Here is a 72,089-nt window from a genome sequence, read left to right as displayed (position 1 = left end):
ATTGATTTTCTGATTCAGTATGATGTTGCCATATCTTGAGAAGTATGTTTTGATGAGTATTAAGAAGTCGGTAAGTGACACGGAAAGAATGTGATAATGAAGGGGAATAATAAGTTATTCAATGGGCAACTATTACTGAGTTAGACAATGATGAGATCATGTTGTTTTGATTGTTTTGATATCCTACATATGTTGTTGATTATAAGTTTAATACTATACTATGTCACTGAACAAAGAACCTAGTCGGTAAACCCTAAGGTACCTAGTCGGTAAACCCTAAGGTTATCGCTATCGGTTAATGAAGGCAGAATGTATACCGAGTGAAGTTCAGTATTTACCGAGTAACAACTGAGTTACAATAGATCGCATTGGATGAATAAAAGCATTATTTAATGAAGGATGCTGATGAGCTGGAAATGTATGGATGATTGGAATGTCGTGCAAGAAGTTTGTTGAGGATCTACGACAACGAAAACACAGGAGGAAGATCTACAGCACAGATTGAACCGCAATAACCTAGCACAAGTTCCAAGGAAGGAATGCAAGTTCCAAGGTGAGGTAAATCGTTTTTCAGATCGAAGGATACAATGAACCTAGTTAAGTTTGAAGATCTGATGGCTAAGATTGATCATGCGAAATGTGATCAAGGAGATTAAGCGGTTAGGTATTGTTTATAAATAAGGAATTGTTGATAAACAATGGATGCGGGCAAGTGTATGCACAATGATGCTACAGTAATGTTTACTGAGCATGGAAGCTTGAAGATCTGATTGAAGAACAGATTGAGAAGCCCAACAAGCCCAACAAGGGACAAGATAAGTCGTATGACAAGATTGTTTTGAGCAAATAGAATCTGCTTTAGCATTTTAGATGTGAAGTTGCAGATATATTTTATTACTGTTGTTTATTTTGTAAGTGACAGGAAATCTCTTAACCGAGTGGACTTAACAGTCTTATTTGTAAACCCTCTAGCAAGGTAACATTCTAAATGAGTGTTTGAAATCCTTTGACAAGGTCACTTCTAACAAAGTGCAAGACTCTAACAAGTCTGAGGGAAATCCCTTAACCGGGTCACATCTAGCAATGTGTTTGTAATCTGTAACTAGATTAGCTTTTAACCGAGCATACTCTAGAAGGGTATATTTCTTAGTGGGTCTGAAATCCCATAGTGGTTTTTCCCTATTTGGGTTTCCACGTTAAATCTGGTGTTGAATGTGTTATGATGTCTTATGCACTTTTGTTTGTAAGTTTGAATGATTTATAGTCATAGTTGCATATCAGTAGAGGTTACTGAGGTTGAATCTGATAAATAGTTTGTATTGTGAGTTTTTATGATTCACCCCCCCCCCCTAAACTAACAGCCCTAGCTCGAACCAGTAAAACGCGTGCACACTCCATCCCCCGTCATCAACCAGCATTCCCTATTAACTTTCTAAACTTGTAGATTTGTTATTTTCCTTTTGATTTCTCCTAAGATATTCAAAAATTAATACCACATCAAATTTTTATTTATTCTCAAACCTAATACTATATACCTTTATTTATCAAATTTATTTTATGAAATTTAACATTTATAATTTTAGAATATACATAACTTATTTTTGTATCATTTATCTTTAATCTTATTAAATTAACTTAAATTAAATTTATACTTAAACAAGTGCCATGTAGTGGCGAGTACTTGTCATTATAATATTGTAATTAATAATTGTTCTAATTTTTAATTATTATAATTTTGAATCATTATTATTTTAAAAGTCATTTTTATTTTAAAAGTATTTTATTATAATTATATTTATCTAATATTAATTATACCTCTATCCATCAAAAAAAATATTAATTATAACTTTTATTTTAATAAAATAATTATAATATAATACAAATTTTATAGTAAAAATATATATTTTTCTTAAAAGCATAATCTTAATTTAATTTAAAACAATTATATAATTATAATAATAATAATAAAATTAATCACAAATTTAATTATTAATTTATAGTGTAATGTTATATTATTTTCTATATTTATGTAATATTACTTATAATTGGTCTTAATAAAATAACTATTAATAATTATAAAAGTGAAAATAGACATTTTTTTAATAACTTAATGAAAATTATTTAAATTTATGATTAAAAGTTATTAAATTATTTTGTATATATTAAAATGATTAAAAAATTTATGGTTTTCAAAAAGTATTAAAAAATAGAATGATTTCAAAAAGATATATAAAATAAAATTATAAATAATACATATAATAATTAAGTTTATTTTTTAATAGAAATACTTGTATTTAATTTTTCATTTAATTCAATTTAAATTGAATCAAATCATATTATCTATATTTTGAAATTTTAAAAAAAAATTAAAATTTATATATCTAAAAAATATTTTATTTACAATATTATAAACAATAAAAAATAAAAAATAAACTATTAAAAAATAGACATTTCTTTTTTAAAATTATAAAGAAATCCAAAAAAATCTAAAACCAAAAGGAAAAGGAAAAGAAAAGTATAGGCCTTCTTTATTTCCCACCGAAAAATAATGAAAAGCATGTGGCTTTAAAGCTTACCATTTTTTATTACTGAGACCAGCCTTTCACAGAGAATTCTGCGAGACTCACTTATTAAGGTATCTTTCCATTTTCTCTCATTTATTTTTCAGGGGTGGTAAGCGTCTGTAGGTAGCATTAACTGTTGCACTTCGGAAAAGCTGAATGCTACAAATTCATTTATTTGTTTCTAATGAGATTTTTTTTATTTTTTGGAGTCACAGATATAAGGATTTTTTAATTTTATTTTGTTTTGTGGATTTCATAAATTTGTCAATTTATTTGTTTTGCCTATTGTAATTCTTGATTTCAGTCATTTTTACTGATTTCACAGTCATTTTTTTACTTTTTTATTAATATTTTTTTATTTTTTTATTTTTTTACGCAGGATTCAAAGAGCATACGGGAAGAAAACCTTCGGTCATAGCTCATAAAATAAACCTATAGTATCTAACAGATCAGTTTATACATCCCGCCCAAAACCACATACAAAATGCGATCACAACACATATAATATCAGTTTTACATAGAGCCCATATGGCAATTTGCAAACCCATTGGATAATTTTCAAATGTAGACTCCACAACAACTATCAATGGAAGAAGACAGAATTTTCCAAAGCCCTATGCCAAATCCCATGAGCCAAAAACCTTCCTGCCAAAAAGAAAGTATCAAAAAATCTTTGGGAAAACACTATTGTATCAAATACCATGAGATAGAACTCTCCTCCAGACAACAAACATGAATACTTGAAATGAAAGGGGAAAGCGGGAATAATTATCATCATAAAATTTTACATCAACATTACTCAAAAAAATCACATAACTATTGTTGCAAACCTTCCCATACCTTAGAAGGAATTTCCTCAAAACCCTCCTCTCCCTGATTAGCATTGCTATCAATGGCTAAATTTGCCAAATAATCTGCAATCTTGTTAACTTCTCTGTAACAATGGGACAACAAAAAAGATTCAAACAATTCTATTTTTTATAAAATGAGATCAAGTATATACTGCAAATTCCAAAAATTCGATTTCTTTTTCATAACACATTGAATAATCACCATAGAATTACCTTCAATTATTAAGTCCTTAATTCCCAAAGAGATTTCCATATCCAATCCAAAAGACAAAGCATGAAATTCTGCATAATTGTTAGTTTTAAAACCAATAGCATGACACTTAGCTCGAATAAAATTTGCATTGTGATCATAAATTATCGTGCCTATCCCAGCCAACCCAGGGTTACCACAAGAGGCCCCATCAAAATTCAGTTTAAAGTGCCCCTGTGGAGGAGGTTTCCATCTAGCAGAGCATCTCTTACCTATTGCATCATTCTTTTTTAAAATTGAACCATGAGAGGGTAAAACCGACAACATCTTCCAAACTCTAGTAACTCTCCTATCCCAGTGCGAAAAAGAAGTAAGATTTTCCAAATTCTTATAAATAAATGACAAAGCAACCTCAGAGATTGAAGACTCAATTTTTAATAGAACCTCAGACACATAAGAACTTATTTTTTTAAATATCCTGTTGTTTCGTTCTAGCCAAACATTCCAAATCACAATAGATGGAGATATGATCCAAAGGCATGCATAAAAAGATGAGGCAAACATAAAGGGCCAAGATCTAAAATGGGAAATGAGATCCTTACCAATAACAAAGGATATATTTAACTTCTCAAACAACCACTGCCAACATTCATAAGCATAATCACAATGTAGGAACAGGTGTGAAGAAGATTCCAAATTTTTGTTACAAAGGACACAAGGGAAAACAACAGTAATACCAAGCCTATCCAGTCTCATACCTGTAAGGACTCTGTCCTAAACTGACAACCAAGCAAAGGCTCCAGCTTTAGGAAGACAAACCAAATGCCAAAACATCTTATAAGGCCAAGATGATAAATCTTTAGCAACCATAAGGGAGTTGTAACCATCTTTAACAGTGTACTTACCAGAAATATTCTTTGTCCAAATAAGTTCATCCTCAGAATTAGAAAGAATTACAATTCTATCCCCCAAAATCTTCTCAAAATCTAATTTCATACTTTGATCAACATCTAAGAAATCAATCGACTTCCATCTAGCTAGCTTAAGGGGTCCACAAGTCACAATTTCAAAATAATCTGATACAAAAACACCCCAAAGGGAGGAAAAAATAGTGATCAAAGGAGACCAATCCCTAATATTCACCAGAGGTGTGTGTCCATTCCATACTTCATCCTAGAATCTGGCCTTTCTACCATTATGAATGATCCATGAGAGATGAGGCAAAATAACTGATCTACATTTACAAAGGAAATTCCAAATAGCAGAACCCGAAGGCAAATTTGAGACTTTAAAAATGTACTCTCTCAGTCCATTATTTAAATATTTGGCAAACATAATCTGTGCCCACAAGGAGCTAGGCTTGTCATATAATTTCCAAACCATCTTAGCACCTAAGGCTAAATTTTGATTCTCCAGACTCTGAATTCCTGTTCCCTCAAGTTCCTTAGGCAAACATACCTTATCCCATGCAATTAAAGGGAGTTTCTTCTTGCCATCTTTATTATTGTTCCAAAGAAAATCTCTAAGAGTATCCTATAAGCTAACAATAACTGCTTTTGGAGACTTCAAAACAGACATGAGATATATGGGAACAACATTCAAAACAGACTTGTTGAGAACAGTTTTACCCGCCAAAGTTAACCATCTATGATTCCATGAGAGAATTCTTTTAGAAATGACCGAAATAATCTTATCCCAAAAACCAATCTTATCTTGTTTAACAAATAAAGGAATCCCAAGGTAAGTACATGGAAGATTTCTAGTCTCAAATCCCCAAAAGGATTGCAACCTACGATGAACCAGTTGTGATGTATTAAGGAAGAAAATCTTTGATTTATCACCATTCACTTTCTAACCAGAAAACGATGCATAATTCTGTATTATTCCTTTAATCACTTTTGCCTCAACTAACGAAGCATGTCCAAATAACAAAGTATCATCTACAAAGAGACAATGATAAATACTTTGGGGAATATTTTGAATCCTTATACCTTTCCAAAGCCCCCCAACTTTAGCAGCCCTAATAGCCCAACTAAAGGTTTCAGCTAGGAGAATAAACAAAAAGGGAGAAAGGGGATCTCCCTGTCTCAAACCCCTGGAGGAAGTGAAAAAACCACAGGCAGAACCATTAATTAAAACCGAGAATCTTGCAGAGGAAATACATGCACGAATCCATTTGACCCAGGCTTTGGAAAAACTTAACTTCTCAAGAACATCACATAAAGCCTCCCACTCTACTCTATCATAAGCCTTCATCATGTCTAGTTTAAGTATCATGCTCAGGGTTCTTTCGGAGGAAATAGAATGCACCACCTCATGTGCTACAGTTGCACCCTTTGTCGTCTCCCTTCCAAGAACAAAACCACCTTGCTCCAATGAAATGATCCTAGGTAGAATTTTTGCCAACCTAAGGGAAATTGCCTTCATAAATATCTTATACAAAGTGTTACATAAAGCAATGGGATGGAAGTCAGCAAAATTCTTAGTATCCTCTTTTTTAAGAATAATTGCAATCATTGTAGTATTAAGTTCTTTTAAAACAGACAGTATTTCTCCTAGCTTCCTCGAGAGCAAATAAAAAATCATTTCCTACAAAGTCCCAACATTTCTGAAAAAATAAAGGAGTAAAACCATCTGGTCTCGGAGCTTTATCTGGATTCATGGCAAAGACAACACTCTTAACTTCCTCTAAGGAAAAGGGAGACATCAACATCTTATTGTCTTCCAAAGATACTAAAGGAGGAATATTAGATATAATATCACTGCTGAGATTTCCATTTTCCGAAGATAATAATGACTTAAAAAACCTAACTTCCTCTGAAGCAATGTCCTCCGACTCTGTCAATAAATTCCCATTCTGACACTGAATACAAGATATCATATTCTTACATCTTTTAATCTTAGTTGAAGAATGAAAAAATTTTGTGTTCCTATCACCATCTGAAAGCCATAACTCTCTAGATTTTTGTCTCCAATAGATTTCCTCTCTAGCTAACACCTCCTCAAGCTGTAATTTTAGTGACTTCAATTCATCAAAAACTTGTGGCACCATACCATGTTGAAGCACATGAGTATTAAGACACTTAATCATATCTTGAATCCTTTGTTTCTCCTGAAAAATATTCTTAAAATGTGAGATATTCCATTCCCTAATATTCAATTTCAAATAACTTAACTACTTATCAATCTGAAACATACAGGACCCAGAACAAAAAGGAGCAGAACCACCATTTCATAAGAAGAGGCAAAAAGGAAGAATCTCTAAACCACATGGGCTCAAATTTAAATGGAAACTTAAAAGAAGCCCTATCCTCAATAACTGAAAGGGAAATTGGAAAATGATCAGAACCTGAGACCGGTAGAATAGAGGAAAAGAATTCAAAATCTGAATCAATCCAATTCTCAGATAACAAAAACCGATCTAATCTCTCAGCAATCTGAGAAAAATCCCTTCTCATGTTTGTCCATGTGAAAACCCCATTCTGAGACTTACAATAAAAAAGGCTCATATCAAAAAAGAAATCCCCAAAGTCATCCATAATCCTTTTATTAGGGACAACACCTCCTCTTTTCTCATCTAAATCAGTGATAACATTAAAATCACCCCCAAAGATAATAAAGGAACCATGTCTTAAGGGAGAAGAAATCCTCTTTTATTCACCCCATAACTTACTCTTTCCTTGAATTCCTGATAGAGCATAAATGTTAAAAAGTCATAATTTAACCTTCGAAATCTTGCTTATAACTAAAGTCAACATCCAATTTGTAGCAGATGCCACTAACTGTACCTCAATATTATAATTATTCCAAAGCAGTACCAAACCTCCTGAAGCACCACAAGCAGGAGAAGAAAGAAAATTCCACCTTCCCCAAGATGAAAAAACCAAATCAGCAGACTCCTTTGACAACTTTATTTCTTGCAACATAAAAATATCACACTTAATTAAGTCCATCTGGGACTTAATTAAGTGTCTCTTGTTAGGGGAATTTAAGCCCCTAACATTCCAAAAAATAATTCTCATTGTCCTCGAGGGGAGGCCGAAGCTCCCCTCTTCCCATTAATCAGAGAATTTTTGCTTTCCCCAAAGCAACCTTGCAAATTACGTTTCACAGCCCCTAATCTTGTCACAGGAGGACTAGTCACAGATCTTTTATTCCTCTTTCTTTTTACACTTATAGGAGTTAGGCATGTTTTCTTAGGCCTACCAAGAGAGACCGAATGCCTCCCTTGCCCACCAGCAGGAGAAAGGGACAAAGTCTTTTGAATTCCAATATCAATTTCCATTTGAGTCTTAAGATTATTTGGGGGCCTACCTCTCCCAAGAGAAACCACTGATGGTGAAAAAACCAGAGTTGTTTGGACAATTGGTAAACTCTTGCATGACTTTGGAGAAGCCAGAATAATTGGATTATCTTCAAAACCCAACTTTGTTGTAGCCAAAACTGCAAAAGGATTAGCAGATGCAGAAATTGGAAGGGTCGAGTTTATACCCCCCAAATCATTCTCAATCGAACAAACAACTCTATCAGTAATACCCTCATCCATCTGATGTGCATGATTGTTAAAAATATCATTTACTTGTTATACCAAATTCTCATTTGGCATAATAACAAGGACAACCTCTGATGGATTACTATTCCCTAAGGAAGATTCATTAGCCATATTAATTTTAACATTCGGAGGGGAATTATTAGACACCAAATTCTTAATTTCCTAAACTACAGAAGCATCATTAGGAAAACCTATGGTAGGTACTTGTTTAATAGTTTCCATATCAACCACTGCATTTTTATCTAAATTCACATTCTTTGAAGAATCCAAAACCTCCTTATGAGTGCATGAAGACAAATTGTCGTCCTTATCCTTTATGTGATTATTTGGCATCTTAGGGCAATCTATAGTCAATGGGTGATCTACTCCATTTATCGGGGGATTACCATCCATCACTATACCCCGTTATTAGAAAATGTCTTCAGTAAAGACGAAAGTGAGACCGAACCCAAAGTCTGATCATTTGGTTTCCCAGAACTACGACACAATGGATTATTTTCAAGATTAATGTGACCTGTTTCTACCAATTTATGCGAAGAGACATTTCCACATCCTTCAACCGAAGGTCCCACCGACAAACTATCTTTATTAAGGGATTTAGGGATAGAGCCAACAACCTGCTGGTTTTTCTTAAAATCCATAAGTAACGAAGCATCCAAAAGTAAAGGAGACTTAAGAAGCTCTGTATCTAATCTCTCAATTGACTGGTGCCAAATACCATCATGAGACTTGATATTACAAGTATGGGGGCAAACATTGTTAGGGTTAATAAGAACACAAATTTTTACCAGAACCTCCCCCTCCACAAAGTCCATTTTAGATGTTAAAAAAGTTCCAATAGTATTTCCAATTTTCTCAAGAACATCTGGATCCATAAATTCAAAAGGAATTTTAGGTAAACAAAACCAGAAAGGAATAAGTTTCAAACTAGACCAAGCAGGAACAAAAAAAGGTTTCCAAGCCATAATTGAAATTAAATGTTTTCCAAACCAATGATGTGAAGTTCTTAATACCTCATCTCTGAAAGAAGGAGAATCAAAGACAATAATCAAAGCATTCGCAGATAATAATTAAAAATAATGCATATTTCCCCATCTTTTCTGCAATTTATTATAAAGCTTTAACAAACTAATTTGATCACCCCAAATTTCCCCAGAAATAGCATTCGTATGCAAACAATTCGCTTTCTTATCGACAAAGGAACCCAGAAGATCGATATAAGGGATAGGAGCCCAAACCTGTGATGAAGAAACCCTCGGCAAAATAGGATCAATAGGTATCTTACTTACCTTTTCTGGACTAGCTTCCTTGAGGTTCACATTTACCTTATTTCCCACCTGCTGTGAAGAAATAGAAACCCTAGCCACAGTCTCCTTATTTGCCAAGCCAACAACCCTAGCAAACGTTCGTTGATTTCCCTTCAATTGCTTCTCAGAATTCCCTTGATTCTCACCATTATTAAAATGACCTCGAGTGAATCTCCTTCCATTGTTATTCTGCCTCCATGCCACACTGCGTCTGTTCCGAAAGAAGTCTTGAAAGTATTTTGAAACTGGCCGAAAAACCTTGTTATTTCCGCTCTGGTTTACCTGTATCGCCATGTCCTTCCATCTACCGTTCGTGTAAACCCACTACGGAACATGAGGCGGGTCTTCCCAGCCCACATCTGCCCATGAACCCAAATGCCTTCTATCGGCCATTATGATGAATTCAGTTATGCCCTAAATTATGACGAAGGCTAGGGTTTTCTAAATCCAGATCTTTATTCTGGTATGGTTGTTGGCGTTGTTGCTTATGGTCACTACATATCCTTCCGCACAATTGCAATTATCCAGACTGCAGATCGCTTCGAGTTTGCAGGCAGAATGAATTCTAGGGTTTGTAAAACTGCGATTTTGATATGCTTCCAAATAATTGCTAAGTTGGATGGAATGCTAAAACTCACGCGGCATGCACCCTCATGAGCTCACTACAGGGTTGGCTCCTTCTCACTTTACAACCAAAGCCATAGCTGCAGAAATTTCTTGAAGCATTCCAGTGGCCCGCGATCTCCAACTCTTACTCCGGCTATGGCAAGGTAAATTAACTGATTCTACCTCTTATCATTTTTATTTTTTAAAATCTTCTAAAGTGTAAAATCTTATATAAAGACTATTGTTTAATTGATTGAAACATATATGCTTCTTTATAATGCTATAATTTATTACTTTAAGACAAACATATCAGTACGTATATAATTCAACTGAAAAAACAAAGAAAAGAAGAAGTATGCCTTAAATGAGTATTTTCTTCAAAATGTATTTTAATGTACAAATTCACAATTTTTGAGAGTAAAGTCAATTTTAAAAATGAGTTTGCATGGCAGATCTTGTCTTTTGTATGTTTTACCCCAGATCTTAAAAATGCAAAGAGTAAAATTCAACAACTTTGTCCTTTTTTTACAATATATTATATTATAGTAATCAAGATTAAAAGCACATAAATAAAATAAAGATTTACATTTTGAATAATATAAGAGAAACACAGGAATTATATTATGGGGAAATTTAATTGATTGCATTATTCATTGAATTTTATGAAAGATCTTAATTTCTACAATCACTTTTTCTTTAAGAACTAAAATATTGACTTCCCAACACATTGCTAATATTAACAAACTTACTTTTCAATCATTACATTAAACAACATCTTTGATCTAAATTGGAAACAAACATTAATAACATTGAATCAAACAACAACAAATGTAAGATGATTTGGACTGTAGAACATCATCAATCTGATTTAGCTTTTCACTCTCTAAAGTGAATCGATAACAAGAAATCCAAGATGATTTGAGGAATCCATCAATCTGATTCAGCTTTCCATTCTGTAATTTCAATCTCCCATCTCTTGGTACTAATAAACCAATGTTGGTGTTTGTTTGCATCTTCTTGGTTTTTGACCTTTTGCTAGTCTTGTACGACTATTGTCATACCAGGCATTAAAAATGTTCCTTCTTCACTATCCTAGCAACAAAAACTTCTCATTATCTTGAAGTCTCACATTTATGCATGGATTTTATACTTTTCAATGTTTTATGCTAAATGATACTCTTTAATATGAATGAATATAATTTTTATGCTTATTATTCTAATAAATATATTTATAAAAGAAAAAACAATTAATATTGAACAAAACAAGAAATATTACAAAGGAAATAAATCACAGTTCTTTTTATATAACTAGTAATTGCAACTATTCAAACTAGCTCATCATAAAGAAGCCAAAAACAACAATAACAAGGCTGCAATATACAATGACAAATACAAACTAGCTAATCCAATCAGCAATATGAACAGCACAATAAATACATCAAGGAGGCTAACAACTAATTTCTAACTAAAAATATAAACTTGAAGCACATTATACTTGAAAATTGATAAGCCTATTCAGCTGTCTAGAACATCTCATCTCTCCTCCTTGAAGTTGCATGAACTGGTATTTGATTTCATTCAAGTGTCTAATGTATCTGGTTCCATCTTTGTAATCAATCTTCGGTTGTAAGCATAGAAAAACTAGTTGGAACATAATGTCTGAGTAAAACATTAAAGTATCTATTTCCTATGCAAATTATGATTAGAAAAAACTGCTTGGCATCTACTTCTCCAAATATGCAATAAAATGCAATCTCTCATAGAATCTGCAATCACATTCTTCTTAAAATCATAACCAAAATGTGCTTCCTTCCATCTTAAGTATGATAAAAAATAGTAGGAAAATAATTAAAAATAAGTTTCCATTTCTTTTTAGCTTTAGAACGATACCAAAAAATATGCTTTAAACTTTCACTATGATGACAAAAATGGCACTTAGCTGCTTGCACTCACAAGAACTTAAGCTTATCACCTACAGGAAATTTATGATGTAAAAATTTTCAAGACAAAATTTGAGCATTTGTCTCAGCCTTAGAGTTCTAGATTTGAACACTCTGACTTCTCCATACCCTTTCTTTTAATCTACAATTACCCTTTCTTTTAATCTGAAATTCCATTTGATGTGGATCTTGAAATAGAAAAGAATTTTTAACTTTCTTTTATATTCCCCTCTATTATAATATTATTGTAAGAATTTATTTCTTTCTTTTATATTCCCCATCTATTATAATATTATTGTAAGAATTAGAATTAAATGCATAGAAATAAAATAGAAATTTATATTTATAAAAATTATTAAAAGAAGACAAAATAAATTGAAAGAATTTCAATTGAACCATTGATTGTATTAATCACTCTTTATAAAAAATGTCACTCTTTTAACTTCCACAACAGTCAATGACTTAAAAATCTAACTATTAACTACTCAACATAATATTAAAACTAACAATAATAGTTGTAAATCATAACATCTAATAGAACATAAACTGAGATTCTATTACATAATAAATTTCAGAAAATTTATCCATCTATGGCACAGATGCCTTATTCTGCTTCTAAAGGAGAATCTATACCAAGCCTCTCCACAAAATTCAATATCTTTTACCAGAACCAAAAATATGGTGTCCAATGTCTATCAAATGGCAATTTATTTCAAATTTGTCAGCGTTGGATAATATATTGATACTCACAACTATTTCTGTCAAATCTAAACATATTTAACTTCAATGGTTTACAACAAGAATGCAAGTGGCCAATTACACTGCCATTTAAAAAGAATAAAAACATGGTACAGTGGGTGTTGGATAGTGAGTGTTGGAATTCTTTGTTTGCTTCCCTCCATTCGTAGTCTTTTGGCATTCTTTGTGAAGACCTCCAAATACATAAATAAACACTGGATAATATAATTATCAATATTTGCTGATGTATATGAGCTACTGTATATGTAAAAAGAAAACGGAGATAATGATGAACCATGTAAATCTGATATTGTGTGTGTTTTATCTTGCATCTTATAAATCTGAATTTGTATTTATTTATTTGAACTTTGCATCAACATTGAGATGGCTAGGGAAATAGATGGGGTTGGGGCATTACTCACATCGGCTGGCCCCAGATTTACACACCCTTTCCTTAGCTCTAGCTTTCTAAGTTGAATGCAATTGAAAATACTGACTATACATGTGAAGAAATTTTTTAGGCCTTATCGTGCTGGATCTACATCAAAAGTTCGGTTTTATGTCCTAGCACAATACATTTACAGGGGTTGTCCATCGGTCCCCTCTAATGAAACTCAAAAACTAATTATCTAAATAGATTGCCAACCAAACCAAGTCGGATTCACAAATTTATAATTGCCTGCCCTTTTTACTAGCATAACTTATATTGATGCTATCAGATCGTCTTTTTGAGTCGGGGTAATTACGTCAAACGGTTACACCATAGCTAAACCAGGGAATAGAATCATTAAATAGCTACTAAACAACCATCAATGCCTGAAACTGGATCTTCCACTGCTGCAAGCAAAGAGTATTCTAACCAAATGTCACAGAATGGTATCAACTAGTTCAACCAATTGATAGGGATCCCAAATTTCAAATAGCTGTCATATGTATTTCCACTGTCCATGTTGTTATCGTGTATAGTTTTTGATATAAATTGTGTAAATTTATTTCTTCGTTGTTTCAGCTCAAACTCTATGATCCATCGTCAGAAAGAAGAAAGCAAGAAAAAAAAATGATGATGGATCAGAGAATTTGATCTGAAATGTTGAAGAAATAAATTAACACAGAAGCTATGCACAATAACAGCTCTAGCTTGTAATAAAAAAAGGTTAGAGAGTTAATGGGGCTAGGGGATAGCTGATAAAAAAAACAGGGGTGTGAATATCAGAAGGTTTTTGCAATATACCCCAAGGTTGCCTTCTGTTATTTAAAATTTCATCTTGGAATCGATAACAGCATTTTCCTCAATGAATCAAAATTTGAACTATTTTGGCCCGTTAATGGCAAAGGGTTAATCCTTTAGATAATGCAGTAAAACAGATTGTTTGGTCATCTTTGGAGCAGGATTGGATTAAGGTAAACTTTGACAGGGTTGTGCAAGGGAATCCAAATCCCTCAGGTGCTGGGTGTGTCTAGGTGCAGTCAAGATTTAGGAGTGAGTACTAACAATGAAGCTGAAGTGAACGCTGCTCTATTAGTGAAGTGAACGCTGCTCTATTAGCGATCCAATTGGCAAAAAAGATGGGAGTGGTAAACCTGCACTTGGAAGGAGATCCACAAATAATAGTACAGGCTATACTAAAAGGGGAAGCTGCTGGAAAATTGACAAAACTATTTAGAGTATCAAACGCTCGCTAATAGCATTTCAAAAATTCAAGATATCCCATGTGCTAAGAGATGGTAACCAAGAAGCGGATGTGCTAGCTAAAGAGGTAGTTGAACTACAAAATGGTGAAATCAAATGGTATAATGAAACGCCATTTGTTCAAGTAGCGAGATAAAAATGGAAGGTTGATTTGGCACTAGTGTTTTAGAAGGTCAAATATGCCTTATCAAGAATGAGGTGGCATTCGCATTAATGAGGATGAGGCGGATTGCAATTCGATGAGATTTGTTTTAAGGTTCGAGACCGATGGGGACTAGTAAAATTTGCTATCACTCGTGTGAAACCTGGATGTGAGATTGGATGTTGTACCACAGGCAATTGTTTAAGGTAGGCATTAATGGTGATGGCGTGGTGGATGTTCGATGTAAACCTCGTGTTCAAATTTCTATTTCTATCAAGGAAAACAACCAAAGTTTTTATGAGCTCGATTTTTTAGATCCCATCGAAATTGGCAAGGACAGGAGGATAGTCGTTGATGGTTCATAAATGTTTCCTGAGAAGCATTAACAATTGAGGAGGTGTGTGGGCTGGGTGCTTTCCTTCTGCGTCTTGGACAAGTTTGGTGAATTGTGTGTGCAAAATCCAAACACTGTGCGGTATGGAGGCAAACTTTTCTTTGCAATCCTCCAAACAAATGGTGGCCTTCTGGGGGGCGCATTTCAGATGAAAGGTTGACACATTTTTTCGTATTCGAAGACCAAGACTTCCTCAATCGTGTCAAGATCGTCCTGGGCGACAAGTACCTCAATGCCCAATTCCGCTACCGCACAAATGTGGGCATTGCCTCTGTACTTTAGCTTGGAGCCTTGAATTGGAGTCAAGGGCTACTGTGAATTGGATCATGAACAATTGTGTTAGAATGGAGTGGTGTCGGGGGCTGGAAAGAATCAAAGGAATGGCAAGAGACGGTGAGGGTTTTGTTTGCCCTGGTGGTGATTGGCTTCACGTGAGTGAGTTTGCTCCTATGAGGCCTTTCCTCCTTTGGAGTGCCGACTACAACAAGGAGGTACGCAAGGCCTCAGGCCAGATAGGCATGAATGGTGTCAAGGCTTATCTCCGGTCTCAGGAAGCACAAAGCATTAGTAAGGAGCTTGCCAAATGGCGGCCACGCAAGGAAAATCTGGTGCATACAGTGGTGGAATCTCCTGTGCGGCGTAAACGGGGAAGACCAATGGGTTCAACGAAAGCAAACAGGGCTCACCGCATGCTGATTGGGGATTCTTCAGGGTGCAAGGATGATGCACAGAAAACGGCCATTGTTTCAGCACAGGTCGAGATGGAAATGTGAAAGAAAAGGCAGTAAGGGAGGCAAGTTAGGATCAAAACTTTAGCATAAGTTTTGCTATTGATAATTTTAAATGGTCAAACAAATTTTGTAAGGAAGGGGTAGCTAGATAGTTCTTTGTAGGTATGCTCTATACACATATATGTGAGGAGTTTGGTTTGTTATGTTTCACGATATATCTATAGACTTTTATTGTAAACTTATCTTGAATATTAACATAAAGACCTATTAACCGATAAAAAAAAATTTGAACTATTTTTGAATTTTCCCTCCAACTGCTGTAAGTCTGTCCACCTCTTTGTTTTGCTCTCCAAATGTCTCGAAGTCTTCAATAAAGTACCATATCGTATGTTTGTATGACTTGAGAATGTTGCTCTTTGCTATATTTTGAGCTCTATTTTGATTTAAAGACAGCTCACTATCTTCAAATACCTGTAGCAATTTGACTCCCTTTTCTTATGCTAGTAGTGATCCCTGAATGAAGAGTTCATACTCAGCTACATTGCTAGTACAAGAGAACTGAAATCTAAAAGCAAAGTAGTACCATTCTTGCTCCTTGAACCATCAAAGTACATCTACCACATACCTTCAACATCAATTTGAGGTTTCATAAGATAGGGAATGAATGAATTCTCTTACCACATGCCTTCAACATCATTTTGAGGTTTCATAAGATAAGGAATGAATGAATTCTCTTCGTGAATGCAATATGTGTCCAATCTTGTTTCCACAAGATCACAAGGGTCCAACTGAAAATAGTGACCCCATTCATCAAGACAAACATCTGAAATCTCTTCTGTAAGTGTAGTAGGATAAAGACCAGCACTATTTTCTTCTAGATTATTCATAGTGCAATTCTGATTGATTCGAGTTGGACTAGGTGAATCAGGTTCAACACAGTTTTGTGAAATTGTCTTAGCCTTGGTAGTCATTCTTGTACTATATCTGACCCTAAACAACTTATGGAACCTATCTGCAGATAAATATTCTCCTATCTAGGTTCTAAATTCTCTAGACAAACTGAAATATCCTGCGAAACGGAGAAACTTTGGCATGCATGCAAGGTAAGTTTCAGATCTTTGATGACTCCTGCTACCTTAACAGCCGTATCATCCAATTTTACAACTCCTTTAAACACTAGTTCATAACTCAAAGCAAATTAGACACATTTTTTTGGCATGACAGAACTACTAACCCAAAAATTAATCATACAATTATAAACAAGGTGATTACCAATGATCACAGACATGTAAAAAGGAGGCGGCTTACTGATTTTTCTGGTCTTTTCTTCCTCTTTTAACCGACAGACTGATTGAAACTGCTATACTTTTGGCTGAAGCATTATTTGGTTGATTGAAACTCCTCAATGCCTAATGAAGCAAATCCCTTTGTGCTGGCATAGACAAAGCCACCCACGTAGTGACATGATCTGGGGACAACTTACAGCTGTGTGGGAGTGTGGCAGCATGACAGAATTGAAATTATTGCTAATGACCAAGGAAACAGAACCACTCCCTCCATGGTTGCTTTCACCCCTGATGAAAGACTTGTTGGAGATGCTGCCAAGTTCCAGATTTCAACTAATCCTACCAACACTGTGTTTGATGCCAAGAGACTCATTGGAAGGAGATATACTGACCCCTCTGTGCAGTCTGACAAACAATTGTGGCCATTCGCCATCGTTCCTGGTAAGAATGATAAACCTATGGTTGAAGTGACTTTTAAAGGTGAGAAAAGACTATGTGCAGCTAAGGAAATCTCGTCCATGGTGTTGGTGAAAATGAAGATGACAGCCGGACAATACCTCCAGTCAAGTGTGATGTAAAGAATGCTGTGATTACCGTTCCTGCTTATTTTAATGACTCGCAGAAGCGAGCAACTAAAGATGCTGAAAGGAAATAAAAGAGCAAGGAAAGGAAAATTAATCCAAGAAAGTTTATGATGAAGTAATTGTTACCATGAGAAAAGCAAAGACCTTAGAGCATCACCCAAATGTGAAGAAGGAGGCACAAGAACTTTTGAAAGGGGAAAAGCAAAGAAAAACCCCTTGTGATATTATGAATGAGGCAATGCCTAAAAATGAGAGAGAGAGAGAGAGAGAGAGAGAGCAAGAAGCTCTTTACAATATTGTCATTAAGAAGAAATGAGAGAGAGGACATCTCTTAAGTAGAGATGAGGAGAGGAGTTACAAAGTAACTCCCAAATCTATGAATGCCACCATTCATAAAGTGTGTGTGCCATGTGTCCACATCCTCTTATGGAGGAAATCTAATATTCCTTAATAAAGGAAAATAAAGGAAATGACTTGTCCTCACACATGTACTAGAGGACAAATTACATGTAGGAATTCCAAAGGAATATCCTAAACTAAATAAAAAATAAACCTAAGCTAAGTAAAGATTAAATATTCTAACACCCCCCCTTAAGCTTTACTTGGGGAGCTTACATCAAACCCTTCAATGGGTTGTAATCCAAGATTTTTACAATGAAATTGGAACTTTTCTTTACAAAGTGGCTTGGTCAAAATATCTGCAACTTGGTCTTCCCCCTTGCAATAGAGGAGTGAAACTTGCTTGTCTTCAATTTGTTCTCTAATAAAGTGGTGTTGGAGAGCAATGTGTTTTGTCCTAGCATGGAAAACTGGATTTTTAGCCAAGGCAATGGCACTTTGGTTGTCACAATACAATGGAGTTGGTTCATGTTGAGGTAGACCCAAATCTTCAAGTAATCTTCTAAGCCACAAGACTTCTTTGGAAGCATTAGTGCATCCTTTGTACTCAGCTTTAGTGGATCCAAGAGAGGTAGATTGTTGCTTTTTACTATTCCAAGAAATTGCTCCTGAACCAACAAAAAAACAATAACCACAAGTAGATTTCCCATCATTGGGATCTCCACCTAGATCGGAATCAGTAAAACCTTTTAAAGTAAAATCAGAATTTGCATCATAAAACAAACCTACATTAATTGTTCCTTTAATATATCTTAAAATTCTTTTAGCAACTTTAAAGTGTGTTTGTTGAGGTTTAGACATGAATCTAGAAACCAAACCAACACTATAAGCAATATCTGGCCTAGTAAGAGTTAAATAGTTCAAACTTCCAACTAATTGTCTATACAAGGTAGGATCAACAAGAGGAGTTTGCATATCAAGCATTAACTTAGTGCCTAATTCAATAGGAATTGAAACATGATGAGCATCATTCATTTTAAACTTTTCTATGAGATCTTGAGCATATTTACTTTGTGATAAGAAAATTCCTTTAGAGGTTTGCCAAATTTGCATTCCTAAGAAATAATGTAAAGGACCTAAATCAGTCATTTGAAATTTTTGATTAAGTTGAAACTTAATATCAGAAATCAAAGTATTGGAACTTGAAGTAAGAATCAAATCATCTACATACAAGATAATAATTATAATATCATCTTCACTATGTTTAATATACAAGTTAGGATCATTTTTACTTCTAATAAAGCCTTGAGAAAGAAAGAATTCATTAATCTTTGAATACCACTCCCTAGGAGATTGCTTTAATCCATAAATTGATTTCTTTAATTTACAAACTAAGTGAGCATTACCTTCTTTAATAAAACCAGGAGGTTGAGACATATAAATTTCCTCATGTAAATCACCATTAAGAAAAGCACTTTTAACATCCATTTGGTGAATAGGCCAATTCATTCTAGAAGCTAAAGCAAGCACAAGTTTAATTGTAGGCATTTTAGCAACAGGAGCAAAAGTTTCATTATAATCTAAGCCTTCAATTTGAGAAAAACCTCTAGCAACTAATCTAGCTTTAAATTTACTAACTTGATTATTAGCATTCAATTTAGTTTTATAAAGCCACTTGCAAGAAACAAGATTTTTACCATGAGGCAAGGGAACTAAATCCCAAGTTTGGTTAGAAATTAGGGTATCATATTCTTCCTTCATTGCTTTTTGCCAATGTGGTTGATTTTTAGCTTGATCAAATATTTTAGGATCATTAGAATTCATAATAGTAGTCATTAAAGCATAATTACAATAATTAACTCTCCTAGCTTGAAGTTTATCCATTCTAGCTAAGTATTCATCACTATCTTGAATTAAAGATTTAAACCATTTAGGTCTTCTTTTAGAAGTAATGGATTCATCACTAGAAGAAGAGTCATGAGGAGTAGAGTTATTATTATCATCATCACTATCACTAGAAGGAATAGAAAGAGATGCATTAGGAGTAGGGTTAAGAGAAGGAGGTTGGTCCTCCACAAGCACAACTTTGGTTTCACCAAGGTCATCATCCTTCACTTTAGAACAATCATGAATGCCTTTTTTTGCAATACAAACATCTCTTGCAACTTTTACCTTGTTAGTAATAGGATTGTAAACTCTATAACCTTTAGTATTTTCATCATAACCAACAAAAATAAAAGGAGAAGATTTAGCATCTAATTTTTTTCTTTTCTCCTTAGGTTTGTGAACATAAGCTATGGAACCAAAAATTCTTAAATTCTGCAAATTAGGCTTTCTACCAGACCAAGCTTCTTCAGGAGTTTTATCCTTTAAGGCTTTGGTAGGTGTTCTATTAATTAAATATGTTGCACAAGCCATAGCTTCAGCCCAAAACTTGTAATCCATATTTTTAGCATGCAATAAACATCTAGCCATTTCAACAATTGTCCTATGCTTCCGTTCTGCCACACCATTTTGTTGTGGTGTATAAGGAACGGTAAGCTCATGTTTAATTCCAAAAGATTTTAAATAAGCATTAAATGCATTATTGATATATTCTCTTCCATTGTCAGTACGAAGAATCTTAATTTTAGAACCAGATTGCCTTTCTACAAACATATGAAATTCAGTAAACACATCAAGCACTTGATCCTTACTATGAAGGAAATATATCCATGTTCTCCTTGAAAAATCATCAACAAAGGTAAGTGCATACCTTGAACCTTGGATGGAGGGATTCTCCATGGGACCCAAGAGATCACTATGAACGAGGTGCAATTTAGTGTACGCCCTCCAAGATTGACCATGAGGAAAGGGTTCCCTATGCATCTTACCACTCATGCAACCATTGCAAACAATTTGAGAAGGAACAATACTAGGCAATCCATCAACCATATTTGCTTTTTGCATTAGTGAAATATAATCAGAATTGAGATGGCCAAGTCTTTCATGCCAGATAGTAAAATCAACAGTAGTAAGCAAAGAATACTTTGGAGGAGCAAATTCATAGAACTTGAATAAGTTATCACTATCCATTTTAGCAGTAGCAATAACATGATTAGTGTTTGGATCAATGATATAACATATGCCCCTATAAAAGTTAATCTTATAATCTTGACAAAGTTTAGGAACTGAAATCAAATTTGATTTTAATTCAGGAACATAAAGAACATCATGTAATTTCCCATTAGGAACATTCACATCACCAATAGCTTCAACTTTACAACTATGATTATTAGCTAATTGAACAGGAATATTAGAAGTATCAGGATGCAAAGATTCAAAACATTCTTTATGAGAAGTAACATGTTGAGATGCACCAGAATCAATAATCCACTCAAGTGGTTGAGAAACATTATAAGTACATGTAAATGCATGACGAGATGAATTACCATTGTTATTATTACCCTTCTTATAATGAGGTTTATGTTGATTATTTTGATTATTTTGATTCATGGGCTTTTTACCATTTTGTTTCTTAAAACAATTATTAGTAATATGTCCATCTTTCCCACAATATGTGCAATGGGGTCTTGTTTGAGAATTATTCCTTTGATTATTGTGATTATTATTATGATTATTATTATGAGAATTATTATGATAGGATTTAGAATGAGATTGATAATTAGAAGATTTGTGATTGTTATGATGATTATTATTATGATTATGATTATGTTTATTATTATTGGATCTAAAGTTATTATTATGATTTTGATTTTTAGACATAAAAGCATGTTCGCTACTTTTAAGAGTACCAAATTGAATTAATTTAGCTTCCTCTTGACGCAATAAATTACGAAAAATATCATATGTTAATTGAGTAGCTAAGCTAGGAATAGCAAGTTGAGCATGAATATTCGTAATAAATTGTTGAAATTGACGAGGAAGACATTTTTTAAGAATAAGATGAATTAAACGTAAATCAGCAAGAGTAACTCCTAAACCAGTTAATTGACTATTAACAGAATCAAACTTTAATAAGAATTCATCCATAGTTTTAAAGTCCGTATACCTTAGATCTTCAAGTTGATCTTGAAGTTGAATTTTTCGGGATTCATTTGAGCTATCATAAGTAGTTTTTAAAATTTCCCAAGCTTCATGCGCTTTTGTACAATTTCCAATTAAAACATACAAATCAGGAACCATTGAAATACCAATTAAACCAAGTGCTTCCTCATTTTGAGCCTTCCATCGATCTAGGTCGGCTTGAGGAGCAGATGTAGCGGGTTCAAAAGTTTTATCAGTCGCAACATCCAAAAGGTGTTTGAAACGAAAAATAAACGAGATATGTGTTTTCCAAGAATGATAATTGGAACTATTTAATTTAATTTCTGGAATTAATGTAGACATGATAGCAAAATAATAGTTTGTAAAAAAAAATTACCCCTTTGATTAAAAAATAAAATTAACCTCCTTGATTTAAAAATAAACCAGATTTGAGTAAAAATTATAACAAAATTTATGTAAAAAAAGTTATATTCAAATCTTAAATAACAAATTTAAAGGATTTTTTTTTTTTAACTTTTAATTTTATTTAAATAAATTATATATATTAAAAATAACTTTATCTATTCTTTAAGTTGAAGAATAACTGGAAATTTTTAATAATAATAAATAAAACCATTAATAAAAAAGACTTTACTAAAAAAACGTTATGTATTAAAATACTTTATTAAAAGGAAATTATAAACTTTTTAAAGTTTTAACTTTTTAAACTTTTTTTAATATATTAAACCTGATAAAAAAATTTAAATAAACGTGAGAGATAAAAAGCTTAAAATTTTAAATCTTTCTAAGTTTTAAACTAAACTTATGCATAAAAAACTTCAAATATTCAAAGTTGAGGAGATAAGCATTCACGTGAGCAAAGATGCCAACTACCAACTATGCAGAGGTGCAGAGATGTTGAATGCGGGTTATGATGATTTGCAGGGAATACACAGTGCAGCACAGGGAAGTTACAGGGAAGCAGACGGCAGCCAAGGCCCAAAAAAAAAAGGTTCCAAAGGAGATCCAGGCGAAGCTTAACCAGTCTGCGTTGGATCCAAACCCAGTTAACAAAATGGGCAAGGAGTTCTGGTTATTATGCTCGGCCCTCTTTTTGCTCACGACAGCTTGAATCCCTGCAAGTGTATTGCCCCACAGCACAACGGAAAGATGCAATCCCTGTTGATAGGGAGTTTACCAGTTCGAATCCCTGCAAGTGTATTGCCCCTTGGGTCAGTCATTGCACGTGACTGGAGTAATGGGAGGTGTCGAGGGTCCTTCCCCGCTAGCAGGGTTGAACGTTAAATTTTTCAGCTTGAATCGGCCAAGCAAGACAAGAACCGGTGTTGTTTCCAAAGTAAACCTTGATAGGAGACGGCAAGGACGGGAACGAGGATCACAAGGCATGCAGGAGGCGTAGAGAAAGTTCTAGTTATCACAGTAAACTTCTAGTTATCACAGAAAGCAGTGTCGTCGTCTATGATTGTGACGGAGCCACTCAGATTTGACTATGCGAGGGCTCTAACAGAAATTCCTATTGGTTTCGGTATGGATGCAATTGCGAGTGGTTCGGCAAAGGTAGTCGTTTAACACACAGAGACGAGGGGGTTAGAAGATGTCTATTTATTTTGCAGGTTACAGAGACAAAGACAAAGATACAAGTTTAACAGTTTTGTTTATCAAACAGCAATGCCACAGTAACTGGTTTTGGGCGCCCTTTACAGTGGTTTTTAATCTTCTTCTTGTTTTTAAAGTTTCTTTTATTTAAATCTTTCTTTCTATCAATCCTTACAAAAAAATAATGAGTGGAATGCTAAGACTTACTGAAAGCATCCGATAAAGTATTTGAGATTTCTGCAGTGCATAATTTTCTGGATAGAACTGGGTCAGTACTATCAAATATATTGATGTCGTTGTATTGAGAAGTTTTATATAAAGTTTGAAAAGTTAATCAATGTTTCCTCCATGCGAAACTCAGCAGATCTTTTGTTTCTGGCAATAAGTTATCTAGAACAATCTTCTTTAATGTTTGAAGAATTTGAGACTAAGAAACCCAACTGACTTAGATATATAGATATTAAATTTGAAGGAACTATGAAAAACAAAACAGATACTAACATACAAGAAGAACAAATTTAAGTTTGAGTTTAATCCTCAACAGATTTAAGTTTAAATAAAGATTATCCTTTTTATTTATCAATAACACCTGCAAATAAAGATGTTAGGACTGAATGGCAGATTCAAACAAATTGAATCAGAATAGTTGTAAGCAAGAAAAAGGTTAAAATCTGCAAGTGAATCAGAAATGAAGTTTAATACTAAATTAGTTTTGGCGGCAAGCCGACCAAATAAATTAAGGAGACTAAGTTTGGCGGTAAACCTTCCAAACTAAATGAATATGAAATCTAAAGTATGCAGGAAAAGAAGTTAGCATCGGAGTTTTGGCGGCAAGCCTTCCAAAACTTTAAAAAATAATTAAATTTAAACTAGAGAGAAGGAACTTTGGCGGCAAGCCTTCCAAAGCCCTTTTTTTAATAAAAACTAACTAGAATAGGAGATTAAACCTGCAGGCAAACTTGTTAACAAGTTTGAAAAAAAAGTTAAAATTTGAAACCAAAACCTGCACAATAGAAAATATTAGTAAAAGAACTTCTTCTCCTCTCAAGAATGCCTCCAACAAGGTGAACTCCACTGAATGGTAACCTTCATCAATGTTAACTTAAAACAAGGATTAGAAACCTGCTCTGATACCATGAAAGGAAATAAAAGAGCAAGGAAAGGAAAATTAATCCAAGAAAGTTTATGATGAAGTAATTGTTACCATGAGAAAAGCAAAGACCTTAGAGCATCACCCAAATGTGAAGAAGGAGGCACAAGAACTTTTGAAAGGGGAAAAGCAAAGAAAAACCCCTTGTGATATTATGAATGAGGCAATGCCTAAAAATGAGAGAGAGAGAGAGAGAGAGAGAGAGAGAGAGAGAGAGCAAGAAGCTCTTTACAATATTGTCATTAAGAAGAAATGAGAGAGAGGACATCTCTTAAGTAGAGATGAGGAGAGGAGTTACAAAGTAACTCCCAAATCTATGAATGCCACCATTCATAAAGTGTGTGTGCCATGTGTCCACATCCTCTTATGAAGGAAATCTAATATTCCTTAATAAAGGAAAATAAAGGAAATGACTTGTCCTCACACATGTACTAGAGGACAAATTACATGTAGGAATTCCAAAGGAATATCCTAAACTAAATAAAAAATAAACCTAAGCTAAGTAAAGATTAAATATTCTAACAGATGCCGGTAAGATTGCAGGGCTTGATGTCATGCGGATCATCAATGACCCCATGGCTGCAGCATTAACTTATGGTTTTGCTTCAATGCAGGAAGGAAAAAGAAACATTCTAGTTTTTGACCTTGGAGGAGGTACATTTGACGTATCTATTGTTACAGTTGAAAGGGGTAAGGTTGAAGTAAAAGCTGTTGGAGAGGACATGCATTTGGGAGGCCAGGATTTTGACAATAACATGCTCAATTATTGTGTTCAGCTGTTCAACAAAAAATATAAAATGGATATGAGTACTAGTCCCAAAGCTCTTCGGCGACTACGCTCAGAGTGCGAGAGAGCAAAGAGAAGTTTGTCTTCGGCAGTAGAGACTGTAATTGACATAAGGGCAAGATTTCCACACAAACATCAGGAGGGCAAAGTTTGAGGAGCTCAACGCGGACCTCTTTGACAAATGCATGCAATTAGTGAAGCAATGCATGGAAGACTCCAAACTGAGCAAAGACCAAATCAACGACATTGTTTTACTAGGAGGTTCTTCACGTATACCCAAGGTCCAGGAATTGCTAAGTCAATACTTTAAGGGAAAGGAGCTCTGCAAAAGTGTAAATCCAGACGAGGCAGTGGCTTATGGTGCAGCTTTGCAGGCAGCTGGACTGAACAAGGAAAACATCAACTTAGTCTTGATAGACGTGACTCCTTTGAGTCTTGGAATTGAAGTCAACAATGGTGTCATGACAGTAGTAATTCCTCGCAATACTCCAATTCCTACTTCGAAAGAGACAACTGTCACCACAGCGCGTGACAACCAGACAAGTGCAAAAATTTCAATTTATGAAGGCGAGAGATCTTTGGCTGCACACAACAATTTACTGGGTGAATTTGGCCTCGATGAGATTCCACCTGCCCGGTGTATGGTGCCACAGATACGAGTTTGCTTTCAAGTGGATGTAGAGGGAATTCTTAGGGTCTCTGCCAAGGACATGGGAACAGGGTTAAACAATCAGATTACTGTTACAAATGAGCGTGAGAGACTGAGCAAGGAGGAGATAGATAGAATGGTGGCTGATGCAGTGATATTCCGAAAAGAGGACGAAGAAGCAGCAAAGAAGCATATTGCTAAAAACAATCTGGACTGTTTTGTTTGTAACATGAAAAACAGGGTGACAGAGGCTAGGGAGAAAGGGACCATGCAGAAAAGTCCTGCTAAAGGTATCATGCGGGCCTTGAATAATGCTAAGCGATGGTTATTGGTTAAAAGAAAGGGAAAGACAGAGAAGGGAAAGACAGAGAAGGGAAAAGCACTGAAACAAGGTGAATAGCACCAAAACAATGTCAAATGCACCAAAACAATGTCAAAAGTGCAACCTGTGTGACATTTTCAACATTCAAACATGTTATTGGTTAAAAAAAAAAAAGTTGATCTTTTTGGTGTTTGGATTCACGTCGGGTTCACCAAATGATGCTCTGCAAAAAGGATTAGAAAATCTGTTTGATGGCAACACACACAAGAGCACAAGAAACAAACGTTAGTGTTAGCAACAAAAGATTATCCTAGACAGGCATATCAAGAGAGATATTAAGCATGAAATAGAAAGCATATAAACATAGAATAAAATAGCTAATCAAGATGCTCATAGTTGCTCCTCCCTTGTTCCTCTCCTCTCCAAGTCCCAAATGAGTGTAGCTCTCAGCTTTTAGCACTAGCCATGGATGCCATATGGAGATTCAATATGGTTGAATATGATAAGCAAATGCTATGCAAGTGTAGATAGTGATGCTATGAGAAAGCTCTATGCTAATGCCAGTATAACAACAATACTCTAAAATGCTTCTTTTTTTGCTTGAGGAGAAGGGTTCTATTTATAGAAGAAATGGGGAAATGAAGGGTTAAGATTGAATGGTTTAATCAAGGGCCAAGATTGAAAGTTGGGGATCCATGTGCACAATTGGCACGAATAAAATGGTGACAAGTGTCAACATAGGATTGGGTTGAGAGAAGAGGTTGGAGGCATTAAAGGCCTGAGAAGACCTCATGGTTATCTAGAGGCTAAGGGTCAAGTCCAAATTAAGATTACCCACTGGATTAAGAGTTAATCCAAGGATAAACCTTTGTGCAAATGTTTAAGAGATAATCATGGTCAAAGCATTAATGGCCTGATGAGACCTTTGGGTTGGGTAGAGGTTGAGTCAAAACAAATGTTTTAACCATGTGGGAGGGTTTGAGGTAACCATTAATGGTTATTGGAGACTTTGGGGATTAAGTGGTTGAAGGTTGAAAGCCTTCAATGGTTATCAAAGACTTTGAGCCATTTAGTGGTTGAAGGTTGAAAGCCTTCAATGGTTATCAAAGACTTTGAGGGTTTGAGAAGTGACTTCCCTTTTGCTTAGGAATGTGACAAAGTTTAGAGAAGGGGTTAGGTTATTTAGAAGTGATTAGAAAATTCTAGAAGGGGTTTAGGCATGCAAGTGGATTTTGTAGGAAAATGCAAGTGGGAGAAATTTTGGTATTTTCAATTAAAATAAAATCATTTATTTCAATTAAATGGTGTAATTTGCATTTGGATAAATATTCAAATAAATATTAATTTATTTAAATGAGAAAAATGAAGATAAAGCATTAAAATGTTTGAAGACTTTGAGGGAAACCATTAAAGGCTTGAAGACTTTAAGGAAAACCATTAAAGTCTTAAGAAGACTATAGAAGGAAGCCATCAAGTTTGAATACTTTAAGGGAAACCATTAAAGGTTTCAAGTGGGTGAGGATAAATAGGATTTTAAATAAATAATTTATTTAAAATAGTTGTGCAACTTGCTTTTGTAGGAAAATACAAGTGGGTGGAGGATAAAGGTGATTTAAATAAATGTTAATTTATTTAAATGTGAGAGGTGGGATTTTGGGGGATTTAAATAAATATTAATTTATTTAAATGTGAGAGAAGATTTAATTAAACAAATATGATTTATTTATTTAATTAATGGTCTGAATTTGGTTAAGTGAATTAAATCAAATAAATTGAATAATTTATTTAATTAATAGGAGAAGAGGGTTAAAATGAATTAATTAAATATTAATTTAATTAATTCATTAATTGATGGTTAAATAATCAAATAAATACTAAGTATTCATTTAATTAAGTGGACAGATTTATGTGACTACATTTGCCCCTCTTTGAGACAGTGCGGTTTATCGCGTCGTTTCAAAGAAAGAAAAATAGGTGTGAAGAAATGCCCCAATGCCCCCTCGAGAGATGGGCCGAATTTTTATTTTTATTTTTTGAAAAATCGGGCGATCTCTCGAAAAAGAATGAAAAGTGGAGGGGAGGTAGAATAGAAGAAATTAGAACTAATGATGAAAGAATGGGAGAAAATGGAGTGAATATGAAGAAACAACAAGCCAGTGGGTACCCTGAGGTCATGCAAGAGATACATAGCAGATGTAGTGTGGGGTTTGGATTGATGCTATACAATTGATCAAAATTGGTTAGACAATCTGGTGCAATCGGTTTAATTGCCCCGGTCAAGTCAAAGCGTGACAGTTGATGTCACATGGTCACTTGGACATGATAAAGTCTGAGTAAGTGAATCAAAGTGACCTGATGTGACTTAGACAATTGATGTAATTGCCCGATGAAGTCAAGGTATATGAAGCAAAATACTCGTTGAGACTTAGACAATTGATGTAATTGTCCATTGGATTGTGTTTGATTGGTTGATCAATTGATAGTGTGTGCGTGGGATGGATGATTGTGGTGAATCATAGCAGCCTCGTTGAGACTAGGTCATTATGATAAATGCCTGATGTAGTCTAGGATTACCATGATCGATTACCTGTTGAGACCCGAAGATACTTGATCAGAGTATCTGTTGATAGTCTAGGTGTGTGGGAGTCGATGTATCTGTGCAGATAGAGTAACTTTCTTGACTTATTGGATGACTTAGGATAGGAAACACAATCCCTCCTATTTAGAGATGGATGGTGATGAACGTGGCTTGATTAGGTTGATTGGGACACGATGTAGGGTATGTGATGGTGATTATCGAGATGGGGAGGGTGGGGAGGGGTTCAATGTTAGATAGAAGAAATGGAGGACCTATTACATTCCTATGGAAGAAGAGGAAAATAGAGTATCCATTGTCATTACTATGTATGAATGATATGCAGCTATTTATGAATGTATGGATGGATGGAATGCAATGGAATGCAATATATACAAATGAGATGGAATGATGATCCATGGTGCTTTATTTTTTGTCATTGAGCTTTAAAATGTTGTAAGAAAATACAAGCAACTTGACATAAAGATTCAAGATGACCAGAGTATTTCTTACATGGATTTTGATATAGCAAGTTAATACAAGCAACTTGATATAATGGATCAAGTTGACCTGAGTATTGCTTGCGGAACAGACAAGGATTATCTCTATTCATGCATGACTTGGATCGTCCTCCTTGATCTTAGGCTGATCATATCCTGAGACAAGTGCATACCGTACTAAGAGATAAAAACCTTTATCCAGTTTGGATGAGGTAGGAAGAACCAAAGGAAGAGCATTGTACCTGCAAACAAACAGTATATACATAAAGAATAAAGAATAAGGATCCTTGGTAATGGTGCATGCCCATATGGTTGAGGTATACGCTGTAGTCAGCAAGCCGTAATGATCTATGACTGCATTTGGTATAAGATCACGTAGGTTGGTGAACTTCCCACGTAGACACCATTAGTACATGCCCTAGAACTTCATCGGAATAATGTGTCGAAGATACACAAACAATGTCGTAGGAACCTGATATAAATTACTAGACCATAAATCAACCAAGTATTTGATAGCGTAAACAGAATTTTCTTGTCAAAGAAAATGTCATCTTGTCTTTGTTTTGGTAAGGAAGGATGCATCCTTGTTGAAGACAGTTTTGAGTGTTGATGTTGATTGTGTGGTCGATTGATAAATGGTCATTGTGTGAGTAGTTTGTCAATGTTTATTTTGGTATCTGCATGGATGGGTATGTACAAGGTGTTGCCATGTTTTTGTGTGATTTTTCAATGGTTTTGTCAATGTTTTGGATTTTGTATTGTTTTGAATGTTTTTGGTATTTTTGCGAGATATTTTTGAATGTTTTTGGATTTTTGATGATTGTTTGAATGAAGAACTTAATGAATCATAAGACAATGTAGAATCCACTTCCATCAATAGGTTAAAGGCATTGCCCCCAGTTTTAGACATGACTATGAAAAAGCGGGATGCAAGATGTATGGAGTACTATCATAATTGCAGAGGAATAACAAGCCATGTTTTTTGGATGGATGGATGTATGTATGAAGTAGATGTGATCGCAACAAGTCTGAAAGACAATGGAGCCATAGCCTTTACGAGTGGCGCCTGTTTGCCAGGTTTTCACCACCGTACTTACCCAAGGTGCCACCGGAGTGGTTGTTCACCGTTTGGATGCATGATTTTTCTTTACTTTTTTTGAATGTTTTTGTATTTTCTTCAGGACATTTTTCTGAATGTTTTTGGTATTTTCTGGTATGTAGGGGAGCCTGATGCTCTGTACAGCTTAGGTATAAAACCATTTGAGGTGCATGTTGTTGATTGGATCTGCAAGCGGTTCTCCTTCTGATGTAGCCAACTGATATGCCCCGGATCCGAACATAGCAGTGACAACATATGGGCCCAGCCAGTTTGATTCAAACTTGCCCTGATGTTCTCGGTTTGGTTGGTTGCGAGGATTCTCTCGTAGAACAAGATCACCTACCTCAAATGTACGAGGTCTAACTTGGTGATTGTAGCTTCTGCTCATGCGCTGCTGATAGGCTTTGAGATGGTTGTATGCAGCTTGTCGCTTCTCATCAAGTAACTCTAAGTCCTGAAGACGTGAGACTCTGTAAGCTTCATCATCAATGAGATTGTGCAAGGAAACCCGTAGTGACGGTATCTCGACCTCAATAGGCAAGATAGCTTCTGCACCATAGACCAATGAATAAGGAGTTGCACCTGTAGGGGTTTGAATGCTAGTTCGATATGCCCATAGTGCCAGATTTAGTTGAACATGCCAGTCACGGCCGGCATCATTGACTGTCTTCTTTAGGATCCTCAATATGTTTTTATTGGATGCTTCGGCCTGACCATTGCCTTGTGGGTAATAGGGAGTGGAAAGGCGGTGTTGGATATGAAATTTCTCACAAAGTTCGCGGACATCCTGATTTTTGAAAGGAAGACCGTTATCTGTGATGATGGACATGGGTACACCATACCGGCAGATGATGTAATTGAGGATGAATGAGGCGATCTGCTTACCGGTGACTTGGGTAAGTGGAACAGCTTTGATCCACTTTGTGAAATATTCGGTGGCGGTAATAATGAATTTATGGCCATTGGATGAAGATGGATGGATTTTACCCACAAGGTCAAGGCCCCATTGACAGAAAGGCCATGGTGTTGTGATTGGTTGCAGTTCCTGGGCCGGTGCATGTATCAGGTCACCATGAACTTGACATTTCTTGCATTTTTTGACAAAGTAGTAGGAATCCTTTTCCATAGATGGCCAATAATATCCAGCTCGCATGAGTTTTTTGGCTAGTGACGGACCACTTGAGTGAGTCCCACAAATTCCTTCATGTACCTCTTCCAAAGCCTTTGTTATCTCATCTTGTTCCAGACATCGAAGGAGAGTACCATCAAGACCACGTCGGTATAGGGTCTCGGCAATAATGGTATATCGAGCAGTTTGGCGAATGAAGGTTTTACGTTGGTTATTCGATTGGTTGGGAGGAAGGGTATGATCGCAAAGATAGGTGTAGAACTCACCATACCATGGGGATTCGGAACCGACAAGGTGACATATCATCTCAGATTCAGGGATATCATAAGCGGGGATCCAAAGCTTTTCTACCAAGAACTCGTAGCGTGTTGAATTCTGTGGAAGATCTAGTAGAGATGCGATGGTAGCCATGGCGTCAGCAGCTCAATTCTGATCTCTTGGTACCTGCTCAAAAGTGATAGTAGTAAATGATGTCTTTAGAGTGTCCACCATTTGCTTATATGGCATGAGTTTATCATCTTTGGTCTGATATTCATCTGTTGCTTGTCGAATGACTAGTTGGGAATCGCCATATACTTGCAATTCTTGTAATTTCCATTGGATGGCTAACCTGAGTCCTGTGATCAATGCCTCATACTTGGCTATATTGTTTGTGCATGGAAATGTGAGCCTGTAAGACTTCGGGATGCTATCACCTTGAGGTGTGATAAACAGAATGCCTGCCCCCGAGCCGTGCCTAGTGTATGAACCATCAAAATATAGTTTCCATGGTTGTGCTGCTGTGATCATGAATATCTCCTCATCTGGAAAATTGGAAATGAGAGGATGATCGCCTATGAGAGGTGCATCAACCAACTGATCTGCAATAACCTGACCTTTGATAGCTTTACAGTCTACATACTCGATGTCAAATTCACTTAGAATCATCACCCATTTGGCCAAGCAGCCTGTCAATGCTGCTTTGTTAAGTAAATACTTGAGTGGATCAATCTTTGCAATGAGTTGTACTTTGTGTGTTAACAGATAGTGCCTCATTTTAGTGGCTGCTAAGATTACTGCTAAGCAAGCATAGGTGTGTAATTGAGTTCATAGCCCACCAGTGTGCGAGAGATGTAGTAAACAGCACACTCTTTTCCTTCTGCATTATGTTATGCCAGTAGTACACCCAATGCTGTACTGGTTGCTAAGATATAGAGTAACAACGGTCTACTTGGATTTGGTGGGATCAGCAATGGTGGTTTCATGAGATAGTCTTTAAGTGTCTGAAATGCTTGCTGGCATCGGGCATCCCACTGAAAGCGGATGTTCTTGTGTAGCAGATGTGTAAATGGGTGACACTTATCAGCCAATTGTGCAATGAATCTTCGGATGGATTGAAGTCGTCCTTGTAATGTCCTTAGCTAACTGATATTCTTTGGAGGTGGCATGTCCATGATTGCTTTTACCTTTGCTGGGTTGACCTCAATACCTTTGCTTGAGACAATGTATCCTAGAAGCTTCCCGGAGGTCACTCCAAAAACACATTTCTTTGGGTTGAGTCGAACATAGTATTGTTCCAGTCTATCAAAGATTCTCTCTAATATGTCCAAATGACCTTCTCTAGTGAGTGATTTTGCTAGTAAGTCATCCACATAATCTTCCATCATAATATGCATCATGTCATGGAAGATGGTCGTCATTGCTCTTTGATAGGTCGCTCCTGCATTCTTTAGACCGAAAGGCATTACATTCCAGCAATATGTGCCCCATGGACATGTGAAGGCTGTCATATGTTGGTCCTCTGGTGCGATCTTTATTTGATTGTATCTTGAAAAGCCATCCATGAGTGAAAGCATGGCATGTCCTGCTGTCAGATCCACTATGATGTCGATATTTGGAAGGGGGAAGTCATCCTTAGGACAGGCCTTATTCAGATCTCTGAAGTCAGTACAAATGTGGATGCCCCCTTTTGGTTTGCCAACAGGCACAATATTGGAGATCCATTCTGCATAATCAATTGGTCTAATGAAACCAACATCTAGGAGTTTCTTGAGTTCTGTTTTGACTAGCACTGCAATCTAAGGATGCATCTTACAAAGCTTCTGCTTGACAGGTTTGGCTCCTTCTGCTACGGTGAGGTGATGCATGACTAAATCAGGATCAAGCCCAGGCATGTCTGCATATGACCATGCAAAGTTGATCCGACGCTTCTGGAAGAACTCTATAAATTTAGGCTGTTCCTCTGGAGTGAGAAGAGATGCAAGATGTATGAGATGAGGATTTTCAGGAGTCCCCACATTGTATTCTTTGGTTTCCTCGATGAGAATCGTTGATCGTTCCTGTTGTACATTAGTAGGGAGAATGTCAAACCCTTCATCCTCAGGTGCCTCAAAGAGGTTTTCACCGTTGGATACGCTCTTTCTTTTTACTTTTGTAGGATCAAACAGTGCCACAGTGTGGTTTTCACTGGAAGATCCATGTTTTATTGTTATATTTTTGCAGCTGAAAGGTTTGGCATCTGCCCCAAAGTATGTTGCGCTATTTAGTTCTATGGCGAATCCAGCTTTGTGATCCCCGCTTGGTAGGTTATCCCTTAATTCCAAAAAGTCAATGATAGCCTCATCGTTTTGGAAGAAGTCAAGACATGGGGGATTTGGTTGGTTCCATTCGATGAGTTCAGGGTGGATAATGGGCATTACTTCATCGATTAGGTTAAGTGTGTTAGATGTATCAGTGAGGGTTAAGACGTTATGGTGAAGGTCGTTAATGGTACTCTCCCTGTCAGAATCAGGCGTAGGATGAGACATAGGGTCTATGGAAGATGTTTCCAGTTCAGGAACCCAAGTGGTCTTTATCTGTGCTTCTCCATAAACAGGGATAACTTTGCATGGCAGAGGTAGTGATGCATCTTCCTCGTCTGAAGTATTAAGTTGTACCGAATCAAATTCCCATTCATGTGAGTCGGTCTCTGAATCACTTTCCAGCATCCGATTGCTATACCATACTGGGATGTCTTTTGAGTTAAACACTGCAGGTGTGATTGGTTGATGTACCTTTGTAATGATCGGTGCTGCAGGGCGATTGAGGGGGATCAAGGAATCTGTTATAGGGAGTATTGGTAATATTGATTCCGTTGCTTCTGCTGGGACTGTTGGTGTTATAGATGCTGCTACGGGTGTTGATACAGTTACTACTACTAATGGTGCGACTGATGAGATGACGAGTTCGTTTGATGGGATGAGTGGCATTGGTGATAGTTGTGTTGGGGTTTTGAGCCTCAGTGGGGCTATTGGGATGGTGCTTGAGGGTGCTTTGATTATGAAAGGTGCCCGCTTTGCAGTAGGTGGACAAAATGGTTTGCTGGGTTTTCCTTTGAACTTGAGTTTAGGAAAGATCTCTTTTTCAAAGCCGAGGCCTGTATTACCTTTGGGCTTGAATTCCGACAGCAGGGGTTCATGTCGTCCTTGTTTGCAATATCCCAAAGCACTTTGACCATCATACCCCATTCTTTGCATAATGAGGAGACCTTTGCAATACTGTTCTATAGGAAGTGTAACTCGTGGTTTATCAATGGTGATGGGATCTTTATAGATCCATTCCGCCAGGTCCTCATCTTGTGTTTCTTCCTCTTGACTCTTTCCAAGAATGAAAGGTGTCAAAGCACATGCTGGTATGTTTAGTGGTTGCTGGAGTACCTGCTGTGGTTTACCATGAGTTCTAGGAGAAGTGGGAATTTGTCCCACACAAGTTGACTCAAGTTGTATTCCCCAGGACCTTCCTCTGCTATCTTCATCTTAAGCTTTTCTTGCTTGGGTATAATGGTGTTTGAACGGGCAAGAGAGGCGGGACTTATATATGATGTGGAGGAAATGGCTTCTCTATTATTAGGAACGGTAATCTCTGGTTGATGGTTGATATTATGGCAATATGCAAAGGGATTTGCGTCACCCAGAATTGTGATCTCTACACCATTATGTGGGAACTTGATACATTGATGGTAGGTAGATGGAACGGCTTGCATGGCATGTATCCAAGGTCTTCCTAACAATAGATTGTATGGTAGAGGAAGGTCCAGAACCTGACAAATGATGTGCTTTACTCGGATTGGTAGTACCACAACTCCTTTGGATGAACACTCTGCATCGTCATAAGCTTTGATTGTGATCTTATGACGAGGATCCACTGATTCGACCGCATATCCCAATGTTGTGACCAACTGCAGTGTGCAAATATTCAAGCCTGCTCCATTATCGATCAAGACTCACTTGATCCTATGCTGGTTAATAAATCCTTCGATGTGGAGTGAGGCATTATGTGGTTGTTGGAAGGAAGAGTTGTCACTTTCAGAAAAAGTGAGACAAGGTGATGACTTTAGACTTCCAACCATGGCTTGAAATTGGTCCGTATTTAGATTTGCGGGGACTGACGCTTCTTGGAGTGCTTGATCCAAGATAGTTTTATGAGATGGCGATAGACGCAAAAGCTCTAAAATGGATATAAGCGCAGGGGTTTTATCTAATTGTTCCACAAGATTGTACTGCTTTGGGATGGAGGTGGTGCCTTGTGGAGCTGCCTTTATGGTAACTTTGCCGCGGCGTGTAACAACATTGCAATTTGAGTTGGGATTTTTGAAGGTTATAGTTGCAACTTGTTCATTGGCATCATACAGATGATTTACAGTGTAATTATACGCAGCCTGTGTATAATCAGTGGTATCAGTGCCTCACCTAGAAGTGGAAGGACCCCTTTGATCTTGTGATGGAAGTGGATTTTTGAACATCAGATGATCATTATTGGTTGTTTTTGGGCCATGTCCTTCAATTTCAATTTCTCCTCGGTCAATAAGATCCTGAATGAGATCTTTCAATCGGTGACAATTACTTGTCTTATGTCCTCTCCCTTGATGGAATTCACAGTGTTCAGTATCTCTCCACCATGCTGGTTTGACCTGAGGCTCATAGTTTGATAGCTTAGGCAGAGTGACCAAATTTTGAGAAATGAGTTGTCGCAATACTGTTTCAATGGGTTCCCCTAAGGGAGTGTATGTGCATTTTTGTTTTTTCTGACGAGGTCTTTGTTCATCGTGAGATGTGATGCGACCTTGATTTGTAGGACCATTTGTGTTGTTCTGAGGTGGAGGAATCTATCCTGCAAACCGAACCACGGGTTGTGCATTTTGTATAGTCCTAGCATCCACAACCCCATCATTGACTACATTCTTGTTTTTATTCCAGAAGTTTGGTTTATCGCTGTTGAAGCGTGGGCGAGGACCATCTTTTGGTTCATTAAAGATTTTGATGAGTCCCTTCTTGATAAGTGCCCTTTCACACTTCAAACCCTTGGTGATCATATCATTAAAAGAGTCTGTGTCTTTGACATCCAGGTGAAATTCCATTTCTTCGTTTAAGTTGGAAATGAATATTTCCACTAGTTCTCGTTCAGGTAACTGAAGAGAACGTCTGCTAGACATTTGACGCCATCGTTGCAGGAATACTGAGAATTGTTCACCTAGTTTTTGTTTGGTGTTGCACAGATCAGCCATGGTGATGTCGCGTTCAATGTTATGAGAGTAATGAGCTAGGAACTTCTGGATGAGTTCCTCAAATGTTCTAATGCCACCTGGCAGTCGGGAAAACCATGATGTGGTTGTTCCTCCCAAGCTTTGGGGAAAAAGGCGCATTAGGTAGGTGTCTTCATATGCCACTTCAAGACAAGCGGAATGAAATTCTCTGACATGATCATGAGGATCTCCCTTTCCTCTATATTTTTCGAATTTGGGTGTTTCGAATCCTCGTGGAAATGGTGGCAAGTAAAGATTCCTATCAAAAGGATAGGGACAGATGTCATTGAGTGAGAATTGGTTAGTCTTGACACCACTATGAAGCTGTTGGGCGAGATTCTCAACTTGTTGCCGCAACATCTCCATTTCATTTGGAGGAGGAGGTGGTGGGTTACCTCGAGGAATGTTATATCTGATGGGATCTCTACCTCTTTCCTCTTCATGGTGACTTTGTCTTTCTGATGCTTGTCTTAATTGGGCAAGATCAAAGTCAGAGGGGAGTTTTGCTCCTTCTTGAGCGAGTCTTAAGAAGTGAGCATCCGCATTGCTCCTGAGTATTTCGTCAAAAAATCTGTTAAAGAGAGGGTTATGCTGAGCCCTTTCTATTGTTGCAGGAGTGGGAGTACTTGGGTTTTTGTCATCTGCATTTCCTCCAAGTGCTTCTTGAAATTCATTGAGATTTTCCTCTTCTTCTTCTTCCCTTTCTATTTCTCGTTGCCTTGACTATGATCGAGTTTGAGCCATTTTGCTTGCAAGCTGTTGTTGAAGTTGTGTGAAAATAATGATGAGTTTTTGATGAAATGAAAGGTTGATGGTTGGTGAATTGTGTTGCACGTGGATCTCTAGCACTTTTAAGGTGGATGTAACCAAAATTGCTTCTTTGAATTGCTTGTTTGTTTGATAAGTTTTGATGTGATAAGGTGTAGAGAAATCTGAGATGTGTTACAGATTTAACTACCTAGTAATGAGAGGATTCACTCATGAACTAGTTTTAACCTGCGTAGATGTGTCTCTTAGGATGAGCTTATCCTAGATGTAGAAACAATCTAAAAAGTGATGTGATGTGTTTGATTTCAAGCAATATCTAAAAGAGAACTTGGGACAAGAACCTCTTAACATTTTGAGAGTTGGGACGGATTGATGATGAAGTGATGATGTATGAGTGAGATGATGGATGAAAATGTTTTCAACTTCAATAAAAACTTTGTGTTATAAATGGGACAAACTCTATTTCTTCCCTTTCGGGTGTTGGTGGTATTTTTCGAGCTGTGTTGTATGTGATACAGACGTTTGGGAAGAAGTTGGGATTAATCTTTCCTCCTTGGTTTTTGTGATAACTCAGAGCTCTATATTGCATAAAAGCTCTGCGGTTCAATGATTCGGAATCAAATTCGTTTGTTTTGCCTTGAAGGTAGAGACGCATGTGACGCAGAAAGACTCTATGTGAGACAAAGATTTGTCTATTTATATAGAAGAATTTCCTCCTTTTGATCAGAGCCTTTGAGCTTAGTGGTCTTCTTTTCAAGTTGATATTCTAATGACGCTTCTTCTTTCACAAGATGTGAAGAATGGTCATAAAATTTGACTCTTTGTTGTTTGTACCTTGTTTTTGATGTTTTTTATTGTTTTGACAGATGTTTGGTTGGATGAATACTTTGTTTTTGGGAAGTGATTTTCTGATTTTTCTTTGACAAGAAAACAAAGCAAGCACACAAACACAAGAATGTTGCCCCAAAGGCACAAATGAGTATGGGTCTAGATCAACCCAATCCTTGGACTTGTATATGACCCTTCCTTTAGATGTATTTTAAGGTGTATTTCCAAAGCCTGAAGTCGGCTCAATTTGCACTTGGTCTTGACTAAAATGAACACACTTCAAACACTTTTTATCCCTAAGGTCAAATGGCTAGTTGTGATAAATTTAGCCCACATCTTGATATTTCTTCGACTTTGGTACTACATACCTTATGAATCTCGCCGTGGCAGGTAAGGATGTGATATACTAAGTCTTGAATGAGCATAACAAATAGATGATCCCTATGATGGGGGAGTCACCACTTTTATCAAGCCACAAGTGACTTTTCAAAAAGCTATGTTTCTACTCAAGGAAATATGTATGGTGAGTATCTTGGGAGCAAAACCATCTATGCTCTTGCACTAAATTATATCACAAATATCCTCAATCAATAGAATAGGTGGGCTACTACTTAAAGGCGTTTAGTCATGTTCGATGTTTTTGGACATAAGTTCATTCTGCAGTGACTCACTTAAGAGCCTTGTAACTGGTGGTGGGGCCCATTTGTCCTTTCGACTAGTTACACTGTAGGAACAGCTATACCCAAGGCTACAGCTTTCGCTCTCACCTGATTTCTATAGTGGCTCGAAGGATTTACCGCTCGAGGTCATTCCCAAGAGTATCGATCCCTTGGCAGGCCTCTCTTAAAAAGATAAAATTTTGAGTGTTACTAACACTTTTCTCTTGCACCTAGAACCACGAAAGCCAAGGGAGAGGATAGTGTGTGTTAGAAGTAGGACCACTCGACCAACTCTTTGCACAAGTGTGCCAAGCACAAAAAACACTTGTTCTTTTTAATCTATCATTGCAATGTGATCTAACTATTTGGAGATGTTGCTCCAACAATCATGGTGTTCTTTTTAATTTTCAAAAGCAATTGTTTGAGTAAACTAGAATTTGAAAATCCTGGTCAACTTAATGAAAAACACGTTTGCATGAAGTAAAATTGCTTTTAAAAATGAGACAAGTTGATTGTGAATTTTATTTGCACCAAAAATGGAAGTGTGGATTGTGAGTTTTATCTTGATGCAAGAAATAAAATTTGCCTTGTTGATTTTAAGCACCAAAACGAAGTTTGTTTCCTAACTTGCAAAAAAATAAAGTTGTTTTTGTATAAGTTTGTGGTTCTTTTTACCTTGGAATAATGAAATTCTTTTTAAGAGCCCCAAACAAATGTGTGATTCTTTTTTTTAAAAGCCCAAATTTGAAATGTGAAGTTAATTTTAAACCAAAATAAAAAGTGAATTCATTTTTAAAACCAACTTCAAAAACAAGTTAGTAAAAAATATAAATCTACTTTTTAATCTAATTTAAATCTGCACAAAAGAGAAAAATAGTTAGTAAAATCCGCCTATTTGGTGGGCTTCTACAAGCCTAATTTTTATTTTTTTTGGTTACAAGGTGATTTGTACAACGTTCTGTTACAATAGCGCTAGTCTGCGTTTGAACAGAGGCGCTATTTAACACAAACGCACTAAAAGAAAGGGAAAGACAGAGAAGGGAAAAGCACTGAAACAAGGTGAATAGCACCAAAACAATGTCAAATGCGCCAAAACAATGTCAAAAGTGCAACCTGTGTGACATTTTCAACATTCAAACATGTCATTGGTTAAAAAAAAAAAAGTTGATCTTTTTGGTGTTTGGATTCACGTCGGGTTCACCAAATGATGCTCTGCAAAAAGGATTAGAAAATCTGTTTGATGGCAACACACACAAGAGCACAAGAAACAAACGTTAGTGTTAGCAACAAAAGATTATCCTAGACAGGCATATCAAGAGAGATATTAAGCATGAAATAGAAAGCATATAAACATAGAATAAAATAGCTAATCAAGATGCTCATAGTTGCTCCTCCCTTGTTCCTCTCCTCTCCAAGTCCCAAATGAGTGTAGCTCTCAGCTTTTAGCACTAGCCATGGATGCCATATGGAGATTCAAGATGGTTGAATATGATAAGCAAATGCTATGCAAGTGTAGATAGTGATGCTATGAGAAAGCTCTATGCTAATGCCAGTATAACAACAATACTCTAAAATGCTTCTTTTTTTGCTTGAGGAGAAGGGTTCTATTTATAGAAGAAATGGGGAAATGAAGGGTTAAGATTGAATGGTTTAATCAAGGGCCAAGTTTGAAAGTTGGGGATCCATGTGCACAATTGGCACGAATAAAATGGTGACAAGTGTCAACATAGGATTGGGTTGAGAGAAGAGGTTGGAGGCATTAAAGGCCTGAGAAGACCTCATGGTTATCTAGAGGCTAAGGGTCAAGTCCAAATTAAGATTACCCACTGGATTAAGAGTTAATCCAAGGATAAACCTTTGTGCAAATGTTTAAGAGATAATCATGGTCAAAGCATTAATGGCCTGATGAGACCTTTGGGTTGGGTAGAGGTTGAGTCAAAACAAATGTTTTAACCATGTGGGAGGGTTTGAGGTAACCATTAATGGTTATTGGAGACTTTGGGGATTAAGTGGTTGAAGGTTGAAAGCCTTCAATGGTTATCAAAGACTTTGAGCCATTTAGTGGTTGAAGGTTGAAAGCCTTCAATGGTTATCAAAGACTTTGAGGATTTGAGAAGTGACTTCCCTTTTGCTTAGGAATGTGACAAAGTTTAGAGAAGGGGTTAGGTTATTTAGAAGTGATTAGAAAATTCTAGAAGGGGTTTAGGCATGCAAGTGGATTTTGTAGGAAAATGCAAGTGGGAGAAATTTTGGTAGTTTCAATTAAAATAAAATCATTTATTTCAATTAAATGGTGTAATTTGCATTTGGATAAATATTCAAATAAATATTAATTTATTTAAATGAGAAAAATGAAGATAAAGCATCAAAATGCTTGAAGGCTTTGAGGGAAACCATTAAAGGCTTGAAGACTTTAAGGAAAACCATTAAAGTCTTAAGAAGACTATAGAAGGAAGCCATCAAGTTTGAAGACTTTAAAGCCATCAAGTTTGAATACTTTAAGGGAAACCATTAAAGGTTTCAAGTGGGTGAGGATAAATAGGATTTTAAATAAATAATTTATTTAAAATAGTTGTGCAACTTGCTTTTGTAGGAAAATACAAGTGGGTGGAGGATAAAGGTGATTTAAATAAATGTTAATTTATTTAAATGTGAGAGGTGGGATTTTGGGGGATTTAAATAAATATTAATTTATTTAAATGTGAGAGAAGATTTAATTAAACAAATATGATTTATTTATTTAATTAATGGTCTGAATTTGGTTAAGTGAATTAAATCAAATAAATTGAATAATTTATTTAATTAATAGGAGAAGAGGGTTAAGATGAATTAATTAAATATTAATTTAATTAATTCATTAATTGATGGTTAAATAATCATATAAATACTAAGTATTCATTTAATTAAGTGGACAGATTTATGTGACTACACTTATTTTTTCAACTTTTAGGACCTCGTTCGAGCTCATATGGACTCCTTTTTAGGTGCATTTTTTTTTAAAGTGCATTATTTTTCTCTATATTTTATAGTGGTGCTAATAGTTTTTAGTCATTGTGATTAGAAATTTTACTTTCAGCACATGACCTTATTTGGTTTATTTTTGGCAAATGTAATACATCACAATTTGATCTTTTACATATTGATTTGAGTCTAATATAGACTAATTATGGTTGTTGTAAACATCAAAATCAGAAGTCCATTTTGCCTTTGTTTTGCAAGTGGCCGCTGTAATTGCACTAAGTATAAAGTGTCAAATCATTACTTTTTTGAGGGGTTCTTTGATTGATTGAATTTGGGGGTAATCTTGCAATGGTTGATAACATGTTTTTGTGTTCTAATGAAGAAAAATCTTGAATTGAACTCCTGACATCACATAATTGTGCATCATGGAATAAATTAGTATGGAATTATCTCATAGGAAAGGGTTATCTTGGCTATCCAAAGGAAATAATTTCTCAACCAACTGACCCTAATTCATTATCAAATTCGGAGATTGAAAGGGATAAAACACTTGGATGCATATTTTCATTAGTCTTATATGATTTACAATTTCATATTGAATCATGTAAAATACCTATGGAGTTATGGGAGACTCTTGAAACATCGTATGATAAAATTGATAAGATTATGGGATATTAGATTGTTAATGATTTTATCTCCAAAATCAAGCAATTAAGAACAAAACTAAAGGAATGCAACATTCAAAAAGAGGTTTTACAATTGGTTCTTAATGTGTTATCCAAGCTTGGTCCTGAGTTTTCAATGTTTGTTTTTGGCTTTCATACAGATAGGCTTTCTATGAAAGCACCATATGTTGATCCTCAATTTTATAATTTTTGAAATCTCCTAATCCAAGAGGAAGTAAAGTTAATTCACATGGGTCTAATCAATCTTCTACACATCAAGCATTGGTGGAAATGGAGCCTAAGGTAAAGAAAGAAACAGGGAATCTTAATAAGAAGAAAAACAACAAGCTAAACAAATAATTTGAATCATCTCCCTCTCAAGGGGAGTCATCTAAGAAGGAGAAGCCTACGTGTGCATATTTCAAGAAGATAGGACATAAAGAACACTATTATTATAAGAAGGATATTGATGAATTGAAGCATCTTCTTGAGAGGAATACAATCAGTTTGCCTTCTAGAATTTCTACTTTAGTTTCTTCTTCCAAATGAATAGAATTTGATTAGTCACACTTTTGGAACAAGTAAGAACAAAGGACAAGTTCTTTGTGCTACTCCAAGTCATGATTCGTGGAAATGGCTTCTAGATTCAGGAGCTTCTCATCATATGGCATATTTGTAGTCTATGTTTTCCTTATTTGAGCCTTGCAACATGTCACTGATTTTGATGGGCAATCATACATATATAAATGTAACTAGGAAGGATTATATTGATATTAGGGATGACACCTTCAATGATGTGTTGTGTGCACCTCGCTTGACAATTCATCTCATTTCCATCTATCAGATCACTCATGATGCACCAAGGAATTTTGTGGAGTTCACGCCTAGTTCAGTTATCATACGAGACTTGGAGGGTAGAGATATCATTGCTATTGGGGTGGTGAATAATACATCTCAGTTGTACTCCTTTTCAAACTTTGTTCCTATTGATGGCTTTGATTCTTCAAATGATGATCATACTTCTAGTGTGGATTGGAGAACTTTGGTTACTTGAAATTGGGTATTCTTACTTGTGATCTAATTATTTAGCCTTACATTCCATCTCTTCCTATTGATATCACATCTACTGTTGCTCCTAATGATGCTTGTGTTTCTACAATTTTGGCTTCTTGTAATTCAGTGTAGTGGGATATACATTGTCTTCCAGATATAGTTCCTTGGGATGATTACTTGATAGACATTGCAAGTTTGTTTGTGACATCCTACATTACAAATTTGGGAGACAAAATTGATGATATCTATCTTCTCTTTAATGGAGATGATCCTTCCTCGATTATTGTGAGGGAACACTATGATCCTCTTGTTCATTTTCTACATGATAATTATTTTGAGGTTGAAATTACTATAGATACTTATGCACATCATTTGGAGGAGGTCTCTTTATATTTATAAGAGATACTCGATTCTTTGGATCATGCTCTTGTTGGTAATTGACACTCAATTATTTGGTTTCACTATGTTGTCATTGATGGCAACATGGTATCTTGTTTTGGCTTCATGTTTTGGTTCAGTTGTGTACCGACAGGCACTTCACAGACACTTCACCGGCACCGGCACCGGTACCAGCACTAGCATGATGGAAGGTTTTCTTTGGTTACCGGCAATGCAGACCGACATGGTTTAGAATAAGGTTATCGGTATTGGAGGCCGACATCCTTTGCATCCAGCATCGGAAATTATTTTTGATATTCATGTATTTATGTTATCTAGCCGACATGTATATTGACATTGTAATTATCTTTGTAAGCCGACATAAGACATGATAAATTGTATAGGGTATATAGGTCAGTTGGATTAGACCATTTTGTGATATGTGATATGTGATATCATGTGAATATGTATTAGGAAGGAAATAATGAAGGATGTGTGAAATATATCAAAGAGATCATGTATGTTAGGATATTTATGTAAGGGTTATTCTGGTAAGGGTTTAGGGTCTCAGACCGAAACATATAGAGCTTAACCGGAACTGTATTCTAGCATAGAAGATGCTATCTTAGCAATTCAATCATTTCTCTAGATTGTAGTCCGGATTTATATGTATTCAGTGAGGCTCCTTTTGTTATTGAGCAATGTGCTCTAGGTTGTAAGCCTTCCTACAAGTGTAGGCCCCTATATTTTGTAATATCTCTTCAGATGGCCAGTGGATTGATATTGTGGGTCACAAATCCCACCATAATTTTTCCTCTTTGAGGTTTTCCACATATAATTCTATGTGTTATGGTATTCATTTATGTAATTGGATTATTGGTTGCTTTACTTCTTTCAATCCTATATGTACCGGTATACCAGTTGGTGTATGCATGTTTTAAGAAGGCTAAAATTGATCATTCTAGTAGAACACTAATTCACCCCCCCCCCCTCTCAGTGTTCTTGGATTCCAACAATCGGTATCAGATTCTTGTGCCTCGGAGGAAGTTTAATAGCTTGAGGAAGATCCTGAATCCGGAATCCATGGATATGGGTTTGGAAAAGCAACTTGAGATGGAACTTTTGCAAAATCAGGATGATGAAGAGAAAGACGACCTTAAGGAACAGTGTCAGAAACTGAGTCAGGAGAACATGGTTATGAGAAATAAAATGCAAGCTATAACTATGAGAATGTCTAAAGAGATTGAGGACCGAAAGAAAAAGGAAGAAAATCTTGTTGTATCTTTGAAGAACAAATTTGAAGAATGTGGTAGGTTGGTTCATGAGAACTGATTTAGTACAATCCCAGAGTAATGAATAAGTGCTTGAGAGACAAATGATAATTCTGAGAGATGATCTAACTATTGCAAGTGAGTATAAAGAAAAATTTAAGATTAGTTCAACACAGCTAGATGAGTTATTGAAGAGACAAAGGCAGAATTGAGATTCCAATGGACTTGGCTTTGAACAAGGACAAAGTTTCAGTACTGCTAATGAAGATCAAAACCACAAGGCACCCGTAAGGTAGTTTAATGCTTATAAATTTAATGGTAGATGCTTTGTTTGCAATAAATTTAGTCACATGGCTAGGCAATGTAGAAATAGAGCAAATCAAAATGATTCTGCTCCCGGTCAATGTTCTAAATGTAATAAGTATGGTCATAAGACAAAAGATTGCAGAATGAATGTAAAATGTTATGCATGTGGAAAACTTGGACATATGGATAATCAGTGCAGGTCAAGCAATTATATCGGTTTTAGCAAAGCAATTCAAAAGAACAATGTTACATGTTATGCATGTAATGGGGTTGGACATATTGTTAAATTCTGTAGAAGCATAAATCCATCAGTTGGTAATGGAGGATCAAATGAGAAAGGGAAAGAAAAGGTTAATGAAATCTGACAAGATCATACCCAGAGATGGGTCAGGAAGATTGAAGAACAATCTGCAGATGGGAATGCACCGGTTACTTATCCGGTAGAAGAGGTTGCTCCTACACCGATAGGAAGCACATCCGGTAACTGAGGCAAATGCCTTAGGGGTAGGCAAACATTCATGAAGATGTTGCATATCCCCCGGGAAGAGGTTCTAGAAGATGTTCCAGACATTGGAGATGCTTATCGAGCATGCATATGTTTTGTTCGAGATCCAATATCTTTCACCGGAATTCATTGATGTCAATGAAAGATTAGGGTTTTTCTTAGAGGATAAAAGGTCAAATCTACTTCATTTTTTTATCACCTTGCATTCAGTGTGATTAAGAGCGATTCAGAGCTATTAAAGGTGATTCAATGCGATCAAATATCTTCTTGAGTGATTTCACCAGCGATTGGAAAAAGTCTTTAGGGTTTTTCATCAGAAGCAATTCACGGGTATAAATCTTTAATCATGGAAGCGGGATCATCATATGTACCTATCTTTGTTGCAAATCCGACTGTAGTTGAGGTCAAGGACCGTCTCAGGCCGACTTTCAAGCGATGTAAGATAGGTACATATGATGATCCCGCTTCAGGCCTGAGATAGGTACATATGATGATAGGTACATAGGGTATCCACATGTACCTATGTACCTATCTTACATCGCTTGAAAGTCGGCGCTTTTTCTTGTGTCCTGAAAGGAGTTGTGTATGTCGAAGATGTAAGAGCCTACATTCACTGTCACATTAAGGATTTGGGAACATCTGATATCAAGAGAATGTACATGAATGAGCTAATGAGAGATTCTGGAAAGGTTAAACCTGAATACAAGCACATTGAGGATTTAGGGTTTACCAGCATTCTGGATATTCCAGAATTCGAAGATGAAATCATTAGGTATGTTTTGAGCAGAGTGCATGGAGAGTTTATCTGGTTAGATAGACCATATAAGATTACAAAGGAGGCCATTAGGGAAATCACCGGTTTACCACAGGTTGGGCAACGTCCGGATAAGAAGGTTTCTAATGATCATGTCAACAAGATCACCGACACAACTTCAGACAGACAATCTATGAGAATCAGTACTATCACCAACACAGACATCAGATTCAGTAGCATGGTCATCAAGTATAAGGTAACACAATCAAACCGACAAAATTTTGTTTCTAGCTCCTGTATTTTTGCAGCTTACAAGATGATGAGAGAAAATGAGAAATTGGATCTATGTGGTTGGATGTTAGATGAACTATTGAAAAACCTAGGAAAGATTAAAGGAGAAAAGAAAGGGACTTTCCGGTATGGTAACCTAATTGTCTGTTTAATGTTATTTTTCATGAATGAGACTCCCAGTTTTGGGAAGAGACAATGGGCATTTGATATCCCAATAGGGAGGCAACTGAAACAGTCAATTGCTATATTAGGCAGCCAGAGAGATAACAAAGTATGGGGTTATTTTAAGGCATTCTAGAAGGCTATGAAATCTAGAGAAAGGATTCCTAAGAACATTGTTGAGAAATACTCAACTGACATATGCTTCATGGTGAAGAAAGATGAAACACTCATGGACGCGGTCAAACCCCAGAAGATCTAGATTGAGGAGATGGGCTACGAAGTTGATACACAAATTTTAGATCCGTATGCCAAGATGTTTATTGATGCACCTGTTGATGAAGTTGAGAAACCATGCGGTACTGCTAAACAGAAGACACAAGAAGTTGAAACTGAGTTCAACCGGAAGAAGAGAGAGAAGAAGGAAGGAAAGGTGAGTAAGTTTGTAGAAAAGGTTTCACAATACATAAAAGCATTGATTGATGTTGTCTCGGAGAAAGGGAGGAAGAGAAAAGAACTATAAGTATACATTGAGCTTATTGCAGCAGAATTTGCATCTGAGGATGACGCACCCCTGGCTTTCAAAAGGGTACTAAGGAAGAAAGTAGAAGAAACAAAGGTAGAGGCTAAAAAGCAACCGGTTAGGAAAGTTACATTCAAGTTACCGACATATAAGAAAGCACCAAAAGAAACACCTTCAGCCCCATCCGGTACTGGTAGAAGGAAGAAGAAGGGAGACATTGATCTGGCAATTGAATATGGTAATGTAGCTATCATTCCACCAAAAACTTGTGCAGAGTTAGTTAATGAGATTACTAAGGATGGCATGTTAAAGAATGTACAATTTTATTATGAACATTTAGAGGATGATGAACAAAGACAAATAGAGGAAGCAGTATTGTTATATTTGGAAATTTATAAGAAAGCCTTGATAGAAATTGAAGACCAAATATCGACAGAATTGTATGATATGTTAGATGCTAGGAGACTATCAGCAATGCAAGAGGACAAGCATATTAAGATACAAAATTTTTTATCCGTTTGTGTTTCTATTGCTCCAGAGGAGATGGATAGGACACTTGAGGCTGCAGATAGAAAAATCTTTAACAACAAACATAGAATAACTAGTCTTATGTTAGGAAGAGTAAATGAGATAATCAAGGAGACCAACAAGGCATGGATTAAGTTCTTTGAAGAGAACTATGGCTTTTATACTTCACCGAAATCTAAGAAAGATATTGTAGACATTTTGGTTGAAGGAAAAGGAAAGGGTATTATGGGTACTTCACCCTCAATTTTGAAAAACATTAAGATAGTGGAAATTAAGCCCCCGGTAGATACAAATGTACAGATGAATGTTGAGATACTAACAAATACAGAGAGTGTAAAGGTTGATAATGTACAGGATACTAATGTTAAGGATAACAGTCCTCTGAATACAAATGTACAGGATGGGGTTATAGTTCCTAGGGAGGAACCAGTAGTTACTGAGACTGCACCAAGTGGCAAAGCCACCGGTGCAAGTGAGGAAACTATAAAGGTTAAATCATCAGAGGAGAAGAAAGGGGAATCCGACAGGGAACCAGTAGTGAGTCCATCATTGTTGTCAATTGACACCTCATAGGTTGAAAAGAAAAACATAACCGAGATGAGTCCTATTGAACTCATGATGATGGCTATACAGAAATTGATGGAGGGATTTATGGATAAAGGGATTATTGATCAGTCTATCATTGTTTTGCATAGGCTAGTCCCACAGTGCAAGTTTGACAGAGAACCAAGACCATCCGGCAAGCTTAAGACAATTAGAGAGTACATTTCAAAGGATTTTCAATCCTTACAACAGATTTCAAACCAACAAGCACTGGAGAGGTTCACACAGGCAAAAAGAGATACATTTGATCAAGTAATTGAGTCTGAGAGGAAGAAGATTGATGAAAAGTTGATATCGAATGACAATTCTTTAAAGTAGTGTACAAATATTTATAGAGTATGTTGTAACACAGATGCACTTACAGTTAATTTGGATAAAAGGATTAAGGAATCTCAGGAGAAAATTGCAAGTATAGCCAATTCTTTTGATGGATTGAATTCATTGACTACATCCATTGAACGGTCAGAGTTTGGTTTTGGAAGCCCAAATTTATGTTCTTGAGAAATAAAAAGACAAAATCATAAGAAGAGCCAGAAGTTTTAGAGGTTTCGTGAGTCCCTAGTTGGATTGACTCAGTGTACATAAGGAGAGTATGTATATGGTTGGTAAGCCCACACCGGCAGAGTTAAAGGAGAAAGAGTCATTTGCCCATATGCTAAATGGACTTGTATCTATTTCTTGCACTTTCAAATCTGGTTGGGATACTTATCTTGAGCTTTTGGAGAAGGCATATCCGAAAATTTTCAAATATGTTAAGCTCCAATAAGGTATTTTTGGGATATTCATTGTACAGTCTTTTCATTCTTCATCTCAGTTTTGGATTTTTGGTATTCTTTTTGGAATTTTGATGGCATTGATGTCAAAGGGGGAGTGATATAGATGTGAAAAATAAAAAAGGGAGTTGTATACATTAGGGGGAGACATGGAGATATGAAGATATGGAGTATTTTGTATTGATGGATATTCAGCTCAGGGGGAGCAGGTTTGGGATGAAACTAATAGATGAAACCATGATCATTTTTTACATGAGTGTTGTCATCAATGCCAAAGGGGGAGATTGTTGGCAATTGACACTTAATTGGTTGATTTCACTATGTTGTCATTCATGACAACATGGTATCTATTAGGAACTGGAAGGACAACTGAGAGGGGGGGTGAATCAGTTGTCAATGAATTTCAACCCAATTATAACTTAGTCCATCTTAATACTTAATACTAGTAAACCAAACTTAATGCCAGTTAACAAATTAGCAGTTAATATCAATACCGGTGAAACTTAATGCATGAAACAAAAAGAGAAACAACATCCACAACACATAACATATAATATTTTTGACGTGGAAACCCTATAAGGGGAAAAACCACAGTGGGAAACCTTACCCACAATCAGATGATACTACGACAGATAGTATGTGTATACAAATGGGGTCTGCACATGCAGAAAGGCCAACTGCCTAGAGCACACTGCTCAAATGGGAGTCGCAATAAGTACAGTAGGATGGTTAAATCCTAGAATAATGTACTGCTTCAAAGTGCATCTGCAATGTTGGATTCAGTATTGGTTTAAGCTCTGATAAACACCTTCAAACCTTCCTTTAACCTTCAAATGATGTTTGCTTGATTCTCTCTATGATCTTCTCATATGATCTTCAATATTCGCACATACCAAGATCATACCACACTTCCACACTTTCATCTCATAAATGAGATCTTACATTTATACAAAACCTAAGACCAAATGTGTAGGTCGGCTCAGTAAGAATATTACAATTAAATCAATTACAAATAAGTCTTGATGTGATACAACATGTCGACTCAATACAATTACAACAATATCCAATCAATAAATCATCTCCATAACGTGTCATGCTGATCTGGAATAGATAACGTATATCGGTCCATAACCTAGACCTATCTGTCGGTAACAACAAATATGTCGACCCGATTAGACCAATAACCAAAACACCAAAACCAAGTATCCAAACCATGTCTTTGACATAATCAAGTGATTTCCAGATGATAACAAGTCATCATCAGTGTTGGTGAACCATATAACCTGTCGGTGAGCATATACCGGTGACTATACATAAGTCACTGACCTTGCCGGTGAACACAATGTGCTAGTTCAACAGTAAACCAATATAACCATAGTGCCAAATCAACAATGTAGATCTCCATAAGGATAAGTGTTGACATCAATGACAAAACCAATGCAACACATCCATAATACCAACAATCTCCCCCTTTGGCATTGATGGCAACACTAGATGGAAAAACATCTAAGTGCCAAAACAGAATACCAAAAACCAAAAACCAACAATCTCCAGAATAGATCTATACCAGAAATCAAAACCAAAATACAAGGAGTATATATCTCTCCCCCAATGAATAATGTTTTTCCATAGATATCTCTCCCCCTTTGACATCAAATGCCAAAGCAGTTAAGAAGAAATACCAAAACATACAACCAATTACTCCCCCTGAGAAGTAGCTCTCCTCCATCAAAGCCGGAAAAAGATTTCTCTATTAGTTTATGTCGGTTTGATGCCAATATTCAATCATCTAAGTCTCTATCGGTGAGGGTATTACCCCAAGCTTCTCTATGAGATAGTCAAAGGTTTCCTTAGGCAAAGGCTTTGTAAAGATAACTGCAATCTTCTCTTTAGTATTCACATAAACCAATCTTACTTCTTTTACTTCAACATTCTCTTTCAGAAAATTATACTTGATAGAAACATGCTTAGTCTTAGAGTGAAATACCAGATTCTTTGATATATCAATTGTTGTTGAATTATCACAATAAATGATTATCGGTTCTTTGCATTTTACCTTTATGTCCTTCAACATTTGCTTAATCCATAATACCTGAGTACAATTAGTTGCTGGTGCAACATATTCTGATTTTGTTGTCGATAATGATGTACAACTCTACTTCTTGCTTATCCATGAAATCAATTTGCTACCAAGAAAGAATGCACCGCCAGTGGTACTCTTTCTGTCATCTACATCTCTTGTCCAGTTTGCATCGGTGTATGCACATAAATCAAAAATTTCATCTTTAGGATACCATAAACCAAGATTTTTTGTGCCTTGTAGATACCGAAAAATCCTTTTTACTGTTGATTCATGATTTTCTTTAGGATTACTCTAGAACTTTGAAACAATACATACTACATTCATTATATCAGGTCTGGTTTGTGTCAAATACAGTAAGCCTCCAATCATAGATTTGTATCTTGTCGGATTAACAGGAGTTGAATCATCCTTCAATGTCAATTTATGAGTTGTAGTCATAGGAGTACTTACCAGTTTAGAGCTTTCCATACCAAATTTCTTCAGTAGTTCCTTCAAGTATTTTTTTTGACATATGAATATAACTTTATCAGTTTGTGAAATCTGTAATCCTAAAAAAAAATTTATCTCCCCAATCATAGACATTTTAAATTCTTCCTGCATCTTGTTAGCAAAGTCCTTACACAATCCATCTTCTCCTCCAAAAATGATATTATCAACAAAGACTTCAATAACCAAGATTTCATCATTAGTCACTTTATAATATAAGTTGTTGTCAGCATTACCTTTAGTGTAACCAAGCTTCGAAAGATATTTGTCCAATCTAGCATACCAAGCTCTAGGAGCTTGCTTCAATCCATACAAAGCTTTCCTTAATCTGCAAACCATATCTTTAACATTTGTTAATGAAAATCCATCAAGTTGTTCAATGTAAACTTCCTCTTCAAGATCATCATTCAAAACTGCACATTTTACATCCATCTGATATACTTTATAGTTCTTATGAGCTGCACATGCAAGAAATAATCTAATTGCCTCAATTCTAGCTACCGGTGCAAAGCTTTGATTATAATCAATTCCCTCTTTCTGTGAATATCCTTTACAAACTAATCTTTCTTTGTTCTTGATTACCTTACCATCTTCATTAAGTTTATTTCTAAATACCCATTTAGTTCCAATTACATTTTTGTCTTTAGGTCGGGGAACTAATGTCCATGTATTGTTCTTTTCAATTTGTTCTAATTCGTCTTCCATTGCTTTTATCCAATGTTCATCTTGACATGCTTCAATAACAGATGCTTGTTCAATTTGATAAATTAAGCATACCTCTTCATTTGCCAATCTTCCTCTTGTCATGACACCTTGATACTTATTCCCAATTATCTGATTTTCTGAGTGATACAGTTTCACATACCTGGGTTTATTCACATGATGTTGTTCTTGAGTCACTGTGGAATTCTCTGATGATTCTGGTGTGACTAGATCCACATTTTGTACTGATGCAATCAGTATTGGTTCATTTATAATCATCTCAACTGCCGGCTTAGAATCTACAGACCTTGAATTTCCTCTAAGGTGTTCATCTATCTTCACATTAGCACTTTCAATGATCTTCTGCAATCTTTTATTAAAACATCTATATGCCTTGCTCTTAGATGAATAATCAAGAAATATTCCTTCATCACTTCTAGGATCAAATTTACCAACATACTCATCTCTCCTAATATAGCATTTGCTTCCAAATATTCTGAAGTATTTAAGAGTAGGAGTATTACCAAACCATAGTTCATAAGGGGTCTTACCGGTTTCACCTTTGATGTGAACTCTATTGAAAGTGTAAACCGTTGTATTTACTGCTTCTCTCCAGTACATATGAGTAGATTTTCTTCCAATATCATGCTTTTAGTTGCTTCCAAAATAATTATATTCTTCCTTTCCACAATTCCATTTTGCTGAGGTGTCTGGGGTGCTGATAGTTGTCTTTTGATTCCATTCACTTCACAGAATGTATTAAATTCCTTAGATGTAAATTCTCCTCCTTGATCAGATCTCAAACATTTGATTTTCTTACCGGTTTCATTCTCTACCATTGCCTTGTATAAGTTGAATTTTCCAAAAGCCTCTAATTTCTCCCTGAGAAAAGTAACCCAACACATTCTAGAATAATCATCAAAAATTAGCATAAAATATCTATCTCCTTGTAGACTGATTGAACAAGTGCATCAGAATTTGCTTTGTTTGTTTCAGATTTAACAGTTTCTGGTTCCAAAAACAAAATGCAAGGATCTTCATCCTTCTTTTCCAAATTGATTTCCTTTGAAACTTCAGGACATTCATTCACTCGAACATCAACACTCTCAATAATTCTCTGAGTCTGGTTGCTAAAACACTTGTAGGCCTTACTCTTGGTGGAATAGCTAATAAATATGCCTTCATAACTCTTAGCTTCAAATTTGCTAATGTAATCACCTCTCTTAATAAAAAATTTGCTTCCAAATATCTTAAAATAGCTAACATCAGGTGATCTTCCATACCAATATTCATAAGGGGTCTTGTCCTTACCTCTTTTCACCAGAAATTGGTTCATAGTGTAGACAATTGTACTGACAGCTTCTCTCCAAAATGTTTTTGCTACACCTCCTTGTATCAATATTGTCCTAGCAACTTCAACCACTGATCAGTTGTTCTTCTCTGCGATACCATTCTGTTGTGGTGTCCTTGGTGCAGAAAGTTGTCTTTTGATGTCGTTCTCATCACAGTACCTAGTGAATTCCTCAGAAGTAAATTCACCACCTTGATCTATTCTTAGACATTTTATCTTCTTGTCGCTCTCTTTCTCAGTTAAGGCCCTGAATGCCTTGAACTTACCAAAAGCTTCAATTTTATCCTTCAAGAATGTGAACCACATCATCCTTGAGAAATCATCAGTGAGGATCGTGAAATATCTGCCACCTTGAATGCTTTTTGTTCTTATTGGTCCACAGAGATCTGTATGAACCAAACCTAACAAATTCTTCGCTGAGAAGGATTTTTTCTTGAAAGTTGAAGAAGTCATCTTGCCTAACTGACATTATTTCCAAAGAGAATTAACCAGATTGTCTAACTGAGGCAAACCTCTCACTGTCTTGGACTTACTCAGTTTAACAATGTTATCAAAGTTTATATGACAAAATCTCCTATGCCAAAGCCAGTTATCATCTATTTTTGCAATCAAACAGTTGCTAAATTTAGGATTAAGGTGAAACAGGTTACTTTTAGTTTGTTTCCCGGTTGCAATTAATTCACCTTTGTTGTCAAAGATTTTGCACATACCATTTTTGAACTCTAGAGGGTATCCTATGTCATTAAGTTGTGCCACACTCAAAAGATTGTGCTTTAGACCATCAACCCAGTAGACATCGTTGGCACTGCTCTTCCCATTAAGAAAAATAACTCCCTTACCTTTAACCATGTAGGGTGAGTCATTTCCAAATCTTACAACACCACCATCAAATTCCTTCAAGGAAAGAAATTTTCTTCGATCACCGGTCATATGATGTGAACAACCACTATCAATGATCCAATCATCAGGGTTATCCATCTTGGACACTAATGCCTTCTGGTCTGATATCTCTTCCTTAATAGCTACAAACACAATATCTTCACTAGCATCACCATCAGATTCTTCATTAGTGATACCACTGTCAACAGCAATAAGACAATCTATTTTGCCTTTACCCTTATACTTCTTGAATTTCTCTCTCTTGTGTTCATTTTCACCATTAGGACAGTTAGCAGCTATGTGGCCAATATTGTTGCATGCAAAACATTTTAAAGGTAATTTACCTCTATATTTGCCAGTGCCTCTAGGCAGCCGTTTTGCCAACAATTCTTCAAGCTCCACTAAATTGTCTTCATCATCAACATCTTTGCTAGATCTGGATTCATAACCATGACTATTATCTCTACTTTTTCTCACATATGGGTTAGAGACAGAAGCTCTGATGTAGACTCTAATTTCCATACACTACCATCATAACCATTTAATTCAAAAGCAGTAAGTTTGCCAATGATGGAGTCAAGAGTTACCTTAGTTTTGTTTATGGACTTCAGCTCCTGAATAGCTGCAACTTGGATAGTGTAGACCGGTAGCAGGTTTCTCAGTACCTTACTGATCACTATGGCAGCTTCCACTTTCCCTCCTGCACTCTTAATCTCACCGACTACCTCTTTTATCCTTTGACCATACTGCTAGATATTCTCACCTTCAGTCATCTGCATGTCATCAAACTTTCCTCTTAGACTCTCCTCTTTAGCAATCTTAACATGTTCATCACCACTATAAATCTCTTCAAGTTTTTGCCATACCTCATGTGCAGTCTCTAGGCCATGAACATCTACATATTCAGCATCAAACAAGGAATTGATAATGGACTCTAATGGTTGATGATTTTCTTGTTGTTCTTTCTTCTAATCGTCAGTCAGAATCCCGATAGATGTAATATATTTAGTATTGACATGTTCCCAATACTGACTTCCCAGACTCTTGATGTAAATTTTCATTTTGTCACTCCACATCCTATAGTTCTCTTTGTTAAACTTTGGAGCTTCCTTCTTCATCATGATCTACAAGATCTTTTCCTCAAGTTGTTACGCTTATATCTTAGAGGACCTGAAATGCTCTGATACCAATTGATGGTATGATGAAAGAATAAGTATCTGGTAGATTACTGAGAGGGGGGGTTGAATCAGTAAATTGAAAAACTGATACAAACTTTCCCAATCTCAATCTCAATCACACAAAGTAAACTTATCAATAAAATATCTTTGTCAAGATAAAATCTCATAAGAAAAACCAATATTAACCAGTTGACTGTTATAGCAACTTAACAGTAAACAACTTTAAACTTGTAATCCAAATTCTTTATCATATGTCAACAGACTTCATTTCTCAATGCTTTTGGTTATCATACCTTATCAGAATAGTTAAGTAGTTAAACAAATCAATCATAAGATCATAACCACAAAAACATTCAACACATGACACAAATATTTTTGACATGGAAACCCAAATAGGTAAAAACCACGATGAGATGAGACTCACAAGATAACTATCTGAACTCTTCTGAAGTTCGCCCTGTTAGGAGCCAAGCCTATTAAAGCTTTTACAAAAGTCTTGTTAAGAACTGATCCTGTTAAGAATCACTCAGTTAAAGGATTGACTAAAAATGCCTTGTTAGAAGCAAGTACCATGTTAGGAGTAACCTCGGTAGAGGACTTGAGAATCTAATCTAATGGATCACCTTGTTAGAGGGTTTAAGAAGTAACCAAGCTTGTTAGAGCTTACCCGGTTAGGGGATTTCAGTTCTGCTGTAATTGTTAGAAAACAACAGGATTTTGCTTGATCTGTCTGAATAGCACTACACTTGCTTGATTAGATCCTTTTTAAGTTTCCATATGCCTTTACTCAAACTGCATATTCATTATCTGATTCGGCAACCACACACTCAACTGATTTCTGCCAACACCTTTTACAAAACAACTTCATCGACCTTATAACAAATCAATTAGGTTGATAACACAACAAAAACCTAATTCTCTCATAGATATTACAAACAAATCGGTTTAAGTGTGACCGTTGGATTTACATAGCAATCTGCACACATTAATCAAGAAAACTCTAACCGCTCCTTGATCACCACTTCATCAGACTCAATAACTCATCACACGCTTTTCATTAGATGTAATACACTTTTCTCATTCCCTAGACAAAAATGTGCCAAAACAATTTGAACTTTTCTATCTACAATGGCTCACACGTGTCGTCATCATTACCACTCATCATTAGATCATAAACCAAAATAACCAATTCAACAACCTTAATCGGTTAGGGTTTACTAAAAAACAACTGGTAGGGTTTAACCTCTTATACTGGTTACCGGTTCAACTCACAAACTTACATACTGGTTTACAATTTCTTCCACAAAGCTCTTCCTACTAGTTACAAGACAATATCAATAATAACAACAATATCAGCAAATATCATTACCGGTTAATTGACATCAATGACAACATATCATACCATTAATGCAATCTTCATGCAAATGCCAACATGTACTTGAGCATGTTTTTAATCAAGCATGTGTGTCGAATTTGTAAGCCCGCATGTTTCCACCAAGTTTGTATATGAATTCCTTGATATAATAAAAGGTTGGTTTTGCATTGCCTCCATCACGTTGTGTCGCTTCTATTGTGTTACTCTTGTTGCACAATCTGAATTGTTCTCTTTGAGAACTTACTCTCATCGTGACTACACCAAGTGGTATCAGAATGATTTTTTTGTTCTAGAGATTACAGAGTCCTGTAAGTAAGTTTGTTGTGGGGTGGTGGATTGAGGATCCGTCCTGTAGTTGTAGAGGACTTGCATAAAGATGGATCGAAGAGGAAATGTTAGAGGTGGTGGAGCACGTGTAAATGGAGACCATGTTGTGATGGAAATATTTAGAGGAATTGTAGCCTGATTGGAAGTTGTTGAAATGGCCTAGAGAAGACGTCAACATGTTGAAGATGTGAGCGGTGATGAAGAAGAAGAGGTGGTGCGAGGAGGAGTAAATCCATCAGAGAACGATCCAGAAGAAGAGAGGTTCATAAGAGCCTTGACAAGTGTGAATACTAGACCACATTTTAACCCACTGAATTATGATGGCAAGATAGATTTGGATGAATTGCTTGATTGGATCACAGAGATGAAAAAGTATTTTCATTTTGAAAGCATAGATGAAGATAAGAAAGTGAGATATGCTTGCACTAAGTTGAAAGGACATGTGTCTTTTTGGTGGGAACATTTGCAGGTAGATAGGCAGAGAAGAGGTAAAGAGAAGATCAAATCGGGAGTAGATGGTAAACAAGTTGAAATCAAAGTTCATGCATGTTGATTAGCAAGTGAATCTGTTCTAAAAGTTGCAAAACCTAAATCAGAAGGAATCTAGTGTGAAGGAGTATATTGAATCATTCTACAAGTTGAATATCATATCCAAACATATTGATGATGAGATTGAATAAGTTGCTAGGTGCATGAATGGGTTGTGGATATCTATATAAAATGAAATCAGTCTAATCAAATTGCAGAGTGTTGAGGAAGCTTACCAATATGCCCTGAAGGCGGAGGAGAAGTTAATAAAAAGACATGAGAAGAAGAAGAGAGGTAGAGGAGGAAGACTTCAGGGAGGAATATTTCAGGGAGAAAGGGCCTACACCGGAGGAACAAGACCCTGTGCAGATCAAAACAAAGACAAGGAAGCTAGCAGAGATGGTAGTTCATACCAAAGGGATGAAAGAAATTTTTATCAAAGAAGAGAACTTGTTGGTTACCAGAATGAGGGTTATGGAAAAGAAGACAAGATAAGAGAGTGTTTAAAGGAACCTTCTTTAAGTTTGAAGGAGAAGGACATTGTTCTTTTGAATGTAAGAAGACAGAGAATGATGGAAAAGCAGCATTGGTGGAAGAAGAACCTAATGGATCAACTACTGGATCGGAAGATGGAGAATTACTGGTGATAAGAAGAGCCTTATGCCACACTGGAGATGATCAAGAACCTTTGCAGAGGAGGAATTTGTTCAAGACAAGATGTAAAGTAGTCGATAAGTGATGTAAAGTTATAATTTATAGTGGTAGTAAAAATAACCTTGTTTCGAAGGATATGGTGAATAAGATTAAATTGGAGAGATTGAAGCACCCTAAACCTTACCAGATAGCATGGATTCGGGATGATCATGAGATACTAGTAAGTGAACAATGTTTGGTGAAATTGAAAATTGAATCTTATCATGATAAAGCTTTGTGTGATATTATACCTATGGATATGTTAGTGAACAGATTTGCCCTTTGTTTACAAATGGTTAATCTTAAACTCTGTTGCCTTATTCTGAGAACAAATGATTCACTGAACAGTTGGGTAAGTGTTGTTCAAGTCACTTCCCTCTAAATTTTTGCATAGGTACAGCTCCCTATCTTGGTTTTTCATGAAATATGTTTTATTTTTTATTAATATCTGAATGAAAGCTTTTAACGAGAAAGCGTGTAAGGCTGCCTATTTCATTCTTGGATGAAAGGCTACAACTTTTCTCATGTCTCATAAACAATGAAAACTATTTCCTTAATTTTCAAAAACATGTAACTATAGTAACTGAAACAAAGTTCAATTTACTTTGTTGCACTTAAACTAATTAAAGACGAACAGATTCAAGAAAAATAAATCCGCCTTCAATCAAGAATCTTTTCTAGAGTAAACAACACGTTCAAAGGAAAGAACATCAGAAGAATAATGAAATACTGCAATGAAATGATCAATTATTGTTACTTGATCAGATGAACATATGCAAAGACATGTTATCTATTCGGATTCAAAATACACGGATCTTTCTTCTCCCCAAGAACAATATGATCAGATTTCATATATATATCCTTATGCAACAAAGACACAAAAAATATATCTATCAATCTTTTTCACCACCGATCCCAATCATCTAATTCTTCCTTTGAATAAGAACAGAAAATACCAAAAAACAACACTTCAGTCGAAGTTCATAAAATTAGTTACTAAAATCTAACCCTTCTACCATCTGTTTTCCTTAATTTATAGTCTAAACGGGGGAGGTCTCCCTGAAAACTTGACCACTCCCCGATAAAACAGTTATGAAACCAATAGAAAGTATTTTGGGACAATTGTCCCGAAGTTTTTGCATAACTATGAAAAATGTTTTTTTTAAAATAAAGAAAACTAGCCCAAAGTGGATGCATTATGTCATATTTCATCATCATCATCTTCTCCGTCTTCGCGAGCATTGTGAGCAGCCGTGAGTTCCTGGATCATTGATTGTCTTGGGACTTTCATTGCATTGAGTTTCATCTTTGCCACTTCTTTATTCCACTTGTGTTGCACCATCTTCTCTGAGTGCTTCGGCAGTTGATCATTCCCAATGAAAACCATAGATTCGATCCTAGCCACCTTGGTTATATCCTCCGGCGTGAAACTACTCCTAACTCTGATCTTCTCCATGTTCAACTGGAAAGACTTGACTGCTTCCTGTGTGCTTGCCCTGCAGATTCCTAGCTCCCAGTCATGATCGAGATTAACCACTTTATTATCCTTGACTATACTGCTTTGCAAATCCTAGAGCTCATAGACGGAGGTTTTTGCATCCATAATTACCGACTGAAAGGTGAGCACCCGCCACATGATAGTTTTCTTTAGCATGAAAAGTTGTCATTCATCAGCTACCAGCTTAATTGAATGTTATGTCAGAAATCTGGTAGTTCCATACTCTTCAATTTTGGTAAACAAAGGAAGGACATTTTGTCATTTGTGCTCTTCTTTCTCCCATGGTACAAGCTGATTTTGGATTTCAGAAATCAAGCTCTGTACTTCATCACACAACTTCCGGGAGTCGGTAATGTATTTTTCACCATCTTTGATTACTTGTTCAATCCACTTCTCAACCACTTCAGCGATGCTCTTAGCCCGTTGAACTTGGTTCATCAACTTCTTGTTTTCCGGAGAAGTTGGGTCAAAATTCTCAGTGGCATGGGAAATTGGAATTGCTCCAAGGCAACCGATGCTATCGATGAACTGAGCCAAAACACTTATGTGTCTTTTAAGTTCTCTTTTCTCCCGTCCATCCTTCTCTGACCGGGTAAGCATTTTCTTCGCTAACACTTGGAAAAAATGGTTATCTATATCCCTGCTCATCTTTCCCAACTCTACTTTTGTGATTTCAAAATCATCAGAACCGGCCTCTTTGTTCTCATCTTTCGGTTTGTAAGAGGTAATTTCCGCCATCCATTTACCAGTTTCTTCATCATTGTTCAGGTGAGCGGTGGTCTTGAACCTCTTTGGCTTTGGATTCTTCTCGAAGTACTTGGCAACCATCTCCTGAATTGGAATGGTCACAGGAAGAAAGCTCCTTTTCTTGTTCACTGAGGTTGTTAACCATTTAGGAGTCGCAGCAGAATGAGAAGTTCCTTCAATCATTTTTGGTGGTGGCGTCATAGCCACAGCCACCGTTTGGGAGTCCAGAGCACAAGCAACTTCACCATCCAAATCTTCAATTTCAAAGATCTGAGCCTCAAGCACGGCATCTTTTACTCCCATATCCTTGACCTGGTCCATCTTCCTCTGGGTGACACTACGTGATCGAGTATGTCGAGGGGTACTGAAATCTAGAGTTGGGCTAGATCTGCGTTTAGGCTGAGCCGACTTGATTTCCTTACCTGCACGAACAGGAGCACTATTAGAAGGATGTTTTGGTGAAGACATACTTCTTGTAGAAAGGGACTTGGTGCCTAGCTTCATTGCTTTCTTTTTAGCCAGCCATGCCACAGTTTTTTCCAGAAATCGTTCGGTTCTCAATTGTATGTCATCATTTTCCTCCTCATCCCAATTAATTGGGGCCATTTTAGTCTCTGCATGGGCTAAATACCCTGGTTCAAACAGTTCAAGATAATCTTCTTCAAGCCCTTTAATATCTAACCTTATTTGCAAAGAGATAACTTGTTCCAACACCAATCTCATGTTTTCCCTTTTGAAGATTTCAAGTTCATCTGAACAGTCTTCCCAGAAATCTTCTAGCTGTGGCGTGGGAAGATAAGGCATTAAGCCAAGGCTCCGAGAAAATCCTTTATTGTCAAACCCTTTTCTTTCAGAATACAAAGAGAAATTAAAATTTCTAAGGTCTGCTCCTATACTTAGTGCATCAGACATTGAATTACAAGATAACACTCCCAATTGTATTGAAAAATGCCCTTCCCACTTGTCCTTAGGCTATGCCTTCTTGACCACGGAAGTCAGTCGTCTGCTGCTAGGACAAAACAATCAGAACAGAAATGCGGAAGCTTGAAGGGTTCCTCTTCAAAGCCTCCTACTCGTATATAGCAAAAGCGTGGGAACTGGATGTAAAAGCTTTCGAACTTCTTAATCAAGGTCTGTGCATCATCTGAAATCCATTTGGCCTTTGTACCCTTCAGTTCATGACACATATGGCCCAGGAATGCATTGTGTACCCTTCTGAAATCTTGTAGGGCATTGTCTTTTTGCAACATTGGATAAAACTCATACACCGGAACATCTTCCTCAGTGGGCTGCTTGGGTATACCCGTTAACTCTTTAACACAGGCCAGACAATACAAAAGATACGAGGACATGAAGAAGTTTTGTTGAAATTGATTGGCTAGACTCAACTGCTCTCTCATTGAATCAGCAATTAACTCCGCCCAATCCAAATATTGTTTTCCTTCCAGAACTAATTGCACATAGCAATATATCCAATCATCAAAGCTATAAGCTTCGGCAGAACCTCTGGCTCGATGCAACAGAAGCATCACATCGTGGATATGTGGCAACATGTGGTTCTTGTTAGGATTTTTAGGTAGCCTAGAACCACCTCTCTGAGGGACCTTCAACCAGAACTTCACCACATTATTCCTGTGTCCGGCTCTATCTGCATTGAACTCACTGATTGACTGGGCAGGAGAGAAATTAGAAAACTGGTAATCCGGTATCTTGAAAACTGAAGCAATTACCTCATGGTTAATGGCAAGAAGGGTTTCGCCATTATCCCTTTTAATAGTTTCATATACAGGGTCATATCTGGAAATACACTCCCAAACCAACTCTGGACAAGGAATTGCTAGTGGGAAGGCTGTGGCTTCTAAAAGTCCACTACTTAAAATCTCTATACAAAAAGACTTATCAACACCCTTGAACACCCTTTCTTTCAAATCTTCAAGATTCTCACCTTTCAGGTCAGTATCACTAACTATGGCTTCAGTGGACGCCAAGCTAAAGACGTTTCCAAACAAGTGCAGGGTGGACTTCATGATCTCAAAACAAGAAACCTAATTTTGATTGCAGTGAAACCTTCTGTATGAGAGAAAATGCAAGGGAAAAAACTAGAGAAAATAAGGAAAGACTCACCTTCACAATTGTATAATCGGACGACGGCTAGCAGCAAGAAAGACTCCTATCCAGGGATAACATAAACAAAAATCCAGCAGCAAGTAGCATACGCAGAACACAAATGATTTTCATACCTTATTGAGAAAGGTAATGATACAGACACATTAAATGCAATGATTTCGCAATTTCATTCCGAACGCGGCAAATTGGTAGATTAGACCCCCGCACGCATGCATTGAATGCATGGTGGCGTACTTTAAGAAACTGCCAGTTCCCGAAACGTTCACTTACTTTGAAAAAGCCAAAGAATGACATCACTCTACAATATGGTTCTGCCTCTCCATATTTAGCAATAAATGCACTTCTCAAAACATTAGAAACCGCGGGACCCACCAATATTGAACCCAGATGAACACCTTGAACCTACTTCTTGAGTGTTCAAGTAGTTCAAGATGTACGCCGCGTCAAACTATTGACCACTTGCTGTGTTGAACACGTTGAACATATTTGAACCCTTTGAACTCAGTTCAAATAAGTTCAATACAAATGTTATATCACCGAACAGGAAAAACCTTTTGGAAGCGCTGCTACAAAATACTTAGAGAAAACGTTAGTACGAAAAAACTTTTCCCTGAACACCTTGGAACCTATTGAACCTAAATGAACCTATTGAACCCAGTTCAGAACGGTTCAACGTGTTCAAGGAGTTCAATCGATTGTCTGAACTTGACTTAAACGACTAGAAAAAGGATTTGAGGACGCATTAAGGACTTGAACCAAGGTAATATGGTGTGAACTAGGACTCCAACATAAAAAGGAAAAGATGAACCACTCTCGCCATGAAGAATAAATGACGCGGTAACAAGATATATGTCATATCTTGTTGGGTAGACCTTGGCAGTATGATAGAAAAGCAATACATGATGGAAGGACATATACACTATTGTTGAAAATGGGATGAAACGAACCTTGTTACTCTTGGAAGAGCCTCTTAAGAGTGAAGTTTGTACAATTTCTAGAACTTTTTTGGTAGATGGAAGGAGATTCCTAGATGGGATGAGAAATGAGAATGTGTGTTTAGCTTTAGTTTCTAAGAAGGCTGAAAATTTAGAGCATGAAGGAGAACAACCGAAGAAATAAGAGATTTGCTGAAAGAATAGGGGGACATCATTTTAGATAACGTACCTAACGGATTACCACTTGTGAGAAGTATTAGTCATTGCATGGACCTAAATCTTAGAGCTAGTTTTCCTAATAAGACGGCACAACAGATGATACCAGCAGAAAATGAGGAGTTGAATAGACAAGTGTAGGAGTTGTTGAGGAAAGGTTTGATTAGAGAAAATTTGAACCCTTCTGTGGTTCCAGCAATATTAGCACCTAAGAAGGATGGATAATAGAGGATGTGTATTGACTCTAGAGCAATCAACAAGATCACAGTGAAGTACAGATTTCCCTTGCCTAGGATGGATGACATAATGGATTGTTTGAGTGGACCCAAATACTACACAAAGATAGACTTGGAAATTGGATACCATTAAATCAGAATCAAAGAAGGGAATGAGTGGAAGACAACATTCAAGACAAATGAAGGACTATATGAATGGTTGGTGATGCCTTTTGGACTGACTAATACAACGAATACTTTCATGAGGTTAATGAATGAGGTATTGAAGAAATTATTGGGTAAGTTTGTTATTGTGTACTTAGATGACATCTTGATATTTAGTAGGACCAAGGAAGAACATATGTTGCATTTGAGACAAGTTTTAGAGAGTTTGAGAGAAGAGAAGTTGTTGATAAACATTAAGAACTGCAGTTTCATGAACGAAGAGTTAGTCTATTTCGGATTTGTCATATTTGTGGATGGATTGAAGATGGATCCTGAAAAGGTAAGAGAAATTATTGAATGGCCTACACCAAAAAGCATTGGAGAGGTAAGATCATTTCATGGATTGGATAGTCTCTGCCGAAAGTTTGTCAAAAATTTCAGTTCAGTTTGTAGTCCTATGACAGAAGCAATGAGAGGAGATAGGAAAGATTCAAATGGACATCTGGAGCAAATAGGATTTTTGATTTGTTAAAGTAGAAGGTGATAGAGCAACTTGTGTTGGCTTTACTAGAGTATTTCAAGTGGACTGTGATGCAAGTCGGAATACAATTGGAGCAGTGTTAAGTTAGGAAGGAAGACCAGTAGCTTATTTCAGTGAGAATTTGAACGATGCAAGAAGGTGATATTTTATGTATGATCAAGAGTTTTATGCAATAATTCAAGCATTGAAGAAGTGGAGACATTATTTGTTACCTAAGGATTTTGTGTTGTATACCGATCACCAAGCTTTGTAATATTTGAACAAACAAAGTAAGTTGAATCAAACACACATGAGATGGGTAGAGTTCTTGCAAAGTTATACTTTTGTTTTAAAGCATAGAAGTGGGAATTCAAATAGAGTTTTTGATGCCTTAAGTAGAAGGAGGAATATGTTAACAGAGATGAGAGTAGAAGTATTGGGTTTTGAGTAATTGAAGAACTTGTATCAAGATTACCCGGATTTTACAGAACCTTGGAAATCATGTAAGGAACTTGTTATGGTGGATAGGAGTAAGTGGCTAGATTATTTCATTCAAAATGAGATGTTGTTTAGAGGAATTTAGCTGTGTATACCTAGGATTTCTATGAGAGAGAATCTGATAAAGGAGAAGCATAGTGGAGGACTAGAAGGACACTTTGGTGTTAATAAGACAACGGCATTGGTTAGTGAGAAATAATTTTGGCCTCAAATTCATTAGGATGTTAAGAAATTTGTTCAGAGCTATAGAATTTTTCAACTTGCAAAAGGTAGTAGTCAGAATATTGGATTGTATAAGCCTTTGACAATTCTGGAGAGACTTTGGGAGGACATAAGCATGGATTTTATACTTGGATTGACTAGGACACAAAGAGGAAATTATTCTATATTTGTGGTAGTGGATAGATTCTCAAAGATGGCACATTTCATACACTGTAAGAAGACAATGGATGTCATGCATATAGTTGACCTATTTTTCAAGGAGGTGGTGAGACTACATGGATTTCCTAAAAGCATAGTTTTTGATAGAGACACTGAATTTGTTGGATATTTTTTTAGGACACTTTGGAAGAAGATGAAGACATATTTTGTTGGTAGAAGATTGAGAAAGGGGGGGTTAATCAGTCTTCATCGGATCAACAAACTTAATCACAAAAACAGATCTAATAAACTATAGTAACAACAAAGATAATCAAATTGAAAGCACAACACAAAACACCAAGATTTTGATGTGGAAAACCTGATTAAGGGAAAAAAACATGGTGGGAACCTACCCACAGTAAGATGATACTCTGCAGTAGTATGTGAAAATATTACAATGGGGAATGCACATGCATTCAAGAACACTACCTAGAGCTCACTGCTCAAAAGATAATGACCCAGAAGGCTACAACCCTTAGGGAAGTCTCACTGACTTACAATAATATTCAGACTACAATCCAGAAGAAATGAACTGAAAGAATAACATCTCCAAATGCCTGATTATAGTTTTGATTAAGCATAGTTATCCGCTCAGCAACACCAATCCCTCCTTAATCACAACATTAAAATATGAATCACTTGATCACATATACACCACTCTCTAATAATGCAAACACAACCACCACTAAACTACATGAATATATCACCTATATATACAAATCATCAACCTTGACAACAAGGTCAGCTAAATCCTCAACTCACAATTACAAAATTACATCACATGATACAAATATCGACCATTGGACCAATATAAAGATATATGTGACTTAACATGGACCTAAATGAAAATCCCAAATGCTCAACTCCACCAATAATCACGCCAAGATCAACCACAACACGTTACACCACCAGAAATACTACATAACATGAAAATCATCATTGGTTCATAAAAACCATCAAAAAATTGCACAATAATCAATGTGGATCATCAAAACAAATAGGACACAACTAGGAAACACCAGCAAGCACGTTAGAATCATCAGAAATAATTTTGCCAACACCCCTTATCAAATCTTCATCTGTCAACGTCTAAAAGCTCAAGAACACAACCAATCAGCAATTGTCACAAAGAAAGATAACTTGTGGAGTGCCAAATCACAAACCATCAAAAATGAAGATACAAAAGACCATCCCAAACAATATCCCAAAATCTTAGCACAAGAACTGATCACACCGGAATATACCGAAGGAAATATTGAGCTCTGTAAAACAGTGATCAGCAAAACAAAACTGCAAAACCGGATCATAAGATCTTCCCAAACACACCGGAGCAATTCACAAGAATATGTTGACATCAATGACAACAACATATCCTAGTAGCAACAATGACCAACAATCTCCCCCTTTGGTATTGATGGCAATATATGAATGTAAAAAACAGTCAATGTAAAGAAGGAAGATATCTCCAACAAACTCCCCCTAAGATCAAGACATATAAAGCAATTTTTCACATGAGCTCTCTCCCCCTTTGACAACAATGCCAAATATCTCAAAATAGATAACCAAAACATGATTCCCTCTCCCCCTGAGACACACAACCAAGTCAATAAACTACTCCACCAAATGAGAAACACCATCTCATCAATCTGAATAAAGAGATAAGGCTCAGAGGTCCACCAGATTGATGCAACTCAAGCCATCTAGTTCTCAATAGGAGGGGTATATACCCCTAACTTGTCTCTCAAATAGACAAATGTATCTATAGGGAAAGGTTTAGTGAAAATATCAGCTATTTGTTCCTTTGTAGATACATACTCCAGCTTCACCTTCTCTTCACTGACTTGCTCTCTCAAGTAATGATATTTTATTGACACATGCTTAGTCTTTGAATGTTGCACTAGATTCTTTGACATGTTAATAGCATTGGAATTATACAGTATATGACAGTAGGCTCATCATAGATAAATTTGATATCTTTCAACATTTGCTTCATCCAAACTACCTGAGTGCAATTATTAGTAGTAGCAATGTACTCAACTTCAACAATAGATAAGGACATTGAATCTTGTTTCTTACTAGCCCATGAGACGAGCTTCTTTCCCAAAAAGAATGCTCCACCGGTAGTGCTCTTCCGATCATCAACATCACCAGCCCACTCATCATCAGTGTAGGCACATTGCATGAAATCGCCATTCCTCAAATACCACAAACCATAATCCACAGTCCCCTTCAGGTATCTAAATATCCTCTTAAAAACACTGACATGACTCTCTTTCAGATTAACTTGATATCTAGCAGCCATGCACACATCATGCATAATGTTCAGTCTAGTATGAATAAGATATACCAGTCCACCAACCATGGATCTATACAAACTTTGATTAGCTTTCAGAGATTCATTATTCTTAGACAATTTACAGCTAGTCACCATAAGAGTTCCAACTGGTTTGGAGTCATCCAACCCAAACTTCTTTAGCAATTCCTTCACATACTTAGTTTGAGATATAAATATACCTTTTCCAATATGTGAAATGTGTAAACCTAAGAAATTTTTTATCTCACCAATCGTAGACATCTCAAATTATTTTTGCATATCACCGGTAAACTTCATACTCAAGTCATCATCACCTCCAAAGATAATATCATCAAAAAAGACTTCAACAATCAAGAAGTTATCATTCTCAATCTTAAAGTACATATTACTGTCAGCATCACCTTTATTAAATCCCAATTTCAATTAATACTTATCTAATTTAGCATACCAGGCTCTAGGGGCTTGCTTCAATCCATAAAGAGCTTTCTTTAGTTTACATACCATGTCTCCATCATCTGACAATGAAAATCCATCAAGTTGCTCAATGTAGACTTCTTCCTCAAGATCACCATTCAAAAAGGCAGATTTGACATCCATCTGATATACCTTGAAATATTTATAAGTATCATATACAAGCAACAATCTAACAACTTCAAGTCTGGCCACCGGAGCAAAAATCTCCTCATAATCAATTCCTTCTTTCTGAGAATATCCTTTGCAAACCAGTCTAGCTTTATTTCTAATAAATTCACCGGCTTCGTTCAAATTGTTCTTGAATACCCATTTAGTACCAATAACATTTGTATTCTTAGGTTTAGGCACAAGCTCCCATGTGTTCTTCTTTTCAATCTGATCTAATTATTCTTCCATAGCTCTCATCCAATTTTCATCTTTGCAAGCTTCAACAACATCTTTAGGTTCAACTTTAGAAATCAAAATACTTCTTCAACAGATAACCTTCTTCTATTCATCACACCTTTTCTTATCACCAATAATCTAATTTTTCAGAATGATTAAATCTCACATACCTTGGAGTCTTTTGATTGTTCTGATTTTTAGGTTCTTGCACCTCTTCACCGGTAGCAACAACATCTACATTAACTGTCTCTACCGGACCATTCTACTTAGGTTCTTTAGTCTAAACAGGGGTTGAAACAATATGTTGACCATCATCATATCTACATGTTTTGATCTCATTCCCAAGGTTCTCATCCACCTTCACATTTTCACTTCCTACTATCTTTCTCAGTCTCTTATTGTAGCACCGGTAAGCTTTTCTCTTTGTAGAATATCCCAAGAAAATTCCTTCATCACTTCTAGCATCAAACTTTCCTATATCCTCGTCTCTCTTGATATAATACTTGAAATATCTCATAGTAGGAACATGACCAAACCATAGCTCATAAGGAGTCTTACCGTTATCACCTTTAATATGAACTTTGTCGAATGTGTAAACAGCAATGCTTATAGCTTCTCTCTAGTAGATCTTCAGAACATTCCCTTCAATTAGCATAGTCCTTGCAGCATCCAAGACAGTTATGTTCTTTCTTTCAACAACTCCATTCTGCTGAGGGGTTCTAGGAGCAGATAATTGTCTTCTTATTCCATGCTTCTCATAGAATGAATTGAACTCACCAGAACATAATTCTTCACCTCTATTAGATCTCAGACACTTCACCTTCAATCCAGACTCAATCTCCACCTTTTCTTTGAATATCTTGAACTTGTCCAATGCTTATGATTTCTCCTTCAAAAAGACAACCCACATCATCCTGAAAATAATCATCAATTACCAACATAAAATATCTATCACCCTGCAAACTTCTAACATTTGTAGGTCCACACAAGTCAGCATGCACAAGATCTTGCAATCCATCAGATGTATATTGTTTTCTCTTGAAATAAATTCTTGTTTGCTTACCCAACTAACATTCCTTACATACCGAATTAGTAGCTTAATAATCTTAGGCAGATCTCTAAGAGCTTGTGTAGAACTGGTCTTAATCATTGAATCAAAATTTACATAACACATTCTCCTATGCCACAAACAACTCTCATCAATCTGAGCAATCAAACAACTTTTCTCACGAGCATTCAAATGAAAAATGTTACCTTTAGTCTTATTTCCAGATGCAATCTCTATACCAAAGGCATTTAGGATCTTGCATTTTCCATCTTTGAATTGTAGATCATAACCTTTATCAACCATGTGTCCAACACTCAAAAGATTATGCTTCAAACTTTCAACATACAAGACATCATCAGTGTTATGCTTACCATCAAAAGAGATAGAACCTCTCCCATGAATCACACAAGCTTTGTCATCTCCAAATCTTACTATTCCACCATCATATCTTTCCATACTCACAAATTTTCTTTTGTCACCGGTCATATGATGTGAACAACCACTATCAATTACCCATTCATCTTTCTCTTCAACTTTAGCAGCTAAATCTTTCTCCTCAATAGTGCAGCTTGTGGAATCAATAGGTACAGGTCC

The 72,089-nt window shown here is 36.2% G+C and overlaps 1 pseudogene; it reads left to right on the top strand.

The window, feature by feature from the left end:
• Positions 1-17,167: 17,167 nt before the first annotated feature.
• LOC131048816 (uncharacterized) lies at positions 17,168-59,980 on the top strand (annotated as a pseudogene).
• Positions 59,981-72,089: the final 12,109 nt, after the last annotated feature.

Source organism: Cryptomeria japonica, chromosome 10 (genome assembly GCF_030272615.1).
Source record: "Cryptomeria japonica chromosome 10, Sugi_1.0, whole genome shotgun sequence".
Classification (NCBI taxonomy): Eukaryota; Viridiplantae; Streptophyta; class Pinopsida; order Cupressales; family Cupressaceae; genus Cryptomeria; species Cryptomeria japonica.
This window is presented reverse-complemented; position numbering and strand designations above follow the sequence as displayed.